Source organism: Nerophis ophidion, linkage group LG07, assembly GCF_033978795.1.
Source record: "Nerophis ophidion isolate RoL-2023_Sa linkage group LG07, RoL_Noph_v1.0, whole genome shotgun sequence".
In the NCBI taxonomy this organism is placed as follows: Eukaryota; Metazoa; Chordata; class Actinopteri; order Syngnathiformes; family Syngnathidae; genus Nerophis; species Nerophis ophidion.
Genome location: NC_084617.1, coordinates 72027676 through 72099764, shown reverse-complemented (window position 1 = coordinate 72099764; position 72089 = coordinate 72027676). Strand labels below are relative to the sequence as shown.

The 72089-nt window shown below is 42.4% G+C and overlaps 1 protein-coding gene and 1 pseudogene across 1 annotated transcript in view; both read left to right on the top strand.

The window, feature by feature from the left end:
• The first annotated feature begins 32233 nt into the window (after positions 1 to 32233).
• Positions 32234 to 33062, top strand: LOC133555727 (replication protein A 32 kDa subunit-like; annotated as a pseudogene).
• Positions 33063 to 69647: 36585 nt separating this feature from the next.
• npffr1l2 (neuropeptide FF receptor 1 like 2) overlaps positions 69648 to 72089 on the top strand; it is a 4816-nt gene continuing 2374 nt past the window's right edge. The window contains exons 1-2 of the mRNA XM_061905036.1: positions 69648 to 69978; positions 71779 to 71878. Of these exons, the coding sequence (XP_061761020.1) occupies positions 69648 to 69978; positions 71779 to 71878 (431 nt within the window). The remainder of the gene's footprint in view (positions 69979 to 71778; positions 71879 to 72089) is intronic.

The following is a 72089-nucleotide window of genomic DNA, read 5'->3' as shown; positions in this document are numbered from 1 at the left end:
ATGACTCATATTTGACACACGCAGCTACGGTATACTAATAAAAAATAGCTGCTTACTGTTCTTTTTAGCATATTCAATAGCTCGGACCTTAAATCCTACTGAATAGCTCTTAATCTTCTTCCCTTTATGCGATTTCAAATGATTGAAATCAGCCTCCTGTATTTTGAAAATGACGACTCGTGACGTGACGAGTTTGACCCTGTGGAAATTCTAGGCATATGTTAATTATTTGGCGAAACGAGTTTGACCCGGCAGTAATTCTAGGCAGGCGCATACTATATACCCGGCGGCAATTCAAGGAAATACGGTATACTGGTTTTTAGCCATAAATGTGGAAATAGCGACCTGATCACCGCAGCTTTTGGTGTGTTTTTTTTTTTTTTTTAAAGCAATCTTTATTGGTTAATATTTGCTGCTCACTTCAATTTCACCTTTTTTGGGTATATATGCACTCTCCAGACAGATTGTTGTTCTTAGAATATTATCGCCATTTTACTTAGTAACCACCATAACTCTTTCACACTACTGGTGCTGTTTTAAAAAAAATGTGAAATGCGAAAAAAAAAAATGACGCCTGGTGAGTCGGTAAGACTTAATCGAGTCGGTGCTACTTAGCAAAAGCTTCAATTCACTGTGTCAATTATTCAGCTATTTTTTTTTTTTTAATTTCCGAGCTCTTTTGTTTAAAAGAGCTATACTTTTGATTGAAGCCTATTCAGGTTTTAAAAAACTGGCCTTTTAAAGTAAAAAAAAGAAGCTGCACATTCTGTTTTATGGCATTGGGGCAATCAGGGAGGACATTTATTATTATTACTATGATTCATTCCATATTGTACTTGAACTCCTTTAATCTTGGGTGGCAGGTAATATTGTGTTATGTGAAGATTGGTACCCGGTACATCAAAAAGTACCAACTGAAATGTAAATGTTATGTGAAGAATGCTAAGATATTGGAACAATAGCGAAGGTGTGATACGTGTATTTTTGTCTTTTTATGACACACCCTCACCCACACGTAGATAGATGTTTGCATCACAAGTGCATGGCACATTATTTTTAGGTTTATTTTTTAAACAATACCTTTTGTTTGTTTGGAAATTTGGAAAAGAGATTCTGGCTCGTACTAAAAAAAAATAAATAAAATAAAATTAAAAAAAAAAAAGATCTACCTACATAACTGGCAGCTACATTCCTTTGTGAGTTTTACGATTTTTCTCGTTTCTTTTTCATGTCAAGGATGCAGTATGTGGAAAAAAAAAAAAAAAAAAAAAAAAGGAAAAAAATGGTTTTGTTCTCTCTCTTTGTAGCTGTATGGTGTATTATGTGAATACATAGTGTATGTGGGGAGAATACCACAATATTGTTTTATGTTGCGATATAAATAAAACTTTGAAATGACACATTGTGGGCTAAGAGTCATTATTGTCCGGGAACATTTTCCACCTGCAGCTAATTTTGCATACCATTAAAAAAAATATATATATATATATATATACGGTATTAGCTTTCACTGCTATGCTGATGACACCCTACTCTACATGCCCCTAAAGCTGACCAACACGCCGGACTGTAGTCAGCTGGAGGCGTGTCTTAATGAAATTAAACAATGGATGTCCGTTAACTTTTTGCAACTTAATGCCAAAAAAACGGAAATGCTGATTATCGGTCCTGCTAGACACCGACCTCTATTTAATAATACAACTTTAACATTTGACAACCAAATAATAAAACAAGGTGAGTCTGTAAAAAATCTGGGTATTATCTTTGACCCAACTCTCTCCTTTGAGTCACACATTAAAAGCGTTACTAAAACGGCCTTCTTTCATCTCCGTAATATCGCTAAAATTCGCTCCATTTTGTCCACTAAAGACGCCGAGATCATTATCCATGCGTTTGTTACGTCTCGTCTCGATTACTGTAACGTATTATTTTCGGGTCTCCCCATGTCCAGCATTAAAAGATTACAGTTGGTACAAAATGCGGCTGCTAGACTTTTGACAAGAACAAGAAAGTTTGATCACATTACACCTGTACTGGCTCACCTGCACTGGCTTCCTGTGCACTTAAGATGTGACTTTAAGGTTTTACTACTTATGTATAAAATACTACACGGTCTAGCTCCAGCCTATCTTGCCGATTGTATTGTACCATATGTCCCGGCAAGAAATCTGCGTTCAAAAGACTCCGGCTTATTAGTGATTCCTAGAGCCCAAAAAAAGTCTGCGGGCTATAGAGCGTTTTCCGTTCGGGCTCCAGTACTCTGGAATGCCCTCCCGGTAACAGTTCGAGATGCTACCTCAGTAGAAGCATTTAAGTCTCACCTTAAAACTCATCTGTATACTCTAGCCTTTAAATAGACCTCCTTTTTAGACCAGTTGATCTGCCGCTTCTTTTCTTTCTCCTATGTCCCCCCCTCCCTTGTGGAGGGGGTCCGGTCCGATGACCATGGATGAAGTACTGGCTGTCCAGAGTCGAGACCCAGGATGGGCCGCTCGTCGGGACCCAGGATGGACCGCTCGCCTGTGTATCGGTTGGGGACATCTCTACGCTGCTGATCCGCTTGAGATGGTTTCCTGTGGACGGGACTCTCGCTGCTGTCTTGGATCCGCTTTGAACTGAACTCTCGCGGCTGTGTTGGAGCCACTATGGATTGAACTTTCACAGTATCATGTTAGACCCGCTCGACATCCATTGCTTTCGGTCCCCTAGAGGGGGGGGGGGGGGTTGCCCACATCTGAGGTCCTCTCCAAGGTTTCTCATAGTCAGCATTGTCACTGGCGTCCCACTGGGTGTGAATTCTCCCTGCCCACTGGGTGTGAGTTTTCCTTGCCCTTTTGTGGGTTCTTCCGAGGATGTCGTAGTCGTAATGATTTGTGCAGTCCTTTGAGACATTTGTGATTTGGGGCTATATAAATAAACATTGATTGATTGATTGATATATATACAAACCCCGTTTCCATATGAGTTGGGAAATTGTGTTAGACGTAAATATAAACGGAATAAAATGATCCTTTTCAACCCATATTCAGTTGAATATGCTACCAAGATGTTCAAACTGATAAACATTTTATTTATTTTTTGTGCAAATAATCATTAACTTTTAGAATTTGATGCCAGCAACACGTGACAAAGACGTTGAAAAAAGTGGTAATAAATACTGATAAAGTTGAGGAATGCTCATCAAACACTTATTTGGAACATCCCACTGTCACGCCTGGGTGAAGTCTTGTCTGGGTTTCGTCTGGTTTCATGTTTTTTTCATTTCCTGTTTTATTTTGAAATGCCGACTCTGCCTCTCGTTTCAGATCACTTGCCTTTCCTCCTGTTTCACTGGTCTGACGTCCTTCCTGATTGCCTGATGGTGCCCACCTGTGTCACCCTCCCTCATGTGTTTAAATGTCTCGCCCTCCTCATGTCCCGTGCCGGAGTGTTTCGTATCTTTTGTGCGTACCTCCAGCGTTCGAAGTCCACAGTCATTGCCAGGTTTTTGGTACCCTTTTGATCCATTTGTTTGTAAACCTTCTTGTCAGGTAAGATTAGCTTCTTAGCATTGCCTCCGTTGGAGCGCTTTTGTTGAATTTTGTATTTGTATCTTCTTAGCACCTTTTTTCCCTCCGCTGCTGGAGCGTTTTGAGTTTATTGAGATTTTTGTTAGTTTAGAGGTGAGGTAAACTCTGTTTTGATAGCCTGTTTAGTTTCTCCCCTTTTGGACCCTTTCCCTTATCCAAATAAATATATTTTCTTAAAATCCTGCATCTGTGTTCAGAGTCCTGTTCTGGCCGTGACACCTGCAGGTGTGCGGGCTAATTGGGAACAGGTGGGTGCCATGATTGGGTATAAAAGCAGCTTCCCAAAGCCGCCCAAAAAAAGTCTGCGGGCTATAGAGCGTTTTTAATTTCGGGCTCCAGTACTCTGGAATGCCCTCCCGGTAACAGTTCGAGATGCTACCTCAGTAGAAGCATTTAAAACTCATTTGTATACTCTAGCCTTTAAATAGACTCCCTTTTTAGACCAGTTGATCTGCCGCTTATTTTCTTTTTTCTCCTATGTCCCACTCTCCCTTGTGGAGGGGGTCCGGTCCGATCCGGTGGCCATGTACTGCTCGCCTGTGTATCTGCGCTGCTGATCCGCCTCCGCTTGGGATGGTTCCCTGCTGGCTCCGCTGTGAACGGGTCTCTCGCTGCTGTGTTGGATCCGCTTTGGACTGGACTCTCGCGACTGTGTTGGATCCATTATGGATTGAACTTTCACAGTATCATGTTAGACCCGCTCGACATCCATTGCTTTCCTCCTCTCCAAGGTTCTCATAGTCATCATTGTCACCGACGTCCCACTGGGTGTGAGTTTTCCTTGCCCTTATGTGGGCCTACCGAGGATGTCGTAGTGGTTTGTGTTGTGGTCTGTGCAGCCCTGGCAAAGCTGGGTTGGAGCCAAAGTGCGAGCGAAAACGAAAGAGGAAAAAGACAATTGCTGGAAAGCAACTGAGAGACTTATTGAAAAATAAAAAAATATTGTAGCACTGAAACAGGCTCTCATGTCGGTGCTCGGTTGTCTGAAAAACCCCCAGGAGGGCAAACCCTAAACTAACCGATAATAAATAAATCACTTCTTACCCTTATTGCAACTTCTTGAACAAGTGCGGTAGGAAAAAGGATGGACATTATTTTTAACAGTCTCAGCTCAGATTTATCCGAGAGCCAGATGCAGTTATCAAAAGGGCCACATCTGGCTCTAGAGCCATAGGTTCCCTACCCCTGGTCTGAGGGAAGAGTGGATAGCAAGATTAACAGCTGGATCGGTGTGGCGTCTTCAGTAATGCGGACGCTGTATCGATCCGTTGTGGTGAAGAAGGAGCTGAGCCGGAAGGCAAAGCTCTCAATTTATCGGTTGATCCACGTCATGAGCTTCGGGTTATGACCGAAAGGACAAGATCACGAGTACAAGCGGCCAAAATGAGTTTCTTCGGCCAAGTGCTGGAGCCTATCTCTGCTACAATCGGACGCAAGGTGGGGTACACCCTGGACAAGTCGCCACCTCATCGCAGGTCTTTATTTGTATTTCTTTAATCATTTCATGATTAATATTTATAAATTAAGATTAAATTAAGAAAAAACATTTTATTTTTCACTAAAGAAGGGTTCGAGGAATGCGCATATGAAACTGGTGGGGTTCGATACCTCCAACAAGGTTAGGAACCACTGCACTAGATGCAGCCTGCCTACCACCACTGGTACATGTACCACAGTTTGAGAATGTCTAATCCAGACCACAGGGAAGTGTGTTAAAAGTAGATTAGGAGCGGAAAGGAGCAGCTGCAAAGCGATCCGACCTACACTAAAGCTCGTTTATTGAAAAATAAACCGCAGTTAAACCTGCTAAAAAGATTTCCTTCCTGGGTGGTCCATTGAACCCGCAAAACGACAGCAAGAGACTGTCACACCTGACTACTCAGGATGTGAATATTCCACCAATCAGGATGTGAATATTCCACTGGTACATGTACCACAGTTTGAGAATCTCTAATCTAGACCACAGGGAAGTGTGTTAAAAGTAGATTAGAAGCATCATAAAAACCCTTCCAACACCCACCACAGGAAAACAAAAAGGCAAGGAGTCAACCGGGTTAAAGGGATTGGACCCTGATGTGGAGAGGCGGAGCCAACGGGCCGACGGCGAGGCAGGGCACGTTGCAGCCCTGCCCAAGATGGCGGCAAGGAGGCGGAGGATGCGGCGGAGTGGAGAGGCAGGGCGTGCCGGGAGCGACGCCGCTGCAATCTAATTCAGGTGCGTGGCTCACACACCTGGAAACTATTAACATTTCTATTGATAATGTATAAAAGGGGGAGAAGGAGGAGAGATCGAGGAGGAAGGAGTTGGAGAACCTGCAGGAGCAGATGAAGAGCAAGAGCGATCAAAGAGCGACAGAGAGCTAGCCATAGAAGAGGACGACGACGACGGCCGTGATCGATCAGTGGAAAGGAGCAGCTTTAAAGCGATCCGACCTACACTAAAGCTTGTTTATTGAAAAATAAACCGCAGTCAAACCTGCTAAAAAGATGTCCTTCCTGGGTGGTCCATTGAACCCGCACAACGACAGCAAGAGACTGTCACACCTGACTACTCAGGATGTGAATATTCCACCAATCAGGATGTGAATATTCCACTGGTACATGTACCACAGTTTGAGAATCTCTAATCTAGACCACGGGGAAGTGTGTTAAAAGTAGATTAGAAGCATCATAAAAACCCTTCCAACACCCACCACAGGAAAACAAAAAGGCAAGGAGTCAACCGGCTTAAAGGGATTGAACCCTGATGTGGAGAGGCGGAGCCAACGGGCCGACGGCGGGGCAGGGCACGTTGCAGCCCTGCCCAAGATGGCGGCAAGGAGGCGGAGGATGCGACGGAGCGGAGAGGCAGGGCGTGCCGGGAGCGACGCCGCTGCAATCTAATTCAGGTGCGTGGCTCACACACCTGGAAATTATTAACATTTCTATTGATAATGTATAAAAGGGGGAGAAGGAGGAGAGATCGAAGAGGAAGGAGTTGGAGAACCCGCAGGAGCAGATGAAGAGCAAGAGCGATCAAAGAGCGACAGAGAGCTAGCCATAGAAGAGGACGACGACGACGGCCGTGATCGATCAGTGGAAAGGAGCAGCTTTAAAGCGATCCGACCTACACTAAAGCTTGTTTATTGAAAAATAAACCGCAGTCAAACCTGCTAAAAAGATGTCCTTCCTGGGTGGTCCATTGAACCCGCACAACGACAGCAAGAGACTGTCACACCTGACTACTCAGGATGTGAATATTCCACCAATCAGGATGTGAATATTCCACTGGTGCATGTACCACAGTTTGAGAATCTCTAATCTAGACCACAGGGAAGTGTGTTAAAAGTAGATTAGAAGCATCATAAAAACCCTTCCAACACCCACCACAGGAAAACAAAAAGGCAAGGCTCACACACCTGGAAACTATTAACATTTCTATTGATAATGTATAAAAGGGGGAGAAGGAGGAGAGATCGAGGAGGAAGGAGTTGGAGAACCCGCAGGAGCAGATGAAGAGCAAGAGCGATCAAAGAGCGACAGAGAGCTAGCCATAGAAGAGGACGACGACGACGGCCGTGATCGATCAGTGGAAAGGAGCAGCTGCACAGCGATCCGACCTACACTAAAGCTTGTTTATTGAAAAATAAACCGCAGTCAAACCTGCTAAAAAGATGTCCTTCCTGGGTGGTCCATTGAACCCGCACAACGGCAGCAAGAGACTGTCACACCTGACTACTCAGGATGTGAATATTCCACTGGTGCATGTACCACAGTTTGAGAATCTCTAATCTAGACCACAGGGAAGTGTGTTAAAAGTAGATTAGAAGCATCATAAAACCCCTTCCAACATCCACCACAGGAAAACAAAAAGGCAAGGAGTCAACCGGGTTAAAGTAGGTCCACATGATCTTTTCGTATCGGTGTGTGGCCCCGGTTGTTGTTGCTGATTGTACAATTGCTAATCAGCTGGAAATCACAGGATAAGTGGTGCACAGGTTGAGCGCATTACACAGCGTGACATGGCCTGACCGGTTTGTTCTGCTGCGGTGAAGGAACACTTGCATTGTGTCTCAATACAGAACATTCATTTTTATTACGAATAAAAAACTGGGGGGGAGAAAAAACACTGCGTTGTTGTTCCGATGCACCAAAAAATACAAATAAAATGCGGCCCTCAACAAGTATGTAAAAACACAGAAACAAAAGTATGATGAGAAAAGGGCATCACAGTGCAAAAGTACACAAATTGTGTCATGTAAGTCAAAACGCAACTTTTACTTCGTGTTACTCAATACAGCTACGTGGAACAGATTTGAGATTTGAATCTTAAAGGGGCTCTTTGCAACTTACTCAAAGTAGAGCGAACTTATACCGAAAACTACCACAAAAACATCACGGGCTACCTTATGCACACACACACACACACACACACACACACACACACACACATATATACATATATGTGCCATGTATATATATATATATATATATATATATGTATGTGTGGGGAAAAAATCACAAGACTATTTCATCTCTACAGAACTGTTTCATGAGGGGTTCCCTCAATCATCAGATTTTAATGGAAGCATCCACATACAATGGTTTATATAGGGCACAGGTAGGTACAGGCAGGCATAGAGGCGTGGTGATTGGCTCATGTGTTACCTAGGAGGTGTCTCCGTCTGTGACGGCATGCTGATACAATTTCACTGCGCTTGTTGAGGGATGACAGGTCTGGGTGGTATATAAGAAACAGTTTCTCTTTTAAGCATAGGTTGCATCTTTTATTACCACTGTTGTAAGGTGTGCTGGATGCAAATGTAACCCACAATGTCACCGCCTCTCGACACACCCTTGGACTCTGCGTTGTGTTTTTAGTGTTTATAAGGTGGGTTGTTGTGCGGAGGGATTGGACACTGGACACAGTGGTTCTGGATTGTGGATGAGACCTTGTTGCATTTATTTGCTCACAGTAGTGGTCCTCTCCGGCTCTGGTCATTAAGCTTTACAGTGGAAAAGAAAAACATTGTCCTTACAAATGTGTCTCAATGCAAAAGAACACATTAACATATGTCAACAAAAATATATAAATCTTTCTCATATTCAATATGCCCAAATGCTAAATAACACTAAATCACAAATCAGTAGTTCAAACACAGTGACCGGAATAAACATGTAAAAAGCCATCCTTCACAACCCCATTCAATTCAGACTCTACTAATTGTTAATCACACTGGCCAACTTACATCAAACATTTAAGTACAAAAACGGAATTGCACATTTCTTCAAAACACATCAAAATGTAAGTAAACACCTTAGCTAACACTGTATTGCAACAAATTCGCTGGATGGGCATTTTTAACTCTAATATCTTATAAAGTGTTCAGGCAGTCATAAAACAGGTCTCACCTTTTCAGTGGAAAAGAAAAACATTGTCAAAGATGGCGCCTAGACTATGGTGTCCACTGAGGGACAAAAAGGTGAGGTGTGCTGAACCCACAGGTAAAAATCAACAGAATAGCGACATCCAGTGCTCATAAAGAGGTACTGTCTTATACATTAACAGGCTACTGCCTTACACAAACATTTGCCATGTTATTGAATATTCAACATTATTGTCTTTGAGGTTCCAAATGTGCTTGCTGAGTTCTGTAGAATTCCGCAAGAATGCCTGTGTCTCGGTTGGGGACATCTCTGTGCTGCTGACCCGTCTCCGCTCGGGATGTTCTCCTGCTGGCCCCACTATGGACTGGATTCTCACAATTATGTTCCATCTACTATGGACTGGACTTTCACAATATTATGTTGGACCCACTCGACGTCCATCATTGCATCTGGTCTCCCCTAGAGAAAGAGGGGCGGGGAGGGGGTCACCCACATCTGCGGTCCTCTCCGAGGTTTCTCATAGCCATTCACATTGACATCCCACTGGGTTGGGAGTTTTTCCTTGCCCTTATGCATGCTCCAAGCCGAGGATGTAGTTGTGTCTTGTGCAGCCCTTTGAGACACTTGTGATTTAGGGCTATATAAATAAACAGTAATTGATTGATTGATTGACCTGTATAGCGCTTTTCTACCTTCATGGTACTCGCTCAAGGACACAACTGGGTTGGTAGAAGTTGGGGGTCGAACCAGGAACCCTCAGGTTCGCTTGCCGTCTGAGAAGTGTTGTATCCCAAATAGCTGCAATCGCTTTCTCTTAAGGTATTGATGTGTGATTTCCACAAGCGTCTGTACATGTAGAGCAGGGGTCGGGAACCTTTTTGGTTGAGAAAGACATGAAAGACAAATATTTCTAAATGTTTTTCCGTGAGAGCCGTGTAATATTTTTTAAACACTGAATACAACTAAATGTGTGCATTTTTAAGTAAGACCAGTCATGTCTTTGTGATCATTTTCTGTTTAGTTATGTTTTGTTTTTGACTCCATTAGTTCCTGTTTTTGCGCACCCTGGTTTGTTTTTGTTTCCATGACTACCAATCAGTTCACCTGTTTTCACGACTCACGCACCTGATTCACTTGAACTCATGTACCAGTTGTGAATCACCACGTCACCATTTAAGCCTGCAGTTGCCAGGCAGTCAGCCTGGCGACATCACCTTCTACTCACCCTCTATCACCTCCTACACACTTATCTATGCCGATGATCCACGCTCTTTCTCGGTCCAAGTAAGTTTTTCATGCCATAGTTTGTAAGTTTTATGTTATGTTCATAGTTCTCCAGTTTTGCGAGTTTTAGTTTTCATAGCCAAGTTTTAACCTCCCCTGAGAGCGCCTTTTGTTTATACCCTTTGTTTTTGTAATATTTTTGAGTTAAGATTAAAGATGTCATTACCTTCACGCCAAGTCCGTTCCAATCGCTTTGCACCACGGGAAAAACCACACCATAGTCCAGGTCTTGACAAGACCAACATTTTTAGAGTATAACAAGTCTCTTATTCTTTTTAATAACATTGTTATTTTAAATTGAACCAATAATAAATCTAATACTTCTTACCATTAATGCGACATCTTGGACAGGTGCGGTAGAAAACGGATGGATGGATTAAAATGCATGAGAATGTTTTATAATTTGAACGTTATTTTTAACACTGTGATTACCAGCGTAATTATTCACTACTTATCGTGTTAAGCAATGTCAGCTCAGATTTATCTGAGAGCCAGATGCAGTCATCAAAAGAGCCACATCTGGCTCTAGAGCCATAGGTTCCCTACCCCTGATGTAGAGGAAGGAGAAACTATTTCCAATGGTTCGCTCCGAGCTACAAAACCGCTTTATTGTGAAACTGGCTGTGGCGTGTTCTTTCTGGCGTCACTTCCTGTATGGGCGATGTCTTTCTGGCGTCACTTCCTCTCCGAACTCAATGAGTCCATACAAAGCTAAGTGTCGGAGATTCAAGAAATACCCGGGTAAAAATGTGTCCAAGGATGGAGACCTTACACTCATAGACAATTTAGAGTGAAAAGCAAATTTTATTTTCACTCGCATACAAAACTTTCTAACTTGGATTGTTTCCCTGGCTTCGAGACTCTCCTGAAGGACAGTGCAGCGAAGACACAACAAACTCCCTTCTTGTCTCGCATGGACACACACCTGTTGTTGTCGACTTTGGACTAGCGACTGCACGAAACTCAAGGCCGCGGAACAGATACACACTGCAGGCTTGCACACAAACATAGGGGTGATGGAAGGATGGTCAGCGCCTGAGAGCTGCGGCCTGCCACCATGACCCCGCACTCCCCTTCACTCTGTTAGATATCTCAAGATGTGTGTTGTAATATGTATAGGTGCTTTGCTATGGAGGTTTTTTTCCCACTCCAGACTGGGGTCCTAAGGGAGATTGTATTATTTTACTCATCCTTCCCCAGTATTTTACCTTTTTCCCCATCTTTTACGTGGCGCCTTGTGGCGACCCATGAGCGTTCCTGTTCTGTAACCATGTACACTGTTTGTTTGTCTAATCTCGAACAGGTTTGTGCTGAAAATAAAGTTTTGTTGTACTTGTGCAATGACAATAAAGACCAATCCTATGCTATCCTGTTTAGTGTGGCTGGAACAGGGCTTAGGCTAAATTATTATTGGTTTCAAAGGGTTAAACGACTTAGTCTAGACATGGTCTTACACTTGCATGCATACTTCAATTTAGTGAAAACCAAGGAAGTTGACGGGGAGAAAGTCGCTTCTACTACAAAATAAAATGAAAGTAACTTAAATTTAACTCTAAATATCATATCTAAATATTACATCAATGCCTAAATGTTGAATATAAATCTATATGTTAAAACAAAACCTGAATGTGAAATGTAAACCTAAATGTTAAAAATAATTCTTAAATCTAAATGTTAAGTTAAAGTTAAAGTACCAATGATTATTCTTCGCATTGGACCATCATCCATGTTCCCCCCCCTCGGGAGGTGAGGGGAGCAGTGAGCAGCAGCGGTTGTCGCGCCCGGGAATCATTTTTGAGAATTTAACCCCCAATTCCTACCCTTGATGCTGAGTGTCAAGCAGGGAGGTAATGGATCCCAGTTTTATAGTCTTTGGTATGACTCGGTCGGGGTTTGAACTCACAACCTACCCATCTCAGGGCGGACACTGAGTCGGTGATCTAACTCTGAATCTAAATGTGAGAGCTAAATGTGTATCTTATCTTAAATCCATCCATCCATCCATCCATTTTCTACCACTTATTCCATTTCGGGGTCGCGGGGGGCGCTGGCGCCTATCTCAGTTACAATCGGGCGGAAGGCAGGGTACACCCTGGACAAGTCGCCACCTCATCGCATGGCCAACACAGATAGACTAAATCATAAAATAAATCTTAAATCCATCCATTTCCCACCGCTTATTCCCTTTGGGGTCACGGGGGACGCTGGTGCCTATCTCAGCTACAATCGGGCGGAAGGCATGGTACACCCTGGACAAGTCCCCACCTCATCGCAGGGCCAACACAGATAGACAGACAACATTCACACTCACATTCACACACTAGGGCCAATTTAGTGTTGCCAATCAACCTATCCCCAGGTGCATGTCTTTGGAGGTGGGAGGGGCTTATCCCCAGGTGCATGTCTTTGGAGGTGGGATGAAGCCGGAGTATTCACGCATTCACGGGGAGGACATGTAAACTCCACACAGAAAGATCCCCAGCCCAGGATTGAACCCTGATGTGGAGAGGCGGAGCCAACAGGCCTACGGCGGGGCAGGGCACGTTGCAGCCCTGCCCAAGATGGCGGCAAGGAGGCGGGGGATGCGGCGGAGCGGAGAGGCAATCTAATTCAGGTGCGTGGCTCACACACCTGGAAACTATTAACATTTCTCCTGATAATGTATAAAAGGGGAGAAGGAGGAGAGATCGAGGAGGAAGGAGTTGGAGAACCTGCAGGAGCAGATGAAGAGCAAGAGTGATCAAAGAGCGACAGAGAGCTAGCCATAGAAGAGGACGACGACGACGGCGGCTGAAAGAGCGGACCGTGATCGATCAGTGGAAAGGAGCAGCTGCAAAGCGATCCGACCTACACCAAAGCTTGTTTATTGAAAAATAAACCACAGTCAAACCTACTAAAAAGATGTCCTTCCTGGGTGGCCCATTGAACCCGCACAACGACAGCAAGAGACTGTCACACCTGACAACTCAGGATGTGAATATTCCACCAATCTGACGCCTCTCAGCCGCAAAGGCACGCCCACATCCGTCTTTCTCAGTGCAGACGCTCCTACATCCTTATGACTGCGGGACAAGGAAACACGACGGATGCTTAATGACAAATAATGGCAATAAGGTTGCATTTTTTTCTGAGTGTGCCTGGTTTGTTGCATGGAGCTAATTAGACAAACACGCCGATGCCGCACTTCAGCGTTTGACAATGAATGGAATTGCGTCTAATTACACCGAGGCATGCAGTGTGCATAAATACAAATATTTCTGTTTGTACGCGTCATTTCTCTGTCAGTCGCCTATGACCTGCACTATGGCTGTAAACAAAGCGTTCACTGTCGTATACGTTTCCAGGCTCGCTTTGAATCAGTTCTAAAGGTTATGGTCTAAATCCAGAGATGATAAAAACATGATCCAAACCTCTGACCAAAATGGTGACCTCACACCCACTATAGTCATGTTTTTAATCATCTTTTGCAACCTGGCACACATTTTTGTTGATCTGCACGCTTTGCTGAAGAGGCACTGAGGTCGGGTCGCGGGGGCAGTAGCCTAAGCAGGGAAGCCAGCCACTTAGTCCAGATCTTCCCGGAGGATCCCAAAGCGTTCCCAGGCCAGCCTGGAGACATAGTCTACCCATCGTGTCCTGGGTCTTTCCCGTGCCGTGGCCTTCTACCCGTCGAACGTGCCCTAAACACTTCCCTTGGGAGGCGTTCGGGTGGCATCCTGAGAAGATGCCCGAACTAACTCATCTTGCTCCTCTCCATGTGGCGGAGCAGCGGCTTTACTTTGAGTTCCTCCCGGATGGCAGAGCTTCTCACCCTGTCCCTAAGGGAGAGCCCCAGCACCCGTCGGAGGAAGCTAATTTTGGCCCCTTGTACCCGTCATCTTGTCCTTTCAGTCATGACCCAAAGCTCATGACCATAGGTGAGGATGGGAGCGTAGATCGTCCGGTAAATTGAAAGCTTTGCCTTCCGGCTCAGCTCCTTCTTCACCACAACGGATCGATACAGCGCCCGCATTAATGAAGACGCCACACCGCTCCGCCTGTCGACCTCACAATCCACTCTTCTCTCACTCGTGAACAAGACTCCGAGATACTTGAACTCCTCCACTTGGGGCAGGGTCTCCTCCCCAACCCAGGGATGGCGCTCCACCCTGGTCTCTTTCGGAGTATCAGCGCTGGGATCCAGTGCACCATGGTTTTGTATTGTCGTTCGGTCCTTCGGCGGAGTGCTTCGGAAGCTGCCCGGACCACTCGTCTCTCCGGTGCCGGGTGTGGGAGAGAGAGACACAGACAAACACAGTCTGAGGCATTGCAGACTCCAGTCCAGACAGAGATGCTGTTGGTCAGCATGATCTCTATAGTGCCTTTGTAGAATGTGGTGAGAATGGGGGGGAGGGAGCAAAAAGTGCATGCGCTGCTGAGCTCTTTTTTATAAGAGCTACGGTGTGCAGGGACCAGGTCATATTGTCAGTTATCTGCACCCCCAGGAACTTGGTGCTGCTTACCATCTCCACTGCTGTGCCGTTGGATTGACTGAGTGGAGGCCTAAATGTACATTTTTTATACATTTATGGTATTGGTCTTCAGCTCTCACTGGATCGGTGACACGACCGGAATGAGAATCAGCACCTCCAAGTCCGAGTCCATGGTTCTCGCCCGGAAAAGGGTGGAGTGCCATCTCCGGGTTGGGGAGGAGACCCTGCCCCAAGTGGAGGAGTTCAAGTACCTAGGAGTCTTGTTCACGAGTAAGACTGGATCGTGAGATCGACAGGCGGACCGGTGCGGCGTCTTCAGTAATGCGGACGTTGCACCGATCCGTTGTGGTGAAGAAGGAGCTGAGCCGGAAGGCAAAGCTCTCAATTTACCGGTCGATCTACGTTCCCATCCTCACCTATGATCATGAGCTTTGGGTCATGACCGAAAGGACAAGATCATGGGTACAAGCGGCCGAAATGAGTTTCCTCCGCCGGGTGGCGGGTCTCTCCCTTAGAGATAGGGTGAGAAGCTCTGCCATCCGAGAGGAACTCAAAGTAAAGCCGCTGCTCCTTCACATCGAGAGGAGCCAGATGAGGTGGTTCGGGCATCTGGTCAGGATTCCACCCGAGCGCTTCCCTAGGGAGGTGTTTAGGGCACGTCCAACCGGTAGGAGGCCACGGGGAAGACCCAGGACACGTTGGGAAGACTACGTCTCCCGGCTGGCCTGGGAACGCCTCTGGATCCACCGGGAAGAGCTAGACCAGGCTGCGAGAGCCAAAAATCCAAATGTTTTAAAATGTATTTCCGTAAGAGCCATACAATATTTTTTTAGCACTGAACACAACTAAACGTGTGCATGTTTAAGTAAGACCAACATAGAGTATAACAGGTCTCTTATTCTTTGTAATAACATTGTTATTCTGAAGCTAACTGTGAGGGGCGTGGCCTGCGGGCCTGCAGCGAAGCAGGGTATTGCCAGGACCAGCATCAAAATCAGCGAAAGGTGCGATGACGGCCCACCTGGGCCTTGTTATCTCATCCCCTGTCGCTCTGTTTACAAGCATCAGCCAGGAGTAGAGACGGGGTTGGAGATGTAGCCAGAGCGCGAGCGAGAAGGAAAGAAAAAGACAATTGCTGGAAACCAACTGAGAGACTTATTGAAAAATAAAAAAAATATTATAACCCTGAAACAGGCTCTCATGTCGGTGCTTGGTGGTCTGAAGAACCCCCAGGAGAGCAAGCCCTAAACTAACCCACAATAAATAAATCACTTCTTCAATCAATCACTCAATCAATGTTTACTTATATAGCCCTAAATCACTAGTGTCTCAAAGGACTGCACAAACCACTACGACATCCTCGGTAGGCCCACATAAGGGCAAGGAAAACTCACACCCAGTGGGACGTCGGTGACAATGATGACTATGAGAACCTTGGAGAGGAAGAAAGCAATGGATGTCGAGCGGGTCTAATATGATACTGTGAAAGTTCAATCCATAATGGATCCAACACAGTCGCGAGAGTCCAGTCCAAAGCGGATCCAACACAGCAGCGAGAGTCCCGTTCACAGCGGAGCCAGCAGGAAACCATCCCAAGCGGAGGCGGATCAGCAGCGCAGAGATGTCCCCAGCCGATACACAGGCAAGCAGTACATGGCCACCGGATCGGACCGGACCCCCTCCACAAGGGAGAGTGGGACATAGAAGAAAAAGAAAAGAAACGGCAGATCAACTGGTCTAAAAAGGGAGTCTATTTAAAGGCTAGAGTATACAAATGAGTTTTAAGGTGAGACTTAAATGCTTCTACTGAGGTGGCATCTCGAACTGTTACCGGGAGGGCATTCCAGAGTACTGGAGCCCGAACGGAAAACGCTCTATAGCCCGCAGACTTTTTTTTGGGCTTTGGGAATCACTAATAAGCCGGAGTCCTTTGAACGCAGATTTCTTGCCGGGACATATGGTACAATACCCTTAATGCAACTTCTTGAACAAGTGCGGTAGAAAAAAAGGACGGATGGATTCAAATGCACGAGCATGTTTTCTACTTTGATCGTTATTTTTAACACTTTGATTACAAGTGGAATTATTCATTACTTATTGTGTTAAGCAGCGTCACCTCAGATTTATCCGAGAGCCAGATGCAGTCATTAAAAGAGCCACATCTGGCTCTAGAGCCATAGGTTCCCTACCACTGAGCTAGACAAAGTGGCTGGGGAGAGGGAAGTCTGGGCTTCTCTGCTTAGGCTGCTGCCCCCGCGACCCGACCTCTAGACTTTTGACAAGAACAAGAAAGTTTGATCACATTACGCCTGTACTGGCTCACCTGCACTGGCTTCCTGTGCACTTAAGATGTGACTTTAAGGTTTTACTACTTACGTATAAAATACTACACGGTCTAGCTCCATCCTATCTTACCGATTGTCCATCCATCCATCCATTTTCTACCGCTTATTCCCTTTCGGGGTCGCGGGGGGCGCTGGCGCCTATCTCAGCTACAATCGGGCGGAAGGCAGGGTACACCCTGGACAAGTCGCCACCTCATCGCAGGGCCAACACAGATAGACAACATTCACACTCACATTCACACACTAGGGCCAATTTAGTGTTGCCAATCAACCTATCCCCAGGTGCATGTCTTTGGAAGTGGGAGGAAGCCGGAGTACCCGGAGGGAACCCACGCACTCACGGGAAGAACATGCAAACTCCACACAGAAAGATCCCCAGCCTGGATTTGAACCCAGGACTGCAGGAGCTTCGTATTGTGAGGCAGACGCACTAACCCCTCTGCCACCGTGAAGCCCCTCTTGCTTTGTACCATATGTCCCGGCAAGAAATCTGCCTTCAAAGGACTCCGGCTTGTTAGTGATTCCCAAAGCCCAAAAAAAGTCTGCGGGCTATAGAGCGTTTTCCGTTCGGGCTCCAGTACTCTGGAATGCCCTCCCGGTAACAGTTCGAGATGCATTTAAGTCTCACCTTAAAACTCATTTGTATACTGTAGCCTTTAAATAGACTCCCTTTTTAGACCAGTTGATCTGCTGTTTCTTTTCTTTTTCTTCTATTTCCCACTCTCCCCTGTGGAGGGGGTCCGGTCCGATCCGGTGGCCATGTACTGCTTGCCTGTGTATCGGCTGGGGACATCTCTGCACTGCTGATCCGCCTCCGCTTGGGATGGTTTCCTGGTGGCTCCGCTGTGAACGGGACTCTCGCTGCTGAGTTGGACCCGCTTTGGACTGGACTCTTGCGACTGTGTTGGATCCATTGTGGATTGAACTTTCACAGTATCATGTTAGACACGCTCGACATCCATTGCTTTCCTCCTCTCTAAGGTTCTCATAATCATTATTGTCACCGATGTCCCACTGGGTGTGAGTTTTCCTTGCCCTTATGTGGGCCTACCGAGGATGTCGTAGTGGTTTGTGCAGCCCTTTGAGACACTAGTGATTTAGGGCTATATAAGTAAACATTGATTGATTGATTGATTGATAAGCAGAAGAAGATGGATGTATTGGTTTTTAAAATACATCCATCCATCCATCCATTTTCTACCGCTTATTCCCTTTCGGGGTCGCGGGGGGCGCTGGCGCCTATCTCAGCTACAATCGGGCGGAAGGCAGGGTACACCCTGGACAAGTCGCCACCTCATCGCAGGGCCCACACAGATAGACAGACAACATTCACACACTAGGGCCAATTTGGTGTTGCCAATCAACCTATCCCCAGGTGCATGTCTTTGGAAGTGGGAGGAAGCCGGAGTACCCGGAGGGAACCCACGCATTCACGGGGAGAACATGCAAACTCCACACAGAAAGATCCCGAGCCTGGATTTGAACCCAGGACTGCAGGAACTTCGTATTGTGAGGCAGACGCTCTAACCCCTCTGCCACCGTAAAATACACATTATGAAAATGGCCCCCGCTTGCTCTGATTTTTCAGTGTGCGGCACTCAGTGGAAAAAGTTTGGACACCCCTGCCATGGAACAACGAAAGAGAGAGAGCGAGAGAGAAAGAGAGAGAGAGAGATAACAAACACATCATGGAGAGAGATGAACTACATTAATGGTAGAGGGGGATATGTATGACTGCTCTCGCCCTGGCAGCCATTTAAGCTCGAACCGCCACTGCTAACACACTTTAATTGGTGCCATTACGTCGGTGACGTCACTCCCCAGCGGCGTCAGACCCGGAGATATATCTCTCTTTTTTTCTTGTTTTTTTCACACGGCTTCTGTCGTCACGACGTGCGGTAGATTGACGCCGCGGAACATCCGTCCAGAAGGACGTCTGGGTCAGTTGTTTCGTTGCTTTGACTACTTTTTTTTACCGGCACCGTCGCTTCTTCTCGCCGCCGCGGAGAACGTCTTCCCGCCCCCGAGGTAAGAAGGTGACATCTTCACGACTTCCTCGTCCACTTTGCTCGGGGGGGATTACAACTCGTACAAAAAAAAAAAGAGTCACATCTTTGACTTTGGGGATTGGAATGAGCAAAGAGTTTTCACTTTTTAATCGGTGTTTCGTTCTTATTGCGAGGTTCTACCACCTGTGGATCGTCGACGCTTTGTTAGCGACGGGCGCCATGAAACATAAAGTGGGGCCCCAAAAGTATTTTAGTCAGCCAGCGATTGTGCAAGTTCTCCCGCTTCAAATGATGACAGAGGTCTGTAATTTTCATCATAAGTACACTTCAACTGTGAGAGACAGAATGTGAAAAAAAAATAAAAATCCAGGAATTCACATTGTCGGAATTTATTTGTAAATTCCATCCATCCATCATCTTCCGCTTATCCGAGGTCGGGTCGCGGGGGCAACAGCCTAAGCAGGGAAACCCAGACTTCCCTCTCCCCAGCCACTTCGTCTAGCTCTTCCCGGGGGATCCCGAGGCCAGCCGGGAGACATAGTCTTCCCAACGTGTCCTGGGTCTTCCCCGTGGCCTCCTACCGGTTGGACGTGCCCTAAACACCTCCCTAGGGAGGCGTTCGGGTGGCATCCTGACCAGATGCCCGAACCACCTCATCTGGCTCCTCTCCATGTGAAGGAGCAGCGGCTTTACTTTGAGTTCCTCCCGGATGGCAGAGCTTCTCACCCTATCTCTAAGGGAGAGACCCACCACACGGCGGAGGAAACTCATTTCGGCCGCTTGTACCCGTGATCTTATCCTTTCGGTCATGACCCAAAGCTCATGACCATAGGTGAGGATGGGAACGTAGATCGACCGGTAAATTGAGAGCTTTGCCTTCCGGCTCAGCTCCTTCTTCACCACAACGGACCGGTGCAACGTCCGCATTACTGAAGACGCCGCACCGATCCGCCTGTTGATCTCACGATCCACTCTTCCCTCACTCGTGAACAAGACTCCTAGGTACTTGAACTCCTCCACTTGGGGCAGGGTCTCCTCCCCAACCCGGAGATGGCACTCCACCCTTTTCCGGGTAAATTATGGTGGAAAATAAGTATTTGGTCAACCATTCGAAGCTCTCACTGATGGAAGGAGGTTTTGGCTCCAAATCTCACGATACATGGCCCCATTCATCCATCCATCCATCCATTTTTTACCGCTTATTCCCTTTTTGGGGGCGCTGGCGCCTATCTCAGCTACAATCGGGCGGAAGGCGGTGTACACCCTGGACAAGTCGCCACCTCATCGCAGGGCCAACACAGATAGACAACATTCATACTCACATTCACACACTAGGGACCAGTAAAGGAGAAGTATTGCGTAAAGGGATTATTTTAGATTGTACCTAATGTCATGACTGTTTTTATTGACTATTGAGTATTTTATTGATTATGGGATAAGCAGCAGAAAATGGATGGATGATACTTTTTCGTCACTTATTGTTTGTCTTTGGTACACTAATGTGTATATTTTAGGCCATTGGTTCTTTGTTTTATTTTTGCAAAAATGTATACAGTATATCTATTTTTATATTTTAAATAGACTCCCTTTTTAGACCAGTTGATCTGCCGTTTCTTTTCCTTTTCTTCTATGTCCCACTCTCCTTTGTGGAGGGAGTCCGGTCCGATCCGGTGGCCATGTACTGCTCGCCTGTGTATCGGCTGGGGACATCTCTGCGCTGCTGATCCGCCTCCGCTTGGGATGGTTTCCTGCTGGCTCCGCTGTGAACGGGACTCTCGCTGCTGTGTTGGATCCGCTTTGGACTGGACTCTCGCGACTGTGTTGGATCCATTATGGATTGAACTTTCACAGTATCATGTTAGACCCGCTCGACATCCATTGCTTTCCTCCTCTCCAAGGTTCTCATAGTCATCATTGTCACCGACGTCCCACTGGGTGTGAGTTTTCCTTGCCCTTATGTGGGCCTACCGAGGATGTCGTAGTGGTTTGTGCAGCCCTTTGAGACACTAGTGATTTAGGGCTATATAAGTAAACATTGATTGATTGATGATTGATATTGCTATTTTTATCTTTGGTATGAAAATTATTATGTAACAACATTTATTAGTATTTTCTGGTTCTTTGTTGTTGCTATTTTTGTATTATGACAATTTATTATTGGATCATGTTGTACTGCATTTTAATCGTTTGTTCTGTGGTTGTGTGATGTTTCTTGCCTGGACCCCAGGAAGAATAGTCTCCACTGCGGTGTAGACTAATGGGGATCCTTAATAAACTAAACTAAACTAAACCATTTAGTGTTGCCAATCAACCTATCCCCAGGTGCATGTCTTTGGAAGTGGGAGGAAGCCGGAGTACCCGCAGGGAACCCACGTATTCACGGGGAGAACATGCAAACTCCACACAGAAAGATCCCGAGCCTGGATTTGAACCCAGGACTGCAGGACCTTCGTATTGTGAGGCAGACGCACTAACCCCAAATCACAAATGTCTCAAAGGACTGCACAAACTATTACAACTACGACATCCTCGGAAGAACCCACAAAAGGGCAAGGAAAACTCACACCCAGTGGGCAGGGAGAATTCACATCCGGTGGGACGCCAGTGACAATGCTGACTATGAGAAACCTTGGAGAGGACCTCAGATGTGGGCAACCCCCCCGCCCCCCCTCTCTAGGGGACCGAAAGCAATGGATGTCGAGCGGGTCTAACATGATACTGTGAAAGTTCAATCCATAGTGGCTCCAACACAGCCGCGAGAGTTCAGTTCAAAGCGGATCCAAGACAGCAGCGAGAGTCCCGTCCACAGGAAACCATCTCAAGCGGAGGCGGATCAGCAGCGTAGAGATGTCCCCAACCGATACACAGGCGAGCGGTCCATCCTGGGTCCCGACGAGCGGTCCATCCTGGGTCTCGACTCTGGACAGCCAGTACTTCATCCATGGTCATCGGACCGGACCCCCTCCACAAGGGAGGGGGGGACATAGGAGAAGAAAGAAAAGAAGCGGCAGATCAACTGGTCTAAAAAGGAGGTCTATTTAAAGGCTAGAGTATACAGATGAGTTTTAAGGTGAGACTTAAATGCTTCTACTGAGGTAGCATCTCAAACTGTTACCGGGAGGGCATTCCAGTACTCTGGAATGCCCTCTTTTTTTATTAAAAAAAAAAAGAACAATAGTGTCACAGTGGCTTACACTTGCTTCGCATCTCATAAGCTTGTCAACACACTGTGTCTAATGTTTTCACAAAGATAAAATAAGTCGTATTTTTGGTTCGTTTAATAGTTTAAGACTTTCAAGTATGACTTTATAATCTCACTAAAACACTAGTAACACAATAAGCAGACAAGGGATTTTCCAGAATTATCCTAGGAAATGTGTCTAATAAAATCTTAATCGCTCCCACTGCCCTTGCTTTTTTATTTTTTATTTTTTTTTTCTAGTGCTTCACTCTAACTTTCCTCATCCAGAAATCTTTCATCCTCGCTCATATTAATGGGGAAATCGTCGCTTTCTCGGTCCAAATCGATTTTGCTGCTGGTGGCTATGATTATAAACAATGTTCAGATGTGAGGAGCTCCACAACCCATGACGTCACGCGCACACCGTCTGCTACTTCCGGTACAGGCAAGGCTTTTTTATTAGCGACCAAAAGTTGCGAACTTTACCGTCGATGTTCTCTACTAAATCCTTTCAGCAAAAATATGGCAATATCGCGAAATGATCAAGTATGACACATAGAATGGACCTGCTATCCCCGTTTAAATAAGAAAATCTCATTTCAGTAAGCCTTTAACTGACAGTTGAGTTTTAAGAGACCTTAGTTTCTCTAATTTTTGTCGCCTCTTAGTGGTAGAAAATGATATGATCAAACCCCTTTGCATATGCTTTACAGGTCTCACATAAATTGAGCTATGATTTGTTAATTATGAATTGATAGAAAGAAACACCAAGAAATATGGAAAAAAGAAGGATATAAAAGTATTGCCGAGATTGATATGATGCAGTTTTATATCTATAACCACACTGGCATGATCAGATATAATAATAGTTAGTCAGTTAGTTTCAGTTTATTTCGGACATGCATGCAGTAGTTTATGCAGCACATATTTCCAGTTGTTTCATTACAGCACATCCTAAAAGGATTAGGAAGAAGCAGTTATATCCAATTTCTTTGTCCTTTGTTTGTAACAGAACAGTGAATAAATAAATAAGTACATTAATTAAATATAGCATGAGTAAGTAAATACATATTAAATACATATGTGTCCCATAAGTGAGTAAATAAATATTGAATACATAATAAATAATAGACCTATAAACATATTAAAGTTCCCGGAAATAAATAGTTAAGTGGGGGATTAATGAGATTATCTGTTTTTTTTTTTTTTTAAAGGTTCAAATCATATTAGTGCTTTGTTTGATTTCCTTGCTTATTAATCCATTCCATAATTGAATTCCACATACTGATATGCTAAAGGTCCTAAGGGTTGGACATGAATGCATGGTTTCTGTTTAATTGTCCTCTCAGGTTATATTTCTCCTCTTTTGTTGAGAAGCATTGTTGGGTAGCAGGTTATAGTTTGCTTTATACATCATTTCAGCTGTTTGCAAATGTGCCAAATCGTTGAATTTCAATATTTTGGATTCAATAATTAAAGGGTTTGTATGTTCTCTATATCCATCATTATGTATTATTCTAATGTACAAACCCCGTTTCCATATGAGTTGGGAAATTGAGTTAGATGTAAATATAAATGGAATACAATGATTTGCAAATCCTTTTCAACCCATATTCAGTTGAATATGCTACAAAGACAACATATTTGATCTTCAAACAAATAAACTTTATTTTTTTTTACAAATAACTATTAACTTAGAATTTCATGGCTGCAACATGTGCCAAAGTAGTTGGGAAAGGGCATGTTCACCACTGTGTTACATCACCTTTTCTTTTAACAACACTCAATAAACGTTTGGGAACTGAGGAAACTAATTGTTGGAGCTTTGAAAGTGGAATTCTTTCCCATTCTTGTTTTATGTAGAGCTTCAGTCGTTCAACAGTCCGGGGTCTCCGCTGTCGTATTTTACGCTTCATAATGCGCCGCACATTTTCGATGGGAGACATGTCTGGACTGCAGGCGGGTCAGGAAAGTACCCACACTCTTTTTTTACGAAGCCACGCTGTTGTAACACGTGCTGATTGTGGCTTGGCATTGTCTTGCTGAAATAAGCAGGGGCGTCCATGAAAAAGACGGCGCTTAGATGGCGGCATATGTTGTTCCAAAACCTGTATGTACCTTTCAGCATTAATGGTGCCTTCACAGATGTGTTAGTTACCCATGCCTTGGGCACTAATGCACCCCCATACCATCACAGATGCTGGCTTTTCAACTTTGCCTCGATAGCAGTCTGGATGGTTCGTTTCCTCTTTGGTCTGGATGACAGGATGTCGAATATTTCCAAAACCAATTGGAAATGTGAACTCGTCAGACCACAGAACACTTTTACTTTGCATCAGTCCATCTTAGATGATCTCGGGCCCAGAGAAGCCGGCGGCGTTTCTGGATGTTGTTGATAAATGGCTATTGCTTTGCATAGTAAATAAAATAAATGATAAATGGGTTGTACTTGTATAGCGCTTTTCTACCTTCAAGGTACTCAAAGCGCTGTGACACTACTTCCACATTTACCCATTCACACACACATTCACACACTGATGGAGGGAGCTGCCATGCAAGGCGCCAACCAGCAACCATCAGGAGCAAGGGTGAAGTGTCTTGCTCAGGACACAACGGACGTGACGAGGTTGGTTCTAGGTGGGATTTGAACCAGTGACCCTCGGGTTGCGCACGGCCACTCTTCCACTGCGCCACGCCGTCCCTAGAGCTTTAACTTGCACTTACAGATGTAGCGATGAACTGTAATTAGTGACAGTGGTTTTCTGAAGTGTTGCTGAGCCCATGTGGTGATATCCTTTAGAGATTGATGTCGGTTTTTGATACAGTGCAGTCTGAGGGATCGACGGTCACGGTCTTTCAATGTTGGTTTATGGCCATGCCGCTTACGTGGAGTGATTTCTCCAGACCTTTTGATGATATTATGGACCGTAGATGTTGAAATCCCTAAAATTTTTGCAATTGCACTTTGAGAAACGTTGTTCTTAAACTGTTTGACTATTTGCTCACGCAGTTGTGGACAAAGGGGTGTACCTCGCCCCATCCTTTCTTGTGAAAGACTGAGCATTTTTTTGGGGAAGCTTGTTTTTATACCCAATCATGGTACCCACCTGTTCCCAATTAGCCTGCACACCTGTGGGATGTTCCAAATAAGTGTTTGATGAGCATTCGTCAACTATATCAGTATTTATCAGTATTAACATCAAATATGTTGTCTTTGTAGCATATTCAACTGAATATGGGTTGAAATAGATTTGCAAATCATTGTATTCTGTTTATATTTACATCTAACACAATTTCCCAACTCATGGAAACGGGGTTTGTATATTTTTTTAACATTGTTAGTGAACGTAGCGCACATTTGTAGTTATTTCCCCATATTTCTAAACAATAACTCAGATATGGGAACACTAAAAAGCCGTAGAAATACGGAGTGAATTTTGGTCTAGAACATCCTTTGCTATTTTCATTATTGACGTGTTTCTTGCTCATTTATATTGTGTATATATATATATATATATATATTAGGGGTGGGTAAATTAATGCGTTAATTATGAGTCATCTCATCAATCTATTAACGCCGACAATTATTTTATCGCACATTTGCGTATGTTGTTTACATGCTTTTATTTTGTTAACGCCTTTTCTTAACAAGATGGCGTCGCCCGGCGTGGAGGGGCTCTTGGTAAAGATGCAACATTTGGCAAAATTACCGGACAATTCTGCAAATTTCATGGCTGGCTTACAGCGTGGTTACTCCGGGATCACTTACGACCGCCAGACAATTCTGGATGTGGATAGATCGGGCCGTTTTGGACTGAATGACGTGTGCTTGCTAGACCGGCTAGCTAGCATGGGAATACTTTGCCGGCTACATCCAGCGGCCTGTGAAGCAGCGGAGTATATGTGTTGTCTGTCTATTTATCAATAATGCAGACCAGGAGTGTTGGCTGAGTTCTTAACGTTTACTTTCAGAGCGTGCATATCACAACATACAAGATGCCGTCATGGCGACACAACCTATACCGGGCTACTCCGCATGCTCGTCACTCCTGTTGCATGCTGGGTAGGGTAGTTCTTTTTTTCCCTGGCTCATAACATCACAATATAGTACCATGTATATGCGTTCAGTTTATCAAAGCACCGAGCAAACAATCGGAAAATTCCCATCATATCAATTCTTAGATATGGTCATAATTATTTTAAGTGCACTACGCAGAATAAACAACATTATTAATATTGCTACTACGGATAATTTGATAAAAAATTCCCTAAAACAGCCCACTACCTATAATATAGTTTTTTTAAACATAAGATCCCTGATAAAAAAAATGTTCCTGCTGTTACCTCAGAAATTGCCTGTTCAGATGTTATGATTGTGGCTCAGAGATTTGTATGTAGATTATATTTATTTTCCATAACAAACAGGATAACTTAAATACCCTGGCAGTGGCAATAAGCTTAAATGTTTGTATTTACATTTTTTGAGTTGATTTTCATCAAATATGCTATTTAACTGCTACTGTTTAACAAGGACTGATTTAAATTGTGTTTGCACAACAAATGTTTTGGCGCTTTTGTTCATGTGGGAGAATATTCCAATAAAGGTGCACTACACACTACTTTTGAATTCATTATTGGGCTTTGCGTATACAATGCAGTTAATCGCGATTAATCAGAGAAATAGTGCGATTAACTTCCATTAAAATTTTTAATCGTTGCCCAGCACTAATATATATATATATATATATATATATATATTTATATATATATGTATATATTTATATATTTTTTTATATATGATTTTTATATATTGTCTTTTACTTTTTCAATATCCACTCCGTCTATTTGTGTTTGACTTTCTCTTCTACTTTTACCAAATAGCATTATTTTAGTTAGTCTGTTTTTGTCAAACCATCTTTTTAATTTTTTCATTTCTTCTGTTATTATTTGTGTTCTCTTCTGAACACAGCACAGCCGTGTCATCTGCAAATAATACTACATTTACGTCCTATGTAAAAATGTAGTTTATATAAAGATTGAACAATTTTGGTCCCAGCATTGATCCCTGAGGTATGACACAAGATATTTGCAGCTCTGTGGAAGTTTGTTCTCCTTCCTGTTGGTTAAGTAGCTTCTTACCCAGTTCAAGACCAACCCTCTGATTCCGTACCTTTATAATTTGTGTATTAACAAATTAGATACTGTGATTAATTTTGTCAAATGCTTTTAGTTAAATCCATAAACACTGCAGCAGCACATTTTTTACTAGCTATTTCATTAGTGATCTCTTCCGTTATTTCGATTAATGCTATTGATGTTGAAATATTGGCTCTGCATCTATGGCGTTATATTTTTGTCCTAATGTTGAGGTCACAAGAAATATGTTTTGCAAGCACATCTCATGATCCGTTTCCCGGATCATGTTTTGTTTAATTTTTGACTCCATCAGTTCCTGTTTTGAGCACCCCTGGGTTTGTGTTTTGTTTGCCATGGGTGCAGATTGGTTTCATCTGCCTCTGATTAGTGTTCGGCACGCTCACCTGCTGCCGGGTTCTAATCAGAGAGCTATTTAATCCTGTTTTTTGCCGCAGAGTGTCTGGCTTTCTTATTTGCTTCCAGGCAACAGTTACCACGGCTACTAATTTGATTCCTGAGCTAAGCTTCGCCATTTGGTTGCCTGTTTGCAAGCTAAGCTTTTCTGGTTCACTATTCCGTTAGCTTCCCGTGCTATCGGCATGTTGGTGCTCTTTTGTTTGTATGCCGCGTGATTTATGGACAATAAATAATTTCCTTAACTGCACCTTGCCTCCGGAGTTCCATCTGCATCTTGGGGGAACAACCCACACATCACCATGCGACCACGGCGGGACAGCACAGACATTATATTTTGAAAATAAATGAAACTTACACAGAAAATATAGTTTTTGAGCGAATATAAATATATTTTGTGCACAATAATTAAGTTTGCTTGTTTGGTATTGTTATTACAACTTAATGATTAGTGCTGTTTGCTCTTCTACTCTCTTAACCTCACTCTTCTGCGCATTCAACTTTTTTTTTATACAAGTTTAGACACACTGTGTGTTATATTTGTGTCAGAAAGGCAACCAATCAGAGAACTTGACAAATGTAGTCTGATTGGCTGCTTCGTCTCCAATGAGATCGCACTGAAAAACTATTTTGTATGGAACGGAAAGAGTGACTTTAGAATATAAGTATGGCCATACCTATCCATTTAAAACCTCTAAAAACAGACATGTAAAGCTGGGGTGCCAGTAATGATACAAATATGTGATAAAATACGAGACCTCGGCTATCAAAATGTCGAGTGACCTCCATGCTCTTCACTCGTTTTCGTCCCAAGAGCGACGCTCATATTCGACTATTGCAGACAGCTTTGTGCACGGGGCTTTTTTTCAACATTTAGAAGTAAATAGCCTTACATATTTTTCTTTTGATTTTTACAAGGGCTGGGCAACGATTAAAATTTTTAATCGAAGTTAATCGCACTTTTTCTCTGATTAATCGCAATTAACTGCATTGTATACGCAAAGCCCAATAATGAATTCAAAAGTAGTGTGTAGTGCACCTTCATTGGAATATTCTCCCACATGAACAAAAGCGCCAAAACATTTGTTGTGCAAACACAATTTAAAACAGTAGCAGTTAAATAGCATATTTTATAAAAATCAACTCAAAAAATGTAAATACAAACATTTAAGCTTATTTCCACTGCCAGGGTATTTAAGTTATCCTGTTTGTTATGGAAAATAAATATAATCTACATACAAATCTCTGAGCCACAATCATAACATCTGAACAGGCAATTTCTGAGGTAACAGCAGCAAATTTTTTTTTATCAGGGATCTTATGTTTAAAAAAAACTATATTATAGGTAGTGGGCTGTTTTAGGGAATTTTTGATCAAATTATCCGTGGTAGCAATATTAATAATGTTGTGTTTATTCTGCGTAGTGCACTTAAAATAATTACGACCATATCTAGGAATTGATATAATGGGAATTTTGCGATTGTTTGCTTGGTGCTTTGATAAACTGAACGCATCATATACATGGTACTATATTGTGATGTTATGAGCCAGGGAAAAAAAGAACTACCCTACCCAGCATGCAACAGGAGTGACGAGCATGCGCGGTAGCCCGGTATAGGTTGTGTGTCGCCATGACGGCATCTTGTATGTTGTGATATGCACGCTCTGAAAGTAAACGTTAAGAACTCAGCCAACACTCCTGGTCTGCATTATTCATAAATAGACAGACAACACATATACTCCGCTGCTTCACAGGCCGCTGGATGTAGCCGGCAAAGTATTCCTATGCTAGCTAGCCGGTCTAGCAAGCACGCGTCATTCAGTCCAAAACGGCCCGATCTATCCACATTCAGAATTGTCTGGCGGTCGTAAGTGATCCCGGAGCCGGCCATGAAATTTGCAGAATTGTCCGGTATTTTTGCCAAATGTTCCATCTTTACCAAGAGCCCCTCGACGCCGAAGCCCGTCCGGGCGCGGCCATCTTTAAAAGAAAAGGCGTTAACAAAATAAAAGCATGTAAACAACATACGCAAATGCGCGATAAACTAATTGTCGGCGTTAATAGATTGATGAGTTAACTCGTAATTAACACATTAATTTGCCCACCCCTAATTTTTACACTTAAATAGCTTGATTCATGTCTTATTATATGTCTTACTAATGTTTGGCTCTACTACGTGATCTTTTTGAACTATGTTCACAATTTATATTATTTTAGTTGTCTGTAGATGCTATGTACATTTTCATTTCACTGGAAAATGTTAACATTTATGTGTTTCAACCACTGTTATTGTGAGATTGTGTTTAGGACAATCAAGGAGGACAACAGAAAAAAAAGAAATGGCTAGAACAACATGCAAGTTTGTCACCGATTCTGTTCATAACTTTTATGGACAGAATTTCTAGGCGCAGTCAAGGCATTGAGGGGTTTCGGTTTGGTGGCCGCGGGATTAGGTCTCTGCTTTTTGCAGACGATGTGGTCCTGTTGGCTTCATCTGGCCGGGATCTTCAACTCTCACTGGATCGGTTCGCAGCCGAGTGTGAAGCGGCCGGAATGAGATTCAGCACCTCCAAATCCGAGTCCGTGGTTCTCTCCCGGGTGGAGTGCCATCTCCGGGTTGGGGAGGAGACCCTGCCCCAAGTGGAGGAGTTCAAGTACCTAAGAGTCTTGTTCACGAGTGAGGGAAGAGTGGATCGTGGGCTCTCCCTTAGAGATAGGGTGAGAAGCTCTGTCATCCGGGAGGAACTCAAAGTAAAGCCGCTGCTCCTTCACATGGAGAGGAGCCAGATGAGGTGGTTCGGGCATCTGGTCAGGATGCCACCCGAACACCTCCCGAGGGAGGTGTTTAGGGCACGTCCAACCGGTAGGAGGCCACGGGGAAGACCCAGGACACGTTGGGAAGACTATGTCTCCTGGCTGGCCTGGGAACGCCTCGGGATCCCTCGGGAAGAGCTAGACGAAGTGGCTGGGGAGAGGGAAGTCTGGGCTGCCCCCGCGACCCGACCTCGGATAAGCGGAAGAAGATGGATGGATGGATGGAACATGCAAGTTTGACTGATCAGCTGATTTTTTTTTTTTTTACCTGTATAAAAGTGTACAAAGTGTTGAGACTACTGCTAGCTCAAGTGTGTTTGCTCAGCTGATTGTTGTATTACATATTACATTTTATCTAGAAAGGAACTAATCGAGCAATCATCATATAAATTGTATCCATTAATTGCTCAAAACCTGTTTGCTTTATAAAGAGAATGATATTCTCTTGATTAATTTGATAAAATTAAAAACCAAATAAATAATACAAAAACTGTCGTGGCCCGGGCCCACTCCGGTACATAGTCATCTGTTTGCCGCGCTGAGCGCACCTCCGGCTGCAGCAAGCGGCTGGATTCAATCGGCAATATATCAGCACTTTACACACCTGTCGCTGATGAGTTTCCTGTGCTTCTTAACCCAGTGCAAACCTGCGTTCCGGGCCAAAACGTAGCAACCTGTTCCAGTAAAATAAACCGACAATCTCTAGCTCTTTGCACACACTCTCTCTCTGTGTTTCTCCTCCTCCGTGTTCATTTGTCTCGTGTCCCTTGTCGTCATCCGGCAGCATTGTTCCGCTCCCGGGTCACGAGTTGTGTGTCTCGTCTCCCCGTATTCCCTCTGGTTCCCTGGCTGCCTCTTGGATCTCGATCTCCCGCCCGGACACAGGCCTTGATGCCTCGCTTTTGCCCTTGACCTCACGCCTGCCCACGGACCTCCGACCTTGCCCGGCCCCCTTCGACTCCCGCACCTCGCTCAACACTACCGGTAACACTCAACTGCTAATCACCACTCATAGTCGCACACCACACACATTTGGATTAGTTTCACACTCTATACTTTTGTAAATTTAAATAAATAGAGCTAATGCGACGTCTCTGCATTCTGTGCAGTCTTCTTTCCCCTGCACCGTAACAAAAAATTCACTGATTATTTAAAGCTGATTTTAAAAATAAAAGTTGCTAAGTGCTCTATAGAATTTAGGGTACAATAAATAGTAGCCCACTATGTTTGAAAATCAATCAATCAACCAATCAATGTGTATTTAAATAGCCCCAAATCACAAGTGTCTCAAAGGGCTGCACAAGCCACAACGGCCTCCTCGTTTCAGAGCCCACATAGGGCAAGGAAAAACCCACAACTCAGTGGGATGTCAATGTGAATGACTATGCGAAACTTTGGAGAGGACCGCAGATGTGGGTGACTCCCCACGCCCCAGGGGGAAACCGTATGCAATGGACGTCGAGTGGGTCTAACATAATAGTGAGAGTCCAGTCCATATTGGGGCCAGCAGGGGACCATCCCGAGCGCAGTGATGTCCCCAACCGATGCGCAGGTGAGCGGTCCACAACGGGTACTCGACTCTGGACCAAAAAAATATAAGATTTCTCCCTGAGCAGGAGATAAAATAATAAAATAATAAAAATGTGCAACCAGGGAGGATAAAATGACTCCAGTATGGCTGGGGGATACACTCAGTCCCCTGGCGGCTTTGTATCGCCTTCCTTGTCCCAGGGAGGAGAGAAGAAAGGGAGAACCAGAGCTACACAGATCATCCTGTGCACCGAGTCCCAGCTGATGTCCGCGCCCCGGTCAGATGAGGCCTTCAGAGTCGGGGGAGGTGGAAGTGGCTCAAGTCACCATCGTAGGAATCATCAGGAGTACAGACAAGTCTATGACCAACATCCAGTACAAGGTGGACAACATGAGGTCAGCCCCGATGGATGTGAAGCAGTGGGTGGACACAGAGGACCCTAATGAGGAAGGCGGTGTGCTGCCTCCAGGCACTTAGGTCCAAATTTCTGGCAACCTGCGCTCCTTTCAGAATAACCGATCTGTGGTGGCGTTCAGCGTCAGACCCCTGGAGGACATGAATGATATCACGTCACACATGCTGGAGGTAGTCCTTCAGGCGCACATGGTGCTCAGCAAGCCTCAGTCCTTGGACCAGTCTAAACAGAGCGGCCCGGCCTTGGTGAGGCCTGCAGGAGGCCTGGCCGCCAACATTGACCTGGGCTACGCGGGCGCACGCGACACGGCTAACAACGGTCTAAATGCAAGTCAGAACCAGGTGCTGAGTTTGATAAGAGGATGTCCAGACCAACAAGGCATCAGCATTCAGGACCTGAAGATGAGACTGGGCAACCTCAGCCTGGCGGTCATCAAGCTGGTGGTGAAGTTCCTCAGCAACGAAGATTACATCTTTTCCACCATCGACAAAGACCACTTCAAGTCGACAGACTGCGACGAGTAGAGGCCCAGGGCCTTCTCGAAGACACTTTGTTTAGATCATTGTACTTTTTATTTTTTATTTTTTAAGAAAAGACCATTTGTGTCCTTGTACCTGGAAACTAAATAAATTCACAGACAGCAACACACATACACAGGATTTTTATAAAACAACTTTGGCTTCTAGGCGCAGTCAAGGCGTTGAGGGGTTCCGGTTTGGTGACCGCAGGATTAGGTCTCTGCTATTTGCAGATGATGTGGTCCTGATGGCTTCATCTGACCGGGATCATCAGCTCTTACTGGATCGGTTTGCAGCCGAGTGTGAAGCGACCGGAATGAGAATCAGCACCTCCAAGTCCGAGTCCATGGTTCTCGCCCGGAAAAGGGTGGAATGCCATCTCCGGGTTGGGGAGGAGACAGTGCCCCAAGTGGAGGAGTTCTAGTACCTAGGAGTCTTGTTCACAAGTGAGGGAAGAGTGGATCGTGACATCGACAGGCGGATCGGTGCGGCGTCTTCAGTAATGTGGACGTTGTACCGATCCGTTGTGGTGAAGAAGGAGCTGAGCCGGAAGGCAAAGCTTTCAATTTACCGGTCGATCTACGTTCCCATCCTCACCCATGGTCATGAGCTTTGGGTCATGACCGAAAGGATAAGATCACGGGTACAAGCGGCCGAAATTAGTTTCCTCCGCCGTGTGGCGGGTCTCTCCCTTAGAGATAGGGTGAGAAGCTCTGCCATCCGGGAGGAACTCAAAGTAAAGCCGCTGCTCCTTCACATCGAGAGGAGCCAGATGAGGTGGTTCGGGCATCTGGTCAGGATGCCACCCGAACGCCTCCCTAGAGAGGTGTTTAAGGCACGTCCAACCGGTAGGAGGCCACGGGGAAGACCCAGGACACGTTGGGAAGACTATGTCTCCCGGCTGGCCTGGGAACGCCTCGGGATCCCCCGGGAAGAGCTAGACAAAGTGGCTGGGGAAAGGGAAGTCTGGGTTTCCCTGCTTAGGTTGTTGCCCCCGCGACCGGACCTCGGATAAGCGGAAGAAGATGGATGGATAGAACTTTGGCTTCATAATTTAAAGTTTGTAAGGTTTCTTTTGCCTCTTTTCTTCACTTTGTGGACCTGACTGCAAGCTGGAGGATGTGAACACGTGACACAACCAGAAAGTGTTGCAATTTGCAAAGGCTAGTCCATCCATCCATCTTCTTCCGCTTATCCGAGGGATCTTGGCCGGGATCTTCAGCTCTCACTGGATCGGTTCGCAGCCGAGTGTGAAGCGGCCGGAATGAGAATCAGCACCTCCAAATCCGAGTCCATGGTTCTCTCCCGGAAAAGGGTGGAGTGCCATCTCCGGGTTGGGGAGGAGACCCGGTTGTTAAACAGTTTTACAATATTTTCTTTGAAATTGGTTTGACTTTTGCTATGTTCATTTTGTCTGGGAATTTGCCTGTTTGAAAAGATAGGTTGCTAATATATGGTAAAAGTTCCGAAGCCCCTTCAATAACCTTTTTCATCGTTTCCAAATCAGTTCCGTTAGAATCAGTTGAGGTCTTGGATTAAAAATGTTTTCACATAATTGATTATTTCCTCTTTTGTCACACCCTTGAACTGTTTAGTGTCATTCAAGTCCTCTGGATCTGGAATCTTTTCCTCCAGATTTTGTCCAATTTTAACGAAGTACTTATTGAAGCTTTCAACTACTTTGTTCATATTGTCTTTTTTTACATTTCCCTCTAAGAAATATTTAGGATAATCCATCCTAGCACCATTTTTATTAATGCTTTTTTTCCGGTCAAATAGTTGACTGCAATATTCTTTCCTACGTGTTCGAAGTATGCCAGTTAGCTTGTTTTTGTACGTTTTGTATTTGTTTTCTGCCTCTGTAGATCTTTGTGTTATTAATGTTCTATTTAATGTATTGTCCTTATTACAATCATTTTTCAGTCCTTTTGTCATCCATGGTTGATTGTTTAACGTTTTCTTCTTACTAAGTTGTTTCAGTGGACAGTGTTATGCATCAGATACATCGTTCTCACTCCATACATTGTCCCAACTTTGATTTTTTAAATCAATCAATGTTTATTTATATAGCCCCAAATCACAAATGTCTCAAAGGACTGTACAAACCATTACGACTACGACATCCTCGGAAGAACCCACAAAAGGTCAAGGAAAACTCACACCCAGTGGGCAGGGAGAATTCACATCCAGTGGGACGCCAGTGACAATGCTGACTATGAGAAACCTTGGAGAGGACCTCAGAAGTGGGCAACCCCCCTCCCTCTAGGGGACCGAAAGCAATGGTTGTCGAGCGGGTCTAACATGATACTGTGAAAGTTCAATCCATAGTGGCTCCAACACAGCCGCGAGAGTTCAGTTCAAAGCGGATCCAAGACAGCAGCGAGAGTCCCGTCCACAGGAAACCATCCCAAGCAGAGGCGGATCAGCAGCGTAGAGATGTCCCCAACCGATACACAGGTGAGCGGTCCATCCTGGGTCACGACGAGCGGTCCATCCTGGGTCTCGACTCTGGACAGCCAGTACTTCATCCATGGTCATCGGACCGGACCCAGGGAGGGGGGGACGTAGGAGAAAACAGAAAAGAAGCGGCAGATCAACTGGTCTAAAAAGGAGGTCTATTTAAAGGCTAGAGTATACAAATGAGTTTTAAGGTGAGACTTAAATGCTTCTACTGAGGTGGCATCTCGAACTGTTACCGGGAGGGCATTCCAGAGTACTGGAGCCCGAACGGAAAACGCTCTATAGCCTGCAGACTTTTTTTGGGCTTCATGAATCACTAATAAGCCGGAGTCCTTTGAACGCAGATTTCTTGCCGGGACATATGGTACAATACAATCGGCAAGATAGGATGGAGCTAGACCGTGTAGTATTTTATACGTAAGTAGTAAAACCTTAAAGTCACATCTTAAGTGCACAGGAAGCCAGTGTAGGTGAGCCAGTACAGGCGTAATATGATCAAACTTTCTTGTTCTTGTCAAAAGTCTAGCAGCCGCATTTTGTACTAATTGTAATCTTTTAATGCTAGACATGGGGAGACCCGAAAATAATACGTTCCAGTAATCGAGACGAGACGTAACAAACGCATGGATAAAGATCTCGGCGTCTTTAGTGGACAAAATGGAGCGAATTTTAGCGATATCACGGAGATGAAAGAAGGCCGTTTTAGTAACGCTTTTAATGTGTGACTCAAAGGAGAGAGTTGGGTGGAAGATAATACCCAGATTTTCAAAAAAAACATTTTTGAAAGCTGTCATACTTTGTTCCGTGCATGTTCTTCGAAATGTATTTTTGTTATCAGTGTTCCTCTTCTTGTAGTTTTCATCATAGATTTTTTAAAGGCCTACTGAAATTAAATGTTTTTTCCCTCCTTGTAGTTTAAGTTTTCATCACATACATACATATTTACTTCCCCTTGTTTTTGTTGGTTCTGTTGATATAATTTAGTTCATATCCTTCCTGGCTAAAATCTATTCATTTTTTAGCATACATCCAGGTATTTGAGATAGCGATCACTTTAAAACAGGGGTGCCCACACTTTTTCTGCAGGCGAGCTACTTTTCAATTGACCAACTCGAGGGGATCTACCTCATTTATATATATCATTTATATTTATTTATTTATGAAAGAGACATTTTTGTAAACAAGTTAAATGTGTTTAACGATAATACAAGCATGTGTAACACATATAGATGTCTTTCTTTCACAAAGACAAGAGTATAAGTTGGTGTATTACCTGATTCTGATGACTTGCATTGATTGGAATCAGACAGTAATGATGATAACGCCCACATTTTCAAATGGAGGAAAAAAAAAGTTGTCCTTTCTGTACAATACCACATGAAAGTGGTTGCTTTTTGGCATCTAATTCATCCAGCTTCCATACACTTTACAAGAAAAACATTGGCGGCAAATTCCGTAGCTTGCTTGATTGACATTCACGGCACCCGAGGGTCTTGTGAGATGACGCTGGCTGCTGCCAGTTCATTATTATGAAAAAATGACAGAGAGGAAGGTGAGAAACACTTTTTATTTCAACAGACTTTCCGTCAAAACTCTAAAGGCCGACTGCACATTTCCTATCTTCACAATAAAAGCCCTGCTTCATGCTGCCTGCGCTAACAAAATAAGAGTCTCGGAAAGCTGGCGTGCACAAGTGCTGTGCACGCCAGCTTTCTGAGGGATCGCTTGTGCACGCCAGTTTTCCGAGACTCTGTATTTAGTTAGCGCAGGCAGCATGAAGCAGGGATTTTATTGTGAAGATAGGAAATGTGCAGTCGGCCTTTAGAGTTTTGACGGAAGGTACGGCGCGAGAGTCTGTTGAAATAAAAAGTGTTTCTCGCCTTCCTCTCGGTCATATTTTAATAATAATGATTTTGCAGCAGCCAGCGTCATCTCACAAGACCCTCCGGTACCGTGAATGTCATTTAAGTGACGTCTTGGTGAAGATTGATGATCACTAATTTTTAGGTCTATTTTTTTTAAAAGCCTGGCTGGAGATCGACTGACACACCCCCCGTGGTCGACTGGTAGCTCGCGATCGACGTAATGGGCACCCCTGCTTTAAAAGGTTTGTTGAATTGATCCAAAAAAAAAACTATTGCATAGAAACTTATTTTTTTTTAATAAATAATCAACATTTGTTGTCGATTTTAACGTTTTCGTTATTTAGTTTTTCTGTATAATAAGAACAATTATTCCTAGTATGAACATTTTTTTTTTTATCTGGATCAATATTCTTATTTAATTCTGGACTATAGTGATCTATGCTTCAGAAGGTTTTCAGTTCCATGTTTTCCACTTCACCAATAAACAAATGTCCAAGTGTTGACGAATGTGTACCTGAAAACTGATCTTCTTGTTCGGTAATCTCTTGGAGCGTTGTAGTTTTGTAGTCGAATGTTGTTGTTTTTTCTGTCAAACTCCATTATCGTTGTTGTTGGGGCTGCTTTAGAAGTTTCAATAATTGTCCAGAGCCTTGATTTCTTTGACAACTAGAACTCTTGCGTCTAGACCTTAGTTCAGTTTGATGTAGATTTTACAGTTGGCGCTCCAAGTTCCTTGGATTTTCCCCCATGCTTTTTTTGGCGATTTCAGCCTCCCGTTTGGTGAAGTACTCATTCATGTACACTTCACGATGATGACCCAGTTATATTAAGTTACATGTACACCAGTGTGGATGGCACTTGGAGCAGCATAGGTGAAGAGTTTTGCCGAAGGACACAAGCAATCCAACCAGGAACCCTCAAGTTTCTGGTTTTACAATCTGAGCCACGCCACCTGCTGCTGCTGTTGAAAATAGAACCTTTAGTACAGAAGGAGAATACATTAATACATAAAACATACCAGTGTCTGCAAGCACAACTTTTCGGAGTAGTAAATGAATACTTAAACAAGCGAGTAAGCACACCGATTAATAAATAATATTGTGGTGAGGAATTTTCGAGGAAGGAGTCTTGGCTTAACTGATTGAAGACTGCTTTTTATTGAGAGGCTCCAACAAAAACAGACCAACCTGAACAGGACTACCAACCAAATTTATATTGTCAAAGTTGAAATAATGAGTAGCTACTTCATTCAAAATTGAGGCATGCTGGCAACAAGTAATGGTAGTACAACTTATTTGCTTCCGCAGCAGAGCTCGTAAATCAAAACAGCGCTGCCCTTTGAAGTTTATTCTGATCAATCCATGCTTGGATCCCAAAAAACACCACCATTTCATCAAGTAACATGCCTTTTAAAAAGAAAAAAATACTTTTACAAAAGAAATGTATAATCAATATTGTATAACAAACTAAGTAATGTTAATAGATAATACCCAGATAATATATGCTGTATGAACAGAACCACTAGCTGCATTGGGTTGAATATATTAGTCTTTCTTTACACTATATTATTTTTCCGTTGTTTTATTAGCCTACTTTTCTTTTAATGCAAGCACAACAAAAAGCCGAGACCCCTTCTATCTCAAAATATTCGGAAATTGAGGCATTGGTAAGTTAAGGTAGCACTGTATTTATTAAACATTACCTTCTTTATTATTATTATTATTATTATTGTTATTCCTAGGCAGTGAAATATATGAAGATGGTGGGTGTTCAAAAGAAATCAAAAGAAGATTAACAACGGCCAGAGCATCACTGATTAAACTGAAAAATCTGTTTAAGAGCAACCACATTCTTCTAAGCACCAAGATCAAAATGATAGAGACTTCAATATTCCCGATAGCAACTTATGGATGTGAAAGTTGGACACTAAAAAAACAAGACTCACGAAAAATACTTGCCTTTGAGTTATGGTGTTGGCGCAGAATTAAAAAAATTCCGTTGAAAAAAACGGATCTCAAATTAAAGAAGGGCTAGAGAAAATTAAACCAAGCATTTCATTATAAGACAGGATCAATAAAAAACAGCTAGGTTACTTTGGTCATATGAGAAGAAACAACAACTTAGGTGAAGACATCGTGCTTGGAAAATGTGAGGGGAAAGGTCGAAAAGGAAGACAAAGGCAAAGGTGGATGGAAAGAATGTGTCAGGTTGAGTTGGTGACGAACCCCAAGATGCAGAGATGGTGGCAGGCATTGAATAGGAAAACATCATTTAATCTTCAAAAATAACGAAAATAACACAAACCAGGAACTAGGAGACAGGAAAAAGGATACCAGGAAACAGGAACTTGGACGAAATGATAGCACACTACCAACAGCTAAACGATACAGGTACAAACGACAAACGGTAGGAGCGACAATAATCCAGCCCTGACTGTAGGAGAAAGCAGGTCTAAATAGTGGCTGGCTGATTGACACCAGGTGTGATCAGCCGCAGCTAAGGGGACACAGCACTCAGAGAAACAAGCAGCCAATAAAGACAAAAGAAAAGCGCTGACAGGAAACAAAGACAAACGCAGAGGAAAAACTAAAACATAGCCAAACTGTCAGGGACAAGCCTGACAGAATGACAAAAACAACAGGAATGACATTTGCTGAGCTAAGAGATAGAGTGGTGAAAAGAAGAGAGTGGAGAAGTAAAGTGCATGTTATTATTCAAGGCCGACATTCACTAGAAGAAACCTTCTTTTCAATCATCATTAGAAAGGAAAGAGCACAATTAGACAGTTAAGCAGTGCCATTGGACTAGCTAACTATCTTCCCTAGTTACTTGGATTCTGAAGATTTTCCCCTTGGAAGGACCTGGCAAAGTAAATAAATAAATAAATAAAAGAAATAGTTGAATTTCAGACGGCACCTATCAGATACACAGTAATAAAAACACAGTTGTTCTACTAACTGTACTGTGCTTGCTGGTTACTAAAAAACAACAACAACAACACTTACCTTTCACTATTTGAGTAACCTTTGTTCTTCCTTTTGCGTATTGGTGAGCGATCTCAGAATCCGGGAACATCCTTCACGGATTTGTTGTAGACATCCGCAAATGAGAACGGGATGTTGCTTCCAGCTATCAGCATAGCCATCTTTGTCTCAGCATAAGTTACACCATCGGGTCTCCATTTTGCGAGGTGGGCCATAATACTGGGTTGTGAACGATGTTCTTCGCTGACTGATCGTTCATGGCTGAGTATATCCGTTCACCGTGTTCAATGGAGAAGTCTGTTCTACAAAACTTACAGGCAACATACCTCTTCCCCTTCGAACTCTCCTGGATAAACTGAAATTCTTGTTTCCAATCGTTCTGGAACTTGCAAGCGTATTTCTTCATTTTGCTCGTCGACGGTGTAATACATTGGGTTGGAGTCAATAACCAGGCAACGCAATGAAGTTACGTCTCTTTACTGTGGGCTTCAGAACAGACTCCATAATGCATGTTCTTTGACTGCACTTAAATGTAGAATATATTTACATTCTATTCTATGTACAGTAGATGGCAGTATTGTCCTGTTTAAGAGGGTCACAACATTGAGTCAGGTTCTCATGGAGCTGGAGTGGGCGTGGCCTCCAGCTCCGTCTGAATTTCGGGATAAAATTTGTCCCGGGAGTTTTTCGGGAGAGGCGCTGAATTTCGGGAGTCTCCTGGAAAATCCGGGAGGGTTGGCAAGTATGGTCGTAGGGCCAACACAGATGGACATACAACATTCACACTCACATTCACACACTAGGGACACCTTAGTGTTTGTTGCAAATCAACCTATCCCTAGCTGCATGTCTTTGGAGGAGGGAGGAAGCCGGAGTACCCGATAGGAACCCACGCAGTCACGGGGAGAACATGCAAACTCCACACAGAAAGACCCTGAGCTAGAAGCGAGAGTGGTAGAAGGGTTACACATAGTCCTCATGTATACTTCATTTTTCTTTACAGAAGTATTATATTCAAAAGAAAGGTTTGAGGTTTGTACTGTTTTGATCTAAATGTTGGAGAATAGATAGATAGATAGATAGATAGATAGATAGATAGATAGATAGATAGATAGATAGATAGATAGATAGATGGATAGATAGGTCCTTATTGTCATTGCAACAAGTACAACAAAACTATGTTTCCAGCACAAACCCATTCAAGATTAGACAAACAAACAGCGTACTGGGTTACAGAAAAGGAACGCTGATGGGTCCCCACGAGGCGCCCGGTAAATTGTGGGAAAAAGGTCAACGCTGGGGAAGAAGATGAGTAAAAAAATACAATCTAGACTGGGGTCCTAAGGAGGCCCAGTTTGGAGTGGGGAAAAAACCTCCATGCCAAGCACACATGTTACATTTAATCACGACAACTCTCAACAGAGGGGCGGGGAGTTGGGGCCCTGGAGGTCGACAGCTTCTATAATAAGCGCTGCCAGCCGTCCGTCACCCCAAAAGGGAATCAAGCGGTGGTGAAAGCGTTGGGTTGGGGTGGATGTATATGCCCATTGTCTAGGGTGTGTTGATGTAGTGTTAATGTTCAAAGGCCTGGGGCCATTTTGCATGCAAAAGTTCGACTCCAGGTGTCGTTGAGGAGGGAGGGTGGTTAAAAGCGTCCATCATTGAGGTGTCCTCAGGGATGTTTTCAGAACAGCCTGCTCCTGTTGGTAGAGCGTCAAGGCCATTCGAGGAAGTCAAATCGTAGAATAGGATTTTTGTTTTCCCGCGAACAGACATTACAATGGTTTGTCTGTTCCCTTCGTCCATGCTGGCCCTCATATCCATTTTTTTTTTATTATTTATTTGCATGCAATGTGAAATGCTAAATGGTAACGACACTTCCGTCAGTTACCAGATGTGGCTACAAAAGTAGCTTACCACTATCAAGGTGTGAATATGGAGTAAATGAAAGATGTGTTCTCAGTACTCTGTGATGCACATTGAATGAGTCTAGAAAAGCACTATATAAATCCAATCCATTATTATTATTGTATTCAAACTCATCTTAAACATAGAGAGGAGAAATAAAGGGGGTTATACACATACACTGACTGCCTGTTGACATAAGAGGACTGAAAATAAGAACACCCCTATGGGTCTGACATTTTCTATTTCCTTGGAGAGGTCTATCATTAGAATGTGTGTGTGCCATGCCTTTAGGTTACTACCATTGCCAATCCTTGTTTCATTCAAATTACAACCTCTCCAGTCAAACAGGTGAACACAAATTGTTGTTCCCAAAATAAAATGAAATACAAACCCCGTTTCCATATCAGTTGGGGAATCGTGTTAGGTGTAAATATTAACGGAATACAATGATTTGCAAATCATTTTCAACCCATATTCAGTTGAATGCACTACAAAGACAAGATAGTTGATGTTCAAACTCATAAACTGTAATTTGTTTTTGCAAATAATAATTAACTTACAATTTCATGGCTGCAACAAGTGCCAAAGTAGTTGGGAAAGGGCATGTTCACCACTGTGTTACATCACCTTCTCTTTTAACAACACTCAATAAACGTTTGGGAACTGAGGAAACTAATTGTTGAAGCTTTGAAAGTGGAATTCTTTGCCATTCTTGTTTTATGTAGAGCTTCAGTCGTTCAACAGTCCGGAGTCTCCGCTGTCGTATTTTACGCTTCATAATGCGCCCCACATTTTCGATGGGAGACAGGTCTGGACTGCAGGCGGGCCAGGAAAGTACTGCACTCTTTTTTTACAAAGCCATGCTGTTGTAAAACCTGCTGAATGTGGCTTAGCATTGTCTTGCTGAAATAAGCAGGGGCGTCCATGAAAAAGACGGCGCTTAGATGGCGGCATATGTTGTTCCAAAACCTGTATGTACCTTTCAGTATTAATGGTGCCTTCACAGATGTGTAAGTTACCCATGCCTTGGGCACTAATGCACCCCCATACCATCACAGATGCTGGCTTTTGAACTTTGCATCGATAACAGTCTGGATGGTTCGCTCCCCCACGATGTCGAATATTTCCGAAAACAATTTAAAATGTGGGCTCGTCAGACCACAGAACACTTTTCCACTTTGCATCAGTCCATATTAGATGATCTCGGGCCCAGAGAAGCTGGCGGCGTTTCTGGATGTTGTTGATAAATGGCTTTCGCTTTGCATAGTAGAGCTTTAACTTGCACTTACAGATGTAGCGACCAACTGTATTTAGTGACAGTGGTTTTCTGAAGTGTTCTTGTCCCCATGTGGCTATATCCTTTAGAGATTGATGTTGGTTTTTGATACTGTGCCATCTGAGGGATCGAAGGTCACGGTCATTCAATGTTGGTTTCCGGCCATGTCGCTTACGTGGAGTGATTTCTCCAGATTCTCTGAACCTTTTGATGATATTATGGACCGTAGATGTTGAAATCCCTAAGTTTCTAGCAATTGCCCTTTGAGAAATGTTGTTCTTAAATTGTTTGACTATTTGCTCACGCAGTTGTGAACAAAGGGGTGTACCTCGCCCCATCCTTTCTTGTGAAAGACTGAGCTTTTTTGGGGGGGGGGGAAGCTGCTTTTATACCCAATCATGGCACCCACCTGTTCCCAATTAGCCTGCACACCTGTGGGAGGTCCCAAATAAGTGTTTGATGAGCATTCCTCATCTTTATCAGTATTTATTGCCACCTTTCCCAACTTCTTTGTCACGTGTTGCTGGCATCAAATTCTAAAGTTAATGATTATTTGCAAAAAAAAAAAGTTTATCAGTTTGAACATCAAATATGTCGTCTTTGTAGCATATTCAACTGAATATGGGTTGAAAATGATTTGCAAATCATTGTATTCCGTTTATATTTACATCTAACACAATTTGACAACTCATGTGGGACGGCGTGGCGCAGTGGGGAGAGTGGCCGTGCGCAACCCAAGCGTCCCTGGTTCAATTCCCACCTAGTACTAACCTCGTCATGTCCGTTGTGACCTGAGCAAGACACTTCACCCTTGCTCCTGATGGGTGCTGGTTGGCGCCTTGCATGGCAGCTCCCTCCATTAGTGTGTGAATGTGTGTGTGAATGGGTAAATGTGGAAGTAGTGTCAAAGCGCTTTGAGTACCTTGAAGGTAGAAAAGCGCTATACAAGTACAACCCATTTATTTATATGGAAACGGGGTTTGTACAAATGTATATTCTAATATTATGTTGAGTTTATACCAAAATGGATACATGGATGATACAGCAAAGGATTGGGAGAATGTCATGTGGTCAGATGAAACCAAAATAGAACTTTTTGGTATAAACTTAACTCATCGTGTTTGGAGGAAAAAGAATACTGAGTTGCATCATAAGAACACCATACCTACTGTGAAGCATGGGGGTGGAAACATCATGCTTTGGGGCTGTTTTTCTGCTAAGGGGACAGGACGATTGATCCGTGTTAAAGGGGAACATTATCACCAAACCTATGTAAGCGTCAATATATACCTTGATGGTGCAGAAAAAAGACCATCTATTTTTTTAACCGATTTCCGAACTCTAAATGGGTGAATTTTGGCGAATTAAACGCCTTTCTGTTTATCGCGCTGGAGGCGATGACGTCAAAATGTGACGTCGCCGCGGTAACACACCCACCATTTTCATTTTCAACACATTACAAACACCGGGTCTCAGCTCTGTTATTTTCCGTTTTTTGGACTATTTTTTGGAACCTTGGAGACATCATGCCTCGACGGTGTGTTGTCGGAGGGTGTAACAACACTAACAGGGAGGGATTCAAGTTGCACCACTGGTCCGAAGATGGTAAAGTGTCTGCCGCCAGACCCCCATTGAATGTGCCAGAGTGTCTCCACATTTGACTGGCGATGCTAAGACAGACATGACACAGAGATGTATGGATAACCTGCAGATGCATTTGCAACGATAGTCAATGAAATCACAACGGTGAGTTTTGTTGATGTTGACTGCCAGCTAATCGATGCTAACATGCTATGCTAATCGATGCTAACATGCTATTTACCGGCGGTGCTAAAGCAGACATGGTACAGAGATGTATGGATAACCTGTAGATGCATTTGCAACTATATTATGTTTCCTTCCACCCACATTTAATGCGAAACAAACACTTACCAATCGACGGATTTAAGTTGCTCCAGTGTCAAAAGATGCGAAAGTCCTGATCGTTTGGTCCGCACATTTTACCGGCGATGCTAACGCAGCTATTCGGCCATGCTATGGCTATGAATAGCGTCAATAGCTATTCGCTCGATAGCTTCAGTTTCTTCTTCAATACTTTCATACTCCAACCATCTGTTTCAATACATGCGTAATCTGTTGAATCGCTTAAATCGATGAAATCCGAGTTTGAATCCGAGCTAATGTCGCTATATCTTGCTGTGGTATTCCCATTGTTTGTTTACATTGGCAGCACTGTGTGACGTCACAGGGAAATGGATAGTAATTTCGAAGATGGCGAAAATAAGGCACTTTAAAGCTTTATTTAGGGATATTCTGAGACTGGTAAAATTTTGAAAAAAAAATACAACAAGCCACTGGGAACTGATTTTTATTGTTTTTAACCCTTTTGAAATTGTGATAATGTTCCCCTTTAAGGAAAGAATGAATGGGGCCATGTATCGTGAGATTTTGAGCCAAAACCTCCATCCATCAGTGAGAGCTTTGAATGGTTGACCAAATACTTATTTTCCACCATAATTTACAAATAAATTCTTTTAAAATTCCCACAAAGTGAATTCCTGGATTTTTTTCCCACATTCTGTCTCTCACAGTTGAAGTGTACCTATGATGAAAATTACAGACCTCTGTCAATTTCGTTGTTCTTTGAACCTCTTCATTGCAATAATGACAATAAAACTCTATTCTATTCTATTTTAAGTGGGAGAACTAACACTAAATTGGCCCTAGTGTGTGAATGTGAGTTTGAATGTTGTCTGTCTATCTGTGTTGGCCCTGCCATGAGGTGGCGACTTGTCCAGGGTGTACCCCGCCTTCCGCCCGATTGTAGCTGAGATAGGCGCCAGCGCCCCCCGCAACCCCGAAAGGGAATAAGCGGTAGAAAATGGATGGATGGAGAACTTGCACAATCGGTGGCTGACTTAAATACTTTTTGGCCCCACCGTGTCATGAGTAGTCCGTCTGCTTTCCTGGGAGAACGACCCCGCAACAAGCTGCGACCCCCCCCCCCCCATTATGACATAACTACCTGCGAATACCCAAGACCGGACGCTTTTCCGGTTGCTTCCAACCCACACCAAAGCCGCTCGCGTCCTTTCCTATTTTAAATCTGCCCTCAAAACTCACCTCTTAACAAAAGACACGATGTGGATGTCATTTTTTTTTTTTTTGCATCCTGCAGTAGCAAAATATTCATGAGGGGATTTTCTTCACCCAACTTATGAATAAATCTAACAAAGTTATTACTGTGCGCTCAGTGTCCTGCACCCGAGGGGATGCTGAATGTATTCACCTGCTTCTTTGAACACAGCAAGGATGTCGGATCAAGAGGATGGGGCGTGGTGTCGGCGTCCGTCCTGAATAGCTGTTGCAAATACATGAACGTGTGGAGTGGGAGGTACATGCGATACATTAACAACTGCATGATAAGTACTTAAATCTGTTTTGTTTTTTTCGCTAAGTGAAACGTCAGGTCCAGTTGCACTTAGCGGGTAATTTTCATAACAGACTGCCTGTGGGAAATGTTGAAATTTTCGGCTTATTAGTGATTCCCAAAGCCCCAAAAAAGTCTGTGGGCTATAGAGTGTTTTCATTTCAGGCTCCAGTACTCTGGAATGCCTGGTAAAAGTTCGAGATGCTACCTCAGTAGAAGCATTTAAGTCTCACCTTAAAACTCATTTGTATACTCTAGCCTTTAAATAGACTCCCTTTTTAGACCAGTTGATCTGCCGTTTCTTTTCTTTTTCTCCTATGTCCCACTCTCCCTTGTGGAGGGGGTCCGGTCCGATCCGGTGGCCATGTACTGCTCGCCTGTGTCTCGGCTGGGGACCTCTCTGCGCTGCTGATCCGGCTCCGCTTGGGATGGTTTCCTGCTGGCTCCGCTGTGAACGGGACTCTCGCTGCTGTGTTGGATCCGCTTTGGACTGGACTCTCGCGACTGTGTTGGATCCATTATGGATTGAACTTTCACAGTATCATGTTAGACCCGCTCGACATCCATTGCTTTCCTCCTCTCCAAGGTTCTCATAGTCATCATTGTCACCGATGTCCCACTGGGTGTGAGTTTTCCTTGCCCTTATGTGGGCCTACCGAGGATGTGGTAGTGGTTTGTGCAGCCCTTTGAGACACTAGTGATTTAGGGCTATATAAGTAAACATTGATTGATTGATTGATTGATTGATTCAACACCAAAACAGCAAACATGCCTGATAGAAAGGCCTCGGAAGTAAGACTCCCCATATTGAGATAGCTAGAGTGGGGCAAAAAAGTATTTAGTCAGCCACCGATTGTGCAAGTTCTCCCAATTCAAATGATGACAGAGGTCTGTAATTTTCATCATAGGTACACTTCAACTGTGAGAGACTGAATGTGAAAAAAATTGTAAATTATGGTGGAAAATAAGTATTTGGTCAACCATTCAAAGCTCTCACTGATGGAAGAAAGGTTTTGGCTCAAAATCTCACGATACACGGCCCCATACATTCTTTACTTAAAGGGGAACATTATCACCAAACCTATGCAAGTGTCAATATATACCTTGATGTTGCAGAAAAAAGACCATGTATTTTTTTTTAAACTGATTTCCGAACTCTAAATGGGTGAATTTTGGCAAATCAAACGCCTTTCTGTTTATCGGTCTTTTAGCGATGATGTCAGAACGTGACGTCACCGAGGTAACACACCCACCATTTTCATTTTCAACACATTACAAACACCGGGTCTCAGCTCTGTTATTTTCCGTTTTTTTCGACTATTTTTTGGAACCTTGGAGACATCATGCCTCGTCGGTGTGTTGTCGGAGGGTGTAAAAAGACTAACAGGGAGGGATTCAAGTTGCACCACTGGCAAGAAATATGCCGCCAGACCCCCATTGAATGTACCAAAGTGTCTTCACATTTGACCGGCGATGCTAAGACATCATAGGTACACTTCAACTGTGAGAGACAGAATGTGAAAAAAAAAATCCAGGAATTTACATTGCAGGAATTTTAAAACATTTACTTGTAAATTATGGTGGAAAATAAGTATTTGGTCAACCATTCAAAGCTCTCACTGATGGAAGAAGGTTTTGGCTCAAAATCTCACGATACATGGCCCCAGACATTCTTTACTTAAAGGGGAACGTTATCACCAAACCTATGTAAGCGTCATTATATACTTTGATGTTGCAGAAAAAAGACCATGTATTTTTTTAACCGATTTCCGAACTGTAAATGGGTGAATTTTGGCGAATTAAATGCCTTTCTGTTTATCGGCCTTTTAGCGATGACGTCAGAACGTGACGTCACCGAGGTAACACAGCCGCCATTTTCATTTTCACATTACAAACACCAGGACTAGGCCTGTAATTTTCCGTTTTTTCGACTATTTTTTGGAACCTTGGAGACATCATGCCTCGTCGGTGTGTTGTCGGAGGGTGTAACAACACTAACAGGGAGGGATTCAAGTTGCACCACTGGGCAGGAAATATGCCGCCAGACCCCCATTGAATGTACCAGAGTGTCTTCACATTTGAACGGCGATGCTAAGACATCATAGGTACACTTCAACTGTGAGAGACAGAATGTGGAAAAAAAAAATCCAGGAATTCACATTGTAGGAATTTTAAAACATTTACTTGTAAATTATGGTGGAAAATAAGTATTTGGTCATTTTACACACTATGACAGTTTTAAGTCTTTTTTTTCTTTTACATATACCACAATAACACTCTATTGTGGCCTTCATACCATGATTATGTCGGAGCAGGAAATGTTGATATTGTTACATTTCTGCTAAACGCCCAATTGATTCAGATCACAAGACCAAAGACGCTGGCAAACAATCGTACGTCTAAGAATGGAAAGAATTTGGGACATGAATACTGTAGGTAGAAAGACGGAAGGGAATATGGTTTGAATCCTTGACACAGCTGAGTCGTAAATATTGTCTTTTATTCTTTTCTGCAACAACTGTGATGTGTTACAACAGTAATACCATAGACGGCGGCTAGTTTAATCCATTTTTACTGCCTATAATGCCAATTGATATCAACTCTTTTTATATATCGTGTAAAATGTAGAATAGAATAGAATTGAATTTTATTGTCATTATTACCGGGAACAGGTTCAAGAACAATACAATTGGAGCAGATCACCTAAGGTGCATACACAATTATAAAGTAATATAAATAGTAAAAAAGAAGATATATATATATATATACATATATATATATATATATATATATATATATATATATATATATATAGCCACAGTAAATACTTGAATTTCAGTGAACTCTAGCTATAACTATTCTCCTGTATTTATGTACAGGAGTTCTCATGTATATATATATATATATATATATATATATATATATATATATATATATATATATATATATATATATATATATATATATATATATATACATCCATGTATATATGTACAGTATGTATATTTATAATATGTGTATATGTATACATATACATAAATGTGTGTATGTATATATATATATATTTATATATATATGTGTGTGTATGTGTATATATATATATATATATATATATATATGTTTGTGTGTGTGCGTGTGTATATGTGCAGTTTGTATATATCCACATACATGCACATATCCATACAATTGCATAAATATACATATACACATATATATATATGTATATATATATATTTACATATATATGTAAATATATATTTACATATATAAGTATATATATATATACATATATATTTACATATATAAGTATATATATATATATATATATATATATATATATATATATATATATACAGTATAAGGTGACAGGTTATTGCACATTATTCTGTTTCGTAGTCCGTATTATAGCACTTATCAATAGGACTTTTGGGATATGTTGCACTATCCAACATTATTGCACGTAATCAATTTAGTAACAATGAAATACCACCGATATACATTTATTTACAAAATCCAGTAAGATATGTACAAAAAATGTACGAAAATAGACACAATTATACTTATTTAAAAAAGAAGAAGTTACATTACACACTATATATAAAACCAGAGCCAGGTAATATGTAAGTGAAATCAAAATGTGTTTTAATACTTACTTCCTCATCATTACTGTATAATCACTCACCAGAGTTCACTATTCTATAGCTGGGGGTGTGTATTGTAGCGTCCTGGAAGAGTTAGTGCTGCAAGGGTTTCTGGGCATTTGTTCAGCTGTGTTTATGTTGTGTTACGGTGCGGATGTTCTCCCGAATTTTTTTGTCATTCTTGTTTGATGTGGGTTCATAGTGTGGCGCATATTTGTAACAGTGTCAAAGTTGTTTATACGGCCACCCTCAGTGTGACCTGTATTGCTGTTGACCAATTATGCCTTACATTCACTTTTGTGTGTAAAAAGCCGTAGATATCATGTGAATGGGCCGGCACGTAAAAGAAGTGCCTTTAAGGTTTATTGGTACTTCTCACAACGTCATTGTACACAGCGGCGTTTTAAAAAGTCATACGTTTTACTTTTTGAATCCGATACCGATAATTTCCGATATTACATTTTAAAGCATTTATCGGCTGATAATATCGGCAGTCCGATATTATGGGACATCTCTAATCTCAATCTGTGCGCGTGTCGTCATGCAATTGGTATTTAGTGTGTCTCCCAGACCAAGCCATCAATCCACTGTGCCGACATTTAACCGACCTTTCGAAAGACACCACGCAAATCAAACCAATCAGAAACAACTTAAGGCGGGTCTTGGCTTCTCTCTTTCACCCACCTCAGCTGTACGTGGTTTCTAATTGTTTGTAAAACACACACGTTGTATTACAAGCTCACGAATCTGGATGCGCTCGCTCAAATCAATCAATCAATCAATGTTTATTTTTATAGCCCTAAATCACAAGTGTCTCAAAGGGCTGCACAAGCCACAACGACATCCTCGGTTTCAGAGCCCACATAAGGGCAAGGAAAAACTCACCCCAGTGGGATGTCAATGTGAATGACGATGAGAAACCTTGGAGAGCACCGCAGATGTGGAGCAATTTAAATCCGTCGATTGGTAAGTGTTTGTTTCGCATTAAATGTGGGTATCTAGTTTCAAAGGGGAGACCGGATGCAATGGACGTCGAGTGGGTCTAACATAATATTGTGAAAGTCCAGTCCATAGTGGATCTAACATAATAGTGAGAGTCCAGTCCATAGTGGGGCCAGCAGGAGACCATACCGAGCGGAGGCGGGTCAGCAGCGCAGTGATGTCCGCAACCGATGCACAGGCGAGCGGTCCACCCCGGGTCCCGACTCTGGACAGCCAGCACTTCATCCATGGCCACTGGAACTGTGCCCCCCTTCCACTAGAGAGAGGAGGGCAGAGCAGAAAAGAAAGGGCAGATCAACTGGTTTAAAATATTCACTTGTGTGTGTGAAAAGCCGTCTGTCAGGAGTAGTTTGTGACGAACCCCAAGATGCAGAGAAGGTGTGTAAGAAAACATGATTTAATATAACACTAAAACAGGAACAAACAAAAGGGTACAAATTAAAGGCGGATAACAAACTTGACTATGAACAAAAAACACTCACTGTGACACGACGGAACTATGGCATGAACAGTGACCAGAAAGTAGACACAGCTACAACGATAAGTACTAATGACACTGACAGGTTGTAGTGACAAGAGATAACGACACGACAATACTCCAACCCCGAGTGGAGGACAAAGCAGGTTTAAATAGTATCTGGCTGATTGACACCAGGTGTGGCCAGGTGCCAATCAGCCACAGCTGAGGGGACACAGCACTCAGGGAGACAAACAGGAAACAGAACCAAAACAAGTATTTTCATACTCCAACCATCTGTTTCAATACATGCGTAATCTGTTGAATCGCTTAAGTCGCTGAAATCCGAGTTTGAATCCGAGCTAATGTCACTATATCTTGCTGTGGTATTCCCATTGTTTGTTTACATTGGCAGCACTGTGTGACGTCACAGGGAAATGGCCAGTGTCTTCGCAGAGAGAGCCGAAAATAAGGCACTTTAAAGCTTTATTTAGGGATATTCCGAGACCGGTAAAATTTTGAAAAAAACTTCAAAAAATACAACAAGCCACTGGGAACTGATTTTTATTGTTTTTAACCCTTTTGAAATTGTGATAATGTTCCCTTTTAACTTCTGCCTCTGTAGTCCTTTGTACTATAAATTTTCTATATAGTGCATTCTTCTTCTTACAAGCATTTATTTATCCTTTTGTCATCCATGGTTGATTATTCTTTCTCTGTTTACTACTGAGTTGTCTCCAAGGACAATGTTTGTCATAAAGTATTATGAACTTGTTTAAGAAATGTTCAGACGCTTCATCAATCTCTTTTTCATTGTACACATTGTCCCAATCTTGATTTTGTAGCTCCATTTTGAAAGCAATCATCCTCTTCTCTGTGCACAGTCTTTGAAATGTCCTTTTGTCTTCCATGTTCTTCCATCATATATTGTAAAAACTGGCAGATGATCACTAACGTCGGTTATAAGCAGAGGTGTTACTCCGTTACATCTACTTGAGTAACTTTTGGGATAAATTGTACTTCTAAGAGTAGTTTTTATGCAACATACTTTTACTTTTACTTGAGTATGTTTATAGAGAAGAAACGCTACTTTTACTCCGCTCCATTTATCTACAATCAGCTCGTTACTCGCTACTTTTGTTTTATCGATCTGTTAATGCACGTTTTGTTTGTTTTGATTTTGTCAGACACGCATTCAAAGTAAGAACTACGCATGCCTGCGTTTCACCAATCAAATGCAGTCACTGGTGACGTCGGACCAATCAAACAAAACCAGGCGGTCACGTGACCGTCACACGTAGAATCCGACCTAAAAAAGTTGAAAAACTTATTGGGGTGTTACTATTTAGTGGTCAACTGTGCAGAATATGTACTGTACTGTGCAATCTACTAATACAAGTTTCAATCAATCAATCAAAAGTGTAAAGGAAAAAAAGACACTTTTTATTTCAACCGTACTTCCCGTCAAAAGCCTAAAGACTGATCGCACAGTTCCTGTCTTCACAATAAAAAGCATCGCGCCTGCGCTAACAAAATAAGAGTGTCCGAAAGCCAGCGCAAACAAGCGAGCAAGCTACGGAGTTTTCCGCAATGTATTTCTTGTAAGTGTTTAAAAACGAATATAGAAGCTGGACAAATAAGATGCAAAAAACCAACGACTCTCATGTGGTATTAGACAGAAAGAAAGAACTTTTTTTCTCCTCCATTGAAAACGTGGACATTATCAGCACTATACGGTCTGATTCCAATCAATGCAAGTCATCAGAATCAGGTAATACACCAACTTATATTCTTGTCTTCATGAAAGATAGGAATCTATATGTGTTAAACATGCATGTATATTCATTAAAACACCTTTAACATTTCAACAAAAACGACAAAATAAAAAACTATAAATTATATACTATATATACTGTATATATATATATATATGATGTGTATGTATATGTATATATGAGGTAGATCACCTCGACTTGGTCATTTATTAAGTAATTGATTAACGTTGAAAAACCTATTGAGGTGTTACCATTTAGTGGTCAATTGTAGGGAATATGTTCTGTACTGTGCAATCTACTAATACAAGTTTCAATCAATCAATCAATAAATGCCTACTGTGCCTATGGTGCTGTTAAGTTATTGTGGCTCAATTTGCCTTAATTTTTTTTTATTTTAATGTATTATTATTTAATATATATTATTGTTTTAGTTGCTTAAGAGATATTCCTGGCTATGAATTTGCTCATTGCTATTTTTATGTTTTTGTGCATTATTTGTTGCCGTAATCAGGTTACTCATTAGTTACTCAGTACTTGAGTAGTTTTTTCACAACATGCTTTTTACTTTTACTCAAGTAAATATTTGGGTGACTACTCCTTACTTTTACTTGAGTAATACATCTCTAAAGTAACAGTACTCTTACTTGAGTACAATTTCTGGCTACTCTACCCACCTCTGGTTATAAGTAGACCACTTGTAGTGTTATTATCAAAATCATTGGTAAAAATATTATCAATACGCGTGGCACAGTGTCCTGTGATTCTGCTTGGCTTTGTGATTTTAGGATATAAACTGATGCTGTACATCGTATCAATGAAGTCATCAATAGACTTTTGCTTGTTAGGGTTCAATAAGTCAATGTTAAAGTCACCGCATAAGAAAATTATTTTTTTACCATTGTCTATGTAAGTTGCCTTGATCCATTCTTCTATAGGTGATCTGTATATACAACTGATGACCATGTTTTTGCTATTTTCCTGACATATTTCAATGGTAAAACATTCTAAGATATTATCTTTTTACCACTTTGTAGTTCAGCTTCTTCATCACATACACAGCTACTCCTCCTCCATTTTTGTTGGTTCTGTTAATATAGTTTAGTTCATATCCTTCCAGATCTAAATCTATTCCTATCTTTTATCATCAATCCATGTTTCTGTGACGGCGATCACTTTGTTTGTTGATGTGTTCCAAAAAGTTCTTAATGTTGTTGTAAGTTTGCATACAAGCTTCTGCTATTAAAATGAATAATTGACAATTTTTTATCACTTTTAATGATGCTATTGTATTGCTAATTTGTGTAATAAAAACAATTATTACTGATGTGGGAAAAAAAACATTCGTATCTGGATCTATATCGTTTTCCAAATCCTGGTTTTTGTGATCTTTGTTGCAGAAGTTTTGTAGTTCCATATTTCCTTGTTCAACAATCTTTGATGACGTTTCAATAATCTCTATAAGTGTAGATCAGGGGTGTCAAACTCAAATACAGAGTGGGCCAAAATTTAAAACAATCAACAGGAAGTTAAAAATTACCCCTTCAAAATAAAAGTTTTGTAAACACCCGTCACCTTTTTTCAAACGTTATCTCCTCTGAACGTGTCTGTCGTTTCGGCTTCAAACTCGCACGGGAGAGAGTTTGAACCCTTCTGATTAAAAATTATCGAAAGAGTTTTGATTACTGCTCCGGTTTTGATTTTACGCGCCTTCAAAGAACCCCTGCGCAAAGTTTCCTAAAAAATGTCATTTTTTGCCTCTTTGAGCTGTATTTTGACCCCCTTAAAATGCTTCAAAGTGCAAGTTATAGCTCTATTATGCAAAGCGAAAGCCATTTATCAACAACATCCAGAAACGCCGATCTGTAATTTGACCCCCTTAACATGCTTCAAAACTCACCAAATTTTACACACACATCAGGACTGGCGAAAATTGCATCTTATAAAAAAAACTAACCCTAAAAATCAAAATTGCGCTCTAGCGCCCCCTAGGAAAAACACAGAAAAAAATGTTTGTAACTTCTGTTAGGAATGTCGTAGAGACATGAAACAAAAACCTCTATGTAGGTCTGACTAAGACCAGGGCTTGAGTCACGGGGGCAGCAGCTAACGCTGCTTGCAGCTTTAATTTCTTTTATTTCTTCTTTCAATTCATGGAGTAATTTTAGTATTACCCCTTCTTTATTCCCATCATGTCCTGTGTCCAGTCTCAAATCTTGGTCCCAGTTGTGTCCTGTGTCGGCTGACACAGAAGTTTCAAGCTTTCAATCTCCCTTTAGCTTTTGGCATCGTGGCAGATCGATGACGTCAGTGCCTCTTGTGTCTTGAACGGCAGTTACTTTAGCAACTTGCAACACGTTTAACTTGTTTGTTCCGACGATGCGTACCTTGCGTTGTTCACAGATCAATTTGAGGTGTTAGTCTGTCCACTTATAACACTCTGCGACGTTGGAAGCACTTTAAATCAGCTGTAGACTCGCTGTAGCTTTTGGTTGCTACGCAACCGCTTGAACTGCAGTAAGGCGCCGATGGCTTGAAGCAAACGTCTCTTCCAACTTGCCTTATTTCAGCGTATCAGTGCCTCTCAACTGACCAAAATCAGGTCAAAGATGCCAGATGACTCTCCTGTGGCTGTGATCGCAAATCAGTGGTCAAAAATCTTCAGACTAAACGAAAACTCCGGTAGCAAAAGCGGAGCCTTTTTCTTTTGCGTCCTTTTCTCATGAACAGGAAGTGTCTGCAGATATAACTGAAGATAAATTAAAAGTTGCGATTAAATTAAGTAAGCCGCCAGGATCGGACGGTGACACAGCAGAGTGGTATAAGGAATTTAAATTAAAATTGATACCTGTTTTACGGCGCCACCTAGCTGGAAGGAGGCAATTATTTCAGCTATACCGAAAGAAGGCAAGGATAGAATTGGGTGTGGATCTTATAGGCCAATGTCTGTTCTCAACGTAGATTATAAACTCTTTACCTTCATCATCAGGTTTACTCAGGTGTACTGGAGAGGAGGCTACGCCGGATAGTCAAACCTCGGATTCAGGAGGACAGTGTGGTTTTCGTCCTGGTCGTGGAACTGTGGACCAGCTCTATACTCTCGCAGGGTTCTTGAGGGTTCATGGGAGTTTGCCCAACCAGTCTACATGTGCTTTGTGGACTTGGAGAAGGCATTTGACTGTGTCCCTCGGGAAGTCAATCAATCAATCAATCAATATATAGCCCTAAATCACTAGTGTCTCTAAGGCTGCACAAACCACTACGACATCCTCGGTAGGCCCACATAAGGTAAAGGAAAACTCACATCCAGTGGGACGTCGGTGACAATGATGACTCTGAGAACCTTGAGAGGAGGAAAGCAATGGATGTCGAGCGGGTCTAACATGATACTGTGAAAGTTCAATCCATAATAGATCCAACACAGTCGCGAAAGTCCAGTCCAAAGCGGATCCAACACAGCAGCGAGAGTCCCGTTCACATCGGAGCCATCAGGAAAACATCCCAAGCGGAGGCGGATCAGCAGCGCAGAGATGTCCCCAGCCGATACACAGGCAAGCAGTACATGTCCACCGGATCGGACCAGACCCCCTCCACAAGGGAGAGTGGGACATAGGAGAAAAGGAAAAGAAACGGCAGATCAACTGGTCTAAAAAGGGAGTCTATTTAAAGGCTAGAGTATACAAATGAGTTTTAAGGTGAGACTTAAATGCTTCTACTGAGGTGGCATCTCGAACTGTTACCGGGAGGGCATTCCAGAGTACTGGAGCCGAAATGAAAACGCTCTAAAGTCCTGTGGGGAGTGCTCGGAGAATATGGAGTATCGGACTGTCTGATTGTGGCGGTCCGCTCCCTGTATGATCAGTGCCAGAGCTTGGTCCGCATCGCCGGCAGTAAGTCGGACACGTTTCCAGTGAGGGTTGGACTCCACCGAGGCTGCCCTTTGTCACCGACTCTGTTCATAACTTTTATGGACAGAATTTCTAGGCGCAGTCAAGGCGTTGAGGGGATCCGGTTTGGTGGCTGCAGGATTAGGTCTCTGCTTTTTGCATATGATGGCTTCATCTGTCCAGGATCTTCGGCGCTCACTGGATCGGTTCGCAGCCTTGTGTGAAGTGTCTGGGATGAGAATCAGCACCTCCAAGTCCGAGTCCATGGTTCTCGTCCGGAAAAGGATGGAGTGCCATCTCCGGGTTCAAGTGCCTTGGAGTCTTGTTCACGAGCGAGGGAAGAGTGGATCGTGAGATCGACAGGCGGATCGGTGTGGCGTCTTCAGTAATGCGGACGCTGTATCGATCCGTTGTCCGAGCCGAAAGGCTAAGCTCTCAATTTACCGGTCGATCTACGTTCCCATCCTTACCAACGGTCATGAGCTTTGGGTTATGACCGAAAAGGACAAGATCACGGGTACAAGCGGCCGAAATGAGTTTGGGGCTCTCCTTAGAGATAGGGTGAGAAGCTCTGCCATCCGGGAGGAACTCAAAGTAAAGCCGCTGCTCCTCCACATCGAGAGGAGCTAGATGAGGTAGTTCGGGTATCTGGTCAGGATGCCACCCGAACGCCGCCTCCCTAGGGAGGTGTTTAGGGCACGTCCAACCGCTAGGAGGCCACGGGGAAGACCCAGGACACATTGGGAAGACTATGTCTCCTGGCTGACCTGGGAGCGCCTCGGGATCCCAAGGGAAGAGCTGGACGAAGTGGCTGGGGAGAGGGAAGTCTGGGCTTTCCTGCCCCCACGACCTGACTTCGGATAAGTGGAAGAAGATGGATGGATGGCCAAACGTTTCGAAGAGTTTTTACCTATATTAATACTTAATGATCAAACAGGTTTTTTACATCAATGCCAAACACAAGACAGTATAAGAAAGACTACATATTATGGATTATAAACAGAGAAAAACAATTGAAGCAATTGTTATAAGTATAGTTGCAGAAAAGTCCTTTGATTCGGTCAAATAGAATATTCTTTATAGAGTTCTACATAGATTTGGTCTCCGGGATACAATTATTAAAAGCATACAGGCACTATATGACAATCCTACTGCGAGGATGAAAGTCTATTTAATAGTTTCACCTTACACGGGGGTTCCAGACAGGGCTAACTAAGCAAGGTCACCTTTACTCTTTGCATTACATCTGGAGCCTCGAGCTCAGTCCATTAGACAAAATGAGGACATCAAGGGAATTATTATTAAAGGGAGAGAGTATAAATTGCCTGGCTATGCGGATCACATTTGGGTCTACCTCGGGCCCCCAACATACTCTCTCTTCCTAAATGAATGCATTCATTCGAACAGCACGGGTAATTATCAGGATATACAATCAATGTACAGTAGGTGAAACCCAGCTACTCACATATAATTATAGCCCAGCAGGGGAAATCAGAAGCAGTTACCCCTCGGCATGACAAACAGTCCTTTAAATACCATTTATCCAAAGATCATACAAAATTATCAGAATGATTTACCTACACATAAACAAATAAAGGATGACATGGCACAATGGAACTCTATTCCTTTTATTTAGCCTTAGTTCTAGAACTGATCACATTAAAATTAATATACTGCCAAGACTGTTGTATTTATTTCAAATCTCCAAACTTTTTCCACTGAGGGCCACACACTGAAAAATCAGAGCAAGCAGGGGCCAGTTTCATAATTTTTTATTTCAAAAACCAATACAATATATGTATAAAAAATATACATTTAAGCCTCCACTCAGTTAGGATACCGGGTGCCCTAAAGGGTTTTGGTTAAAAAAATATAAAAAATGTGTCATTATTCAGTATTATAATTAGGGCCCGCAGGCCCATTGCAAAAGGACTCCACAGGAGTCCTTTTGCAATGGGCCAAGGACCCTATTGAAACTGCTGTGTTTTATTATTATTCCGCACCTTCGCACCCTAATTTGACCCCGTTAACATGCTTCAAAACTCACCAATTTGACACACTTCGGTATAGCAAACCTTCCCAAGTTATTAAGCAACCAAACCCCAAAAATGAAAATTGCGCGCTAGCGCCCCCTAGGAAAAAACAACAACAACAACAGACTGCTCATAACTTCCGTTAGGAATGTCGTAGAAACATGAAACAACAATTTCTATGTAGAACTGACTTAGACCTACAATTCATAATTTTACTTTCTGGGGCAAAAATCAACAAAAAGTTGGCCAAAACCCCTTCAATACAAAATTTTCGCAAAAAATGCTATTTTTGCCTCTTTGAACTGGAATTTGACCCCCTTAACATGCTTCAAAACTCACCAAATTTGACACACACTTCGGTATAGCAAACATTCCCAAGTTATTAAGCAACCAAACCCCAAAAATGAAAATTGCGCGCTAGCGCCCCCTAGGAAAAAACAACAACAACAACAGACCCCCACTCCAGGGCCCAGGCTAAGACCGATTTTTATTTTATTTTATTTTAATATTTTATTCTTTTCTCCCCCTCTTGCCCCCGTTTACCTGTATGTCATCTTTTTTGTAAGGGGCGCTGGAAGCCGGCAGACCCGTCAGCGATCCTGTTCTGTCCCCCTTTAATGTTTGTCTGATCTTGAATGGGATTGTGCTGAAAATTGTAATTTTCCTGAAGGAACTCTCCTGACGGAATAAATAAAGTACTATCTATCTATCTATCTATCTAGACTGCTCATAACTTCCGTTAGGAATGTCGTAGAGACATGAAACAAAAACTTCTATGTAGAACTGACTTAGACCTACAATTCATAATTTTACTTTCTGGGGCAAAAATCAACAAAAAGTTGGCCAAAACCCCTTCAATACAAAATTTTTCGCAAAAAATGCTATTTTTGCCTCTTTGAACTGTAATTTGACCCCCTTAACATGCTTCAAAACTCACCAAATTTGACACACACTTCGGTATAGCAAACCTTCCCAAGTTATTAAGCAACCAAACCCCAAAAAAGAAAATTGCGCGCTAGCGCCCCCTAGGAAGAAAACAACAACAACAGACTGCTCATAACTTCCGTTAGGAATGTCGTAGAGACATGAAACAAAAACTTCTATGTAGAACTGAGTTAGACCTACAATTCATAATTTTACTTTCTGGGGCAAAAATCAACAAAAAGTTGGCCAAAACCCCTTCAATACAACATTTTTCGCAAAAAATGCTATTTTTGCCTCTTTGAGCTGTAATTTGACCCCCTTAACATGCTTCAAAACTCACCAAATTTGACACACACTTCGGTATAGCAAACCTTCCCAAGTTATTAAGCAACCAAACCCCAAAGATGAAAATTGCGCGCTAGCGCCCCCTAGGAAGAAAACAACAACAACAGACTGCTCATAACTTCCGTTAGGAATGTCGTAGAGACATGAAACAAAAACTTCTATGTAGAACTGAGTTAGACCTACAATTCATAATTTTACTTTCTGGGGCAAAAATCAACAAAAAGTTGGCCAAAACCCCTTCAATACAACATTTTTCGCAAAAAATGCTATTTTTGCCTCTTTGAGCTGTAATTTGACCCCCTTAACATGCTTCAAAACTCACCAAATTTGACACACACTTCGGTATAGCAAACCTTCCCAAGTTATTAAGCAACCAAAACTCAAAAATGAAAATTGCGCGCTAGCGCCCCCTAGGAAAAGAAAACAACAACAGACTGCTCATAACTTCCATTAGGAATGTCGTAGAGACATGAAACAAAAACTTCTATGTAGAACTGAGTTAGACCTACAATTCATAATTTTACTTTCTGGGGCAAAAATCAACAAAAAGTTGGCCAAAACCCCTTCGATACAAAATTTTCGCAAAAAATGCTATTTTTGCCTCTTTGAACTGTAATTTGACCCCCTTAACATGCTTCAAAACTCACCAAATTTGACACACTTCGGTATAGCAAACCTTCCCAAGTTATTAAGCAACCAAACCCCAAAAATGAAAATTGCACGCTAGCGCCCCCTAGGAAAAAACAACAACAACAGACTGCTCATAACTTCCGTTAGGAATGTCGTAGAGACATGAAACAAAAACTTCTATGTAGAACTGACTTAGACCTACAATTCATAATTTTACTTTCTGGGGCAGAAATCAACAAAAAGTTGGCCAAAACCCCTTCAATACAAAATTTTCGCAAAAAATGCTATTTTTGCCTCTTTGAACTGTAATTTGACCCCCTTAACATGCTTCAAAACTCACCAAATTTGACACACACTTCGGTATAGCAAACCTTCCCAAGTTATTAAGCAACCAAACCCCAAAAATGAAAATTGCGCGCTAGCGCCCCCTAGGAAGAAAACAACAACAACAGACTGCTCATAACTTCCGTTAGGAATGTCGTAGAGACATGAAACAAAAACTTCTATGTAGAACTGACTTAGACCTACAATTCATAATTTTACTTTCTGGGGCAAAAATCAACAAAAAGTTGGCCAAAACCCCTTCAATACAACATTTTTCGCAAAAAATGCTATTTTTGCCTCTTTGAGCTGTAATTTGAACCCCTTAACATGCTTCAAAACTCACCAAAATTGACACACACTTCGTTATAGCAAACTTTCCCAAGTTATTAAGCAACCAAACCCCAAAAATGAAAATTGCGCGCTAGCGCCCCCTAGGAAAAAACAACAACAACAACAGACTGCTCATAACTTCCGTTAGGAATGTCGTGGAGACATGAAACAAAAACTTCTATGTAGAACTGACTTAGACCTACAATTCATAATTTTACTTTCTGGGGCAAAAATCAACAAAGAGTTGGCCAAAACCCCTTCAATACAAAATTTTCGCAAAAAATGCTATTTTTGCCTCTTTGAACTGTAATTTGACCCCCTTAACATGCTTCAAAACTCACCAAATTTGACACACACTTCGGTATAGCAAACCTTCCCAAGTTATTAAGCAACCAAACCCCAAAAATGAAAATTGCGCGCTGGCGCCCCCTAGGAAAAAACAACAACAACAGACTGCTCATAACTTCCGTTAGGAATGTCGTAGAGACATGAAACAAAAACTTCTATGTAGAACTGACTTAGACCTACAATTCATAATTTTACTTTCTGGGGCAAAAATCAACAAAAAGTTGGCCAAAACCCCTTCAATACAAAAATTTTCGCAAAAAATGCTATTTTTGCCTCTTTGAACTGTAATTTGACCCCCTTAAAATGCTTCAAAACTCACCAAACTTGGCACACACATCAGTACTGGCAGAAATTGTTATCTAATGAAAAAACTAAACCCGAAAATTAAAAAAATGCGCTCTAGCGCAATTTTTGAATAAAACACAGCAAAAACTGCTCCTAGGAAGAAAACACAAACAAAATTGCTTGTAACTTCCAGTAGGAATGCCGGGAAGACATGAAATAAAAACTTCTATGTAGGTCTCACTTAGACCTACATTTAGATGATTGACATCCTTCGGCAAAAATCAACAGGAAGTTAAAAATTACCCCTTCAAAATAAAAGTTTTGTAAAAACCCGTCACCTTTTTCAAACGTAAACTCCTCCGAGTGCGTTTGTCGTTTCGGCTTCAAACTCACACAGGAGAGAGTTTGAACCCTTTTGATTAAAACTATCCAACAAAGTTTTGATTACTGCTCCGGTTTTGATTTTACGCGCCTTCAAAGAACCCCTGCGCAAAGTTTCCTAAAAAATGTCATTTTTGCCTCTTTGAGCTGTAATTTGACCCCCTTAAAATGCTTCAAAGTGCAAGTTAAAGCACTACTATGCAAAGCGAAAGCCATTTATCAACAACATCCAGAAACGCTGACCTGTAATTTGACCCCCTTAACATGCTTCAAAACTCACCAAATTTTACACACACATCAGGACTGGCGAAAATTGCCGTCTAATAAAAAACCAAACCCCAAAAGTCAAAATTGCGCTCCAGCGCCCCCTAGGAAAAAACCCAGACAAAACTGCTTGTAACTTCTGTTAGGAATATCGTAGAGACATGAAACAAAGACCTCTATGTAGGTCTGACTTAGACCAGGGCTTGACGGCGGCCAAAGGCGGACCCCACCAACGCTGCTTGCAGCTTTAATTTTTATTATTATGCAAGTTTAAAATCTCTAGATCAGCATGCCACTGTGAATTGTTCCTGTTTGCGGATGACTCGGCCCTGCTGGTATCCGGCAAGGACAAGTCACAGGTGGAACAAATCCTCAGTGCTGAACTCAATATTTGCACCTGGCTCGCTGACAACAAGCTATCCATACACTTAGGTAAAACGGAATCCATCCTATTTGGGTCCCACATCAAACTTAAGAAGGTCAGTGACTTCACTATAAAAGTGGGTGACATTGTTATCACCAGGAAGGATGAGATCACCTACCTAGGTTCCATTCTAGAGGCTAATCTTTCCTGTGATAAAATGGCAACCAAGGTGATCAAAAATATCAACCAAAGAACGAGATTCCTCTACAGAATCTCCTCTCTGGTCAACAAAAGCACCTTGAGGATTCTAGCGGGAACTCTCATTCAACCCTTCTTCGATTACGCTTGCACCTCCTGGTACCCCAGCACCTCCAAAACCCTTAAATCTAGACTGCAAACATCCCAGAATAAGCTAGTCCGGTTACTTTTCGACCTCCATCCCTGATCACACCTCAATGCAACCCACTTCCTCAAAGTGGGCTGGCTCAGGGTGGAGGACAGAGTAAAACAACTTGCACTGAGCCTGGTCTATAAAATCCGCTACACCTCCTTGATACCGAAGTACATGTCAAACTACTTCCTTAGTTTGACATAACCACAACACCAGGGGGAGCTCCACAAACCACGTTAAACCCAGATTCGGATCTAACAAAGGTCTTAACTCAGTCTCTTTCTATGCCACATCAATGTGGAATGCACTCCCAACAGGTATAAAAGTAAGTGCATCTCTATATTCCTACAAAACCGCTCTAAAACAACACCTCCAGGCAACTTCAACACTTTACTAATACCCTCCTCCATTCACATCCCATCTCCCCGGATTATAAACAAGTCAAATGTACTTCTAATGTATATACTTGTTCTTATGCTATGTGAACTCACTATGTTCTCTGCTGGCTGTACATATCCTACTAAATAAGACCTACACTCTTTCAATGTCCACATTTCTCTGTTGATGCAATTGTTGATGACTGAAGTTCTGATATCAACCAAAGCTCCTCATCCCACCCCCCGGATTGTAAATAATGTAAATAATTCAATGTACATACTATGATGATTAACTTGCGTGATGACTGTATTATGTTGATAGTATATATTTGTACCATGAATTGATTAACGTGGACCCCGACTTAAACAAGTTGAAAAACTTATTGGGGTGTTACCATTTAGTGGTCAATTGTACGGAATATGTACTGAACTGTGCAATCTACTAATAATAGTATCAATCAAGGGTCACCAACGCGGTGCCCGCGGGCACCAGGTCGCCTGTAAGGACCAGATGAGTCGCACGCTGGCCTGTTCTAAAAATAGCTCAAATAGCAGCACTTACCAGTGAGCTGCCTCTATTTTAAAAATTGTATTTATTTACTAGCAAGCTGGTCTCGCTTTACTCGACATTTTTAATTCTAAGAGAGACAAAACTCAAATAGAATTTGAAAATCCAAGAAAATATTTTAAAGACTTGGTCTTCACTTGTTTAAATAAATTAATTAATTTTTTTACTTTGCTTCTTATAACTTTCAGAAAGACAATTTTAGAGAAAAAATACAACCTTAAAAATGATTTTAGGATTTTTAAACACATATACCTTTTTTACCTTTTAAATTCCTTCCTCTTCTTTCCTGACAATTTAAAGCAATGTTCAAGTATTTTTTATTTAACTGTAAAGAATAATAAATACATTTTGATTTAATTCTTCATTTTAGCTTCTGTTTTTTCGACAAAGAATATTTGGGAAATATTTCTTCAAACTTGTTATGATTAAAATTCCCAAAATATATTCTGTCAAATGTAGAAAATCTGTAGAATCAAATTTAAATCTTATTTCAAAGTCTTTTTAATTTTTTTTTAATTTTTTGTTCTGGAAAATCTAAAAGATATAATGATTTGTCTTTGTTAGAAATATAGCTTGGTCCAATTTGTTATATATTCTAACAAAGTGCAGATTGGATTTTAACCTATTTAAAACATGTCATCAAAATTCCCAGATTAATCTTAATCAGGAAAAATTAGTAATGATGTTCCATAAATTCTTTTCAGTTGAATTTTGAATTTTAAAGAGTCGAAATTGAAGATAAACTATGTTTCAAAATTTAATTTTCATTTTTTTCTTGTTTTGTCTTCTTTTAAACCGTTGTTTTCATCATTTATTCTCTACCGTAAAAGGAAAAAAATGTACGACGGAATGACAGACAGAAATACCCATTTTTTATATATATATATATAGAGAGAGAGAGAGAGAGAGATTTATTTATTAAAGGAAAATTGAGCAAATTGGCTATTTCTGGCTATTTATTTAAGTGTGTATCAAACTGGTAGCCCTTCGCATTAATCAGTACCCAAGAAGTAGCTCTTGGTTTCAAAAAAGTTGGTGACCCTGCTTTAGATCAACATTAAAAAAAATAAAAATAAAAATGCAATATTTTCACCCAATAATTTTTTTCAGGTGGAATATTTGAGATTATATAATAATTGGAGCTTTAATTTTGGATTTTGATTCATTATTATTTTTGGAGCAATGACACTTAGAAACAAATCACACTAAAATAATTGGGCATCCAAAAGTCTCCTACTTATTAAAGTGTTAAAGAATAAATTGAAGTGAAGTGAATTATGTTTATATAGCGCTTTTCTCTATTGACTCAAAGCGCTTTACATAGTGAAACCCAATATCTAAATGACACTTAAACCAGTGTGGGTGGCACTGGGAGCAGGTGGGTAAAGTGTCTTGCCCAAGGACACAACGGCAGTGACGAGGATGGCGGAAGCGGGAATCGAACCTGCAACCCCCAAGTTGCTGGCACGGCCGCTCTACCAACCGAGCTATGCCGCCCCAAATTATAAATTTTTTTTTACTGTTTACTTTTAGCACAATAATCTCGAGATCAACTTCAGATATACCCGTCAAATTTAAGTTTTATTGTTGTTTATGTTTTGTTTGTTTGTTTTAGGGCCTTCTTTAAAAAAAAAAAAACAGCTCCGTTTTTTTGTATGGCAAAACGCAAAATATGCAACATTTTCCCCCAAAAAACATCTCAAAGTGGAATATTTAATGTGACGTAATCGAAGCCTTGAATAGGTCAATAATTCAAAATGACATTGATTTTGATTCATTATTATTTTTTGAAGAAAGAAACAGCCTGCATGGCAGCTTTGTGTTATTAGAGTAATAAACATTGCAACAATTTCTTGATACATTTCACCTGTTTGCTCTTTTATACCACTTTTTATGTTTTTAATTTTTTCAATTGTATTCTAAAGATGTGCCGTGGGGCCGTTAAAAAATGACCCGCGGGCCACACTTTGGACACCCCTGCAATAGAGATGAACCAAAACCAACTCAATGAATGGAGCAAAATTAGAGACGTCCAAAAATGGCTTTTTTGCCGATATTGTCCAACTTTTAATTACCGATTCCGATATCAACGGATACCGATATAAACAGTCGTGGAATTAACACATTATTATGCCTAATTTTATTCCGATGTCCCGTTGGATGCATTAAACAATGTAATAAGGTTTTCCAAAATAAATCAACTCAAGTTATGGAAAAAAATACCAACATGGCACGGCCATATTTATTATTGAAGTCACAAAGTGCATGTTTTTTTTTAACATGCCTCAAAACAGCAGCTTGGAAATTTGGGACATGCTCTCCCTGAGAGAGCATGAGGAGGTTGATTTGGGGGGCGTATATTGAGTTAGTGCTGAAAGGGATTCTGGGTATTTGTTCTGTTGTTGTTATGTTGTGTTATGGTGCAGATGTTCTCCCCGAAATGTGTTTGTCACTCCTGTTTGGTGTGGGTTCCAATCATTTTAGAACTTGCAAGCGTACTTCTTACTCGTCGTCGCCATGACTGTTTCTTCTTCGTTCTTCTGCTTCGTCTTTGTTATGTTTTTGGACATTACTACTTGCCGTAGTTGTGAAACAATGCATGATGGGAATCCGGATGTTGTGGGTCGGCTGGAATAAACACACGCTGAGAAATAGCTCTGTGCCTGCCTACTTTATGGGTTTTTGATAAACCTATGGATAACGGACATATATATAATAGTCCCCTTCTTGTTGTGTGTGCAGTTGTGCACCGAGCTCCAAAAGTTATAACGTGACTGCTTATAAGGAGGACAAGCGAACGTGACGACAGGCTGTCCTCACTCAGGTCTGGCTGGAAATCGGGAGAATGGTTGTTTCAGGAGAGGCACTGAAATTCGGGAGTCTCCCGGAAAATTTGGGAGGGTTGGCAAGTAGGAGTGTGGGTCAAGACCGAAAGAATAAGATCGCGGATACAGGCGGCCGAAATGAGTTTCCTCAGAAGGGTGGCTGGCATCTCCCTTAGAGATAGGGTGAGAAGTTCAGTCACCCGAGAGAGACTCGGAGAAAAGCCGCCGCTCCTTCGCTTGGAAAGGAGTCAGCTTAGGTGGTTCGGCATCTCGTGTGGATGCCTCACGAGTGTCTCTCAAGGGAGGAGACCCCGCGGTAGGCCAAGGACTAGATGGGGGGATTACATCTCTCTGGCCTGGGAACGCTTTGGGATACCCCAGGAGGAAGTTGTTATGGTAGCTCTTGAGAGGGAAGTCTGGGGGTCTCTGCTGGAGCTGTTGTCCCCGCGACCCGATTCTGAATAAGCGTTTGAAGATGGATGGATGGATGAAACTCCCTATTTTTGGACTTGTACTGAACAGCAATACACCAATCAACTTCGAGCCTAATAACACTAACTGCATCATGCTTTTTGTGCCAGAGCACAGCAATACCTCCCACTATCCTCCCTCTTACAATTCCCACGGACAGGTCAGTCGTTGACTCACCGGCTCCATGAAAGTTATCATTAAAATAATTGTGGCCAAACAGCTACATTTTTGTTTCATCTGACATCACACAGACAAAGATGAGACCTTGTGGAGGAAAGTTCTGTCGTCAGATGAAACAAAAATTGAGCTGTTTGGCCATAATTCCCAGCAATCTGTCTTTTTGGGGTGGGATGAGTGGCATCGTTGGGATATAAAAAACACATGTATTATTTTGACATTTAGAGCAGACTGTACGGAGCGTACCACTCTGTACAGCGACGTTTTAAAAAGTCATACATTTTACTTTTTGAAACTGTTGAAGGATGCTGGTATGTTTAAGAGTTCTTCCTTTTTACACAGCCATGTTTAGAGTAGCTAGTACTTTTCCTTTGTGTATTCTATCAGTCGGTCTTTGTCTTCAGATCCCAGGTTAGTGTCGTAAACCATCGGAACATGATCACAGCCCCTACGTCTCTCTCACGTTATGGTGTTGAGAGGAGGGGGCGGAGGGCTTTCTTTTGTGTGAAAAGGGTGGGTTTTTCCCTTGGAATTCCAGATCAACTTGAGCAGCCGATATGAATGTATTGGTTAAGCTGATCTCCCAAAGCTTTGGAATAAACTAAAAAATATTCCAAGTCTGTCTTGATGGTCCTTCTTACTCAGCATATATGTCATCGAAAGAACTTGGGATTGACCAGTAACTTAGATTCCCTTGGAGGAAGAACTGGTCTGACGCAATAAACCCGATACTGATCATTTCCGATGTTACATTTTAAAGCATTCTTCGGCCGATAATACCGGCAGTCCGATATTTTTGGCGATCTCTCGTCCCAACGTGTAAATAAAATTACACGGTTAACTCACAACCAATTTTTCTTTTCCAGGAAAGAATGGCGATGCTGAGCAACCTCGGAGATGAAATGCCGGAGATGGAACTTGGATCAGCCAACACTTCCAATACCAGCCTGTCTGATTCCATGCACAACATTACCTTGTTACCTTATTATCCGCATGCATTGTATGTGGCCACAAGCTATATGCTGGCATACCTCTTCATTTTTTTGCTGTGCATGGTGGGCAACCTGCTTGTGTGCCTGATCGTCCTGGGAAGCCGTCGTATGCGAACCGTCACTAACATTTTCATCCTAAATCTGGCCGTCAGTGACCTTCTGGTGGGCATCTTCTGCATCCCTACAACGCTTGTGGACAACCTTATTACAGGTAATTAAAAAGTCATTCTGTCATGATGCAAGACTATTAGTTTAAATAGGACCTATGATGATTTGAATCTACATTTAATACACTTCCTTGTGGTCAAGAGCAGAGATCTTCAAAAGGGAGATCCGCAGAGATACTGCAACAATGGTTGACTTTTTATTTTATATATTTTTTTATAAGCATCCAGAATGTAACCGTTGGTCTTTTGCTCTGCGTTGTGTGGATTTTATGGTACACGACCGACACCATGGGTTTCTGCTCAGATGCACTTTACTGATAATACACAGAATACAATTCTTGTAAATAACAAGAATTGTTATATTCAGGTGTACTGGAGAGGAGGCTACGCCGGATAGTCGAACCTCAGACTATGGAGGAGCAGTGTGGTTTTCGTCCTGGTCGTGGAACTGTGGACCAGCTCAATACTCTCGGCAGGGTCCTTGAGGGTGCATGGGAGTTTGCCCAACCAGTCTACATGTGCTTTGAGGACTTGGAGAAGGCCTTTGACCGTGTCCCTCGGGAAGTCATGTGGCGAGTGCTCAGAGAGTATGGGTTATCGGACTGTCTGATTGTGGCAGTCTGCTCCCTGTAGGATCAGTGTCAGAGCTTGGTCCGTATTGCCAGCAGTAAGTCGGACACGCTTCCAGTGAGGCTTGGACTCCGCCAAGGTTGCCCATGGCACAGATTCTGTTCATAACTTTTATGGACAGAATTTCTAGGCGCAGTCAAGGCGTTGAGGGGATCCGGTTTGGTGGCTGCAGGATTAGGTCTCTGCTTTTTGCAGATGATGTGGTCCTGATGGCTTCATCTGGCCAAGATCTTCAGCTCTCACGGGATTGGTCCGCAGCTGAGTGTGAAGGGACTGGGATGAGTTTTGTCCTTGCACAGATAGAAAAAATGCAGCTTGACCCCGACTTAAAACAAGTTGAAAAAGTTATTCGGGTGTTACCATTTAGTGGTAAATCGTACGGAATATGTACTGTACTGTGCAATCTACTTATACAAGTTTCAATCAATCAGTCAATCAATCCATAGTGGATCTAACATAATAGTGTGAGAGTCCAGTCCATAGTGGATCTAGTTAACAGTGTGAGAGTACAGTCCAAAGTTGGGCCAGCAGGAGACCATCTTGAGTGGAGACAGGTAAGCAGCGCAGAGATGTCCCCAACTGATGCACAGATGAGGGGTCCACCCTGGGTCCCCACTTTGGACGGCTCGCGCCTCATCTATGGTCACCGAATCTGTGCCCCCCCCACCCCCCCTCCCTCTCCACAAAGGAGATGGGGGAAGAGCAGAAAAGAGACGGCAGATCAACTGGTCTAAAAGGGGGTCTATTTAATGGCCAGAGTATAAAAATTAGTTTTAAGATGGGACTTAAATGTTTCTACTGAGGTAGCATCTCTAACTGTTACCGGGAGGGCATTCCAGAGTACTGGAGCCCCAATAGAAAACGCTCTATAGCCCGCAGACTTTTTGGGGGCTGTGGGAATCACTAATAAGCGGGATTTCTTTGAACGCAGATTTCTTGCCGGGACATATGGTACAATACAATCAGCAAGATAGGATGGAGCTAGACCGTGTAGTATTTTATACGTAAGTAGTAAAACCTTAAAGTCGCATCTTAAGTGCACAGGAAGCCAGTGCTGGTGAGCCAGTACAGGTATGTATATATGTATATAGGTATTTAAAGGTATACACACTATAGGCGTAATATGATCAAACTTTCTTGTTCTTGTCAAAAGCGATACCGTGACTGTTTTTTTTTCCAATTTTAACTCTACTGTATTTTTGTTTTATTAACAGGTTGGCCCTTTTCCAAAATAATGTGCAAGCTGAGCGGTTTTGTTCAAGGCGTGTCTGTGTCTGCATCGGTCTTCACGTTGGTGGCCATAGCTGTCGAAAGGTTAGTGTCATTATTTTTACTTAAATGTGGTCTTGATACAGTTTGTCCTACAATAGGAACCCACAGTGCGTAATGTCACGTACCCCAGGATCCCTTCCCAGTCGATCTTTCTGAGCTCTCTGGTAGATCCCGAAAAATATTTGGGAAAAATAAATGGAGCACTCTCCCTTCCCGGCGAGTGACCAACAGACCTGCCTTACAAGCACAAATT